The sequence below is a fragment of the Melanotaenia boesemani genome, chromosome 9 (genome assembly GCF_017639745.1).
Source record: "Melanotaenia boesemani isolate fMelBoe1 chromosome 9, fMelBoe1.pri, whole genome shotgun sequence".
Lineage (NCBI taxonomy): Eukaryota > Metazoa > Chordata > Actinopteri > Atheriniformes > Melanotaeniidae > Melanotaenia > Melanotaenia boesemani.
Genome location: NC_055690.1, coordinates 10,039,021 through 10,099,968, shown reverse-complemented (window position 1 = coordinate 10,099,968; position 60,948 = coordinate 10,039,021). Strand labels below are relative to the sequence as shown.

General features: G+C 38.8%; 2 protein-coding genes, 2 non-coding genes and 1 pseudogene across 5 annotated transcripts; 2 read left to right on the top strand and 3 right to left on the bottom strand.

Moving 5' to 3' along the window:
- Positions 1–1,601: 1,601 nt before the first annotated feature.
- On the bottom strand, positions 1,602–13,737 carry rsf1a (remodeling and spacing factor 1a). The gene is made up of 18 exons (XM_041994788.1): positions 13,492–13,737; positions 11,366–11,457; positions 11,060–11,152; positions 10,746–10,951; positions 10,472–10,599; positions 10,164–10,271; positions 7,893–9,300; positions 7,569–7,761; positions 7,264–7,470; positions 4,923–5,027; positions 4,565–4,644; positions 4,432–4,480; positions 4,037–4,143; positions 3,741–3,805; positions 3,361–3,535; positions 3,054–3,274; positions 2,584–2,781; positions 1,602–2,463 (listed from the first exon to the last, which is right to left on the bottom strand). Exons 1-18 carry the CDS (start codon positions 13,643–13,645, stop codon positions 1,688–1,690), a joined length of 4,365 nt encoding a protein of 1,454 aa, XP_041850722.1. The 5' UTR covers positions 13,646–13,737; the 3' UTR covers positions 1,602–1,687.
- Positions 13,738–22,105: 8,368 nt separating this feature from the next.
- Positions 22,106–35,542, top strand: LOC121645969 (pannexin-1-like). 2 transcript variants are annotated; one of them, XM_041994790.1, is made up of 9 exons: positions 22,106–22,319; positions 23,413–23,543; positions 23,820–24,019; positions 24,108–24,223; positions 27,178–27,365; positions 29,199–29,477; positions 29,655–29,877; positions 32,729–32,981; positions 33,656–35,542. In XM_041994790.1, the coding sequence occupies exons 3-9, from the start codon at positions 23,839–23,841 to the stop codon at positions 33,739–33,741; spliced, it is 1,326 nt and encodes a 441-aa protein (XP_041850724.1). In that variant the 5' UTR covers positions 22,106–22,319; positions 23,413–23,543; positions 23,820–23,838; the 3' UTR covers positions 33,742–35,542. The 2 variants fall into 2 exon arrangements, with proteins under 2 accessions (XP_041850724.1, XP_041850723.1); XM_041994789.1 differs by lacking the exon at positions 23,413–23,543 and having other exon boundaries at positions 22,107–22,319.
- A 2,100-nt stretch (positions 35,543–37,642) lies between these two features.
- On the top strand, positions 37,643–37,770 carry LOC121646797 (annotated as a pseudogene).
- A 14,336-nt stretch (positions 37,771–52,106) lies between these two features.
- LOC121646791 lies at positions 52,107–52,270 on the bottom strand. The gene has a single exon (XR_006011721.1). It is a non-coding gene; the product is annotated as a U1 spliceosomal RNA (small nuclear RNA).
- A 1,076-nt stretch (positions 52,271–53,346) lies between these two features.
- On the bottom strand, positions 53,347–53,537 carry LOC121646772. Its single transcript, XR_006011711.1, has one exon. It is a non-coding gene; the product is annotated as a U2 spliceosomal RNA (small nuclear RNA).
- Between the last annotated feature and the right edge of the window lie 7,411 nt (positions 53,538–60,948).

The window sequence follows — 60,948 nt, the reverse complement described above, 5'->3', positions numbered from 1 at the left end:
CTTAGTTTGAACTGAAACAACTCAAAGTTCGATTCTGCTTCATACTTTTGATGAACCAGAGCTGCAGCAGTTTATGTTCATTGTTACTTCAGACAGTAACGTGTTGCAGAAACTCAACAAGTCTTAAATGTGATCATGTATGTGGACGTAAGCTGTACAATTTTTTGCTCTTATTCCGAACTCCTTTATTCAGCACTGAACTTTTTTATTCTATTATTTTGGTAATATTTAGTTTTGATACACATGGGGTCAAAGTTTAATCCAGAAAACAAAACTCTGCAAGTCTGAAACAATTTGAAACAAGTTAAAAACAATAAGCAGAGCCTTTTAAGGACCAAAAGCAGGACTAAACCTTTTAAAAACCTAGACAGTGATTTGACTGGATGGAGTAAATGTCTTTTTTTTTGACAAATCCTGACAGTGAGTTATCCAGATGCTAAGAAAACAAACTAAACAGTTGTCTTATTGGTGATCAGTGTTCATTTTCCTACCCTGAGCCTCAGTCAAAAAAATAAAGCTTTGTTCTTTCCCTCATGATACCAAAGTTTAAAAACCTTTAAAGACATAGGGCTGAGCGTGAGCAACAACTCTGACTGGTAAACAAGATCCAAACTCATCTTATTCCACAGCAGAGTCTCAAAGAAACCAAGCAAACCACTGATGGACTCAATCTTCACATCACCTGCAGCAGCATCTCTCCTCCTCATCTTCATATAGAAAATATAACACTATATTTTACAAGAGAACTAAGAGAACAGAACATCTATTATCTTACAAGAAACAGCGTACAGGCAAAGTATGTACAGCAAACATGAAGCCTTCAGCTGAAGGTTTTGTGAACAGAATTAGTGATCAGTTTGAAAGCGAACACTTTGGATCAGTACTATTATCTTCTGCCGCTCTGTAGCCAAAGTGAAAGACAAAATATTTTGTAAAGGTCTTGAGGATTTTGTTAACTTGTTGCGTCATTTAAAGTTTACTTAAAGAACTATTTACTGTTAGATTTTGCAGGACCAAATTTTCTTCAGCATATTGACTTTATCTTCATATGTTCATTACACTGTATTGGAATTATTGTCATTACCAATCCATCAGCTGTTTTTTTACCTGTTTAGCCACTAAAAATACCTGATATTTTTGAAATAACTATTCTAATTATTCATTTATGAAATTATATTAGAAAATCTGTCATTTTGTGACTAATTTCAGATGCAAAGTGCTCGATTTGACACTGACACCCTCCTTGGTGGCGGGCCTTTAAGTGCTAAGAGAATGATGAAGTGCTTTAGGATAAGATACACTACAAACTACCTCCTGCCCACATGATCAAGCTTAACTGGGATGAATCTACTGGTATCTCGTCGCATGGAGCCATCAGGATGAGTCTAACTCTGTGAATCTGTCCACTGAAACATGACGTGCTGCCAGTCCTGCATGCAGGAGGCTTTTGGTCCAGCTGGCTGGCTGTTGTGCTCTTCCCAATGAGTAACCGCTGGTTTCTGTTGGGAAGAACAGTGTGTAATGGGTGATAACACTCTACTACAATACGACAGCGAGGAAGAAGAGCAAGACGGGGGGGGGGGGGGGGGGGGGGGGGGGGGGGGGGAGAGGAATATCCAGTTTAAAAGGTGGTCTGTGGGTAAAAGAAAAACAAAAAAAAAGCAAGTGTTATTGACACAAACAGCCATCATGACTGCGGACTGTTCTGGACAGAGTATACTGAGTCCGACTGGTCCTCCCTCTCATCTTCCCCTTTGCCTAGACACAAGGGGGGATTGTTCCTGCTCTGCCTGCCAGGGGAAGCACTGTCCAGGGGCACTGTGGGGCTCTCAGGCCCAGGCTTTGTTGAGCCTCTGGAGGTCCAATGTCCGTTTGACGGAGACATGCTACAGCTCCTCCCCTTGTCCTGAGCATCGCTGTCATTTCTGTTGTCAGCCTTCGTCTCCGCCACTGAGGATTTTTTGGTTGTCATCTTCTGTCTTCCATCCTCTTCCTCCTCGTCATCTTCCTCTTCATCATCAGAGTCAATGCGATTGAGTCTTTTACGGATGGGACGATCCTCCTCTGATGATGATTCTGAGTCTTCAGATTCTTCCTCATCCTCCTCGTCTGTGGAAGGTCGCCGTTTCTTCAACATCTGAGCAAGACGTTTGCGTCGCTGCTGCGACAGGATCTCTCTCCTCCTCCCCCGACCCATCTTCTCCAGATTCTCCTCATCCCTGTCCATCCTCATTAATCTCCTCCTCTTGTCTTTATTATCCGCCTTTTCCATTTGCGTCTTTTTCCGCCGCCTCCCTCGTTCCCCTTCATCCTCCTCATCTTCGTATCTACTCCGCTTTTCTCTTATTCTGCTTCTCCGGAGGTATTCCTCTGCTATTCTCCTCCTGTTCACTCTCCTTCTCTGGTCATCTTCCTCCTCATCTTCATAATCATCCTCCTCTGAGTCTCTGGAGGAAGGCGACACTAAAAAGAGAGAAGAGAGAAAACAAGTTAATCCTTTGATTTGATAAAACTCAAATTACAGCTGCTTGTTCTCACTATAGTGAATGTATTGACCTGGGAGATAAAGGAGCCGACACTAACCGTCACTGTAGTCGCTGGAGAGATGCTCCTTGCGTGGTCTGCCGCGGGGTTTCACCTTGTCTTTGCTGGCAGAGACCGTGGAGTTGTCGGATGACTCTGATGTCTCACGGTAGTTGACCTGCTGGTGCTGACCCCGCCTCAGACCACGCCTTTTTTTGTCAGCATCACTGTCGGTCATGTTGCTGAACTGATCTGAGTCTGTGGTGAATACAGAGGCAACTGCGATGTTATTGTTAACTCAATTTATAAGGGATCTGGGTAACATGTTGGAGACATGTTATACATTATATATATATATATATATATATATATATATATATATAAATGTATGTTGTGAGATTAATGTCAGAATTCTGACTTTTTCCTCATAATTCTATTTTTTTTTCTACAGTGACCCTAATCCTCTTCCATATCAATCAATTCTGAAAATGCAGTTTAAAAAAAAAGGTGTTCCCTCTCTGTCCACTCACCCATCTCTTCCTCACTGTCCTCCTCCTCTTCCTCGGTGGAGCATCTCCGCCTCCGTTTCCTGCCCCTGCGTTGGGTTCTCTTCCGTTTGTATTTGGGCACTTCTCTCAATGTCTGTCTTGGGCGGGTCCCTCTGTCCCAGCTGCCCCCATTGCTGGCCACATCTTCATCTTCCTCTTCGTCATCATCTCCCCCTGATGCTCCAAAATCCTCATCCTCTGAGCTGTAAGAAGGAGACATAGAGAAATATATAAACAGAGAGCAGAGAGAAGAAAGGGTGGAGAACTCTGAGGGAAAACCGAGTGTGACCTGTTGCTGAGCATGAACTCGTCTTCGCTTTCAGCTGCCGTGCTGTCGCTCTCCAGGTCGTTCAGTCTCCGCTTCTTCCTGTTTCTGGCAGCTCGAGACTGGTTTCTGATTGGCCGCTGGCTCTCCTTTCCTCTCTCTGATAAGACTGAACTGATGTCTTTACCCTTCCCACTCTCTGTATCACAACCCAAGTGAGAGCAGTCAAAGTTAACACTTGAATGATTATTCTTATTAAACTGCATAATCAGGTCTGAAAGAAATTTTTTTTTTTTCAAATATCTAAAACACATTTTAAATTTTTTTGTTCCAAATTATTAAGTTCCTCTTATCATTACAGTAAAATCTGCTTCTTTTCTTTAAACCCTAAATTACCCACTCACCATCACAGATGTCCCTGAAGTCCTCCTCGATAGCCTCATCAATGGCATCGTCAAAGTCATCAAACCTGCAACCGATCAGGTGTTTCATTTTGGTTTTACTGTGTCTTAACCATCTCTTAACATTTTAAATGATAGATGTCTGTAAGACAGACAGGTAATGGTAGGACTGAAATGTGAAAAATCCTGGTCTGTGAAAATCTTTTATGTGAACAGAAACTCATTCAACACTTTTACTTTTATTATTCCTTAAGAGTCCACACTAGAAAGCCTCTTTATCCACCACCAGACTCACTCACCTGTAGCTTATGTGCTTCCTGGTCCTGGTTGATCTCCTCCCAAGATTTTTACACTTTTTAGGATCTTTCTTCTTTGCAGACTTCTCCTCTTCCTCTTCGTCTCCCTCCTGAGAAAGCCAAAACAATTATTTACAACTAACAGCACTTGGTTTTCATTAATTCCAGACTGGGTAAACTGGGATTTCCACCCTCTGGAAAATTTGCTTTTATCAACTGATGGCTGTAAACCTCACAGTTCATTATCGTAATGACTCATTGTGACTGTTTTGGTGAATGTGCTAAAGTGAATAAAACCAAATTATTTCACACTTCTAAATGTAAAAACAACATGACTGCTATGCAGACACATATCATTATAAACCAACAATCATTTGGTAAGCGGAAGTTTTACTTACAGGAATGATGTTCTCCACACTGATCCCGACATATACCAACCGTTCCCTCCTGCAAAGACCAGAAACAGAACAGTTTTAGATTTATAATATGTTTTGTTTTTAACAAAAGCTGATCGTATTGTTTCCCTGTTACCTTCTCTCTGCTCTCTCTTTCTTCTTCAGAGCACTGTCCAGATTCTGGAGCTGCTCTTCCAATTTCTCACACAACAGTTTCTGAAAGCAGAAAACCAAACATCCATCCCAATCAGATGTATCATTTAAAAACTAATAAAGGCTAATGGCTTACTTTTTAATCTGATTTGTTTATTCTTTGTGTATAGATTTTGGATTGAAACAGGTAGGAAATTTCAAACTGTGCTGAATCTTGTACAAATATGGTGTTAAAAGAGAAAAAGAAAACATCCCTGAGTTGATGAAAAAAAAAAGAAAAGTCACAATCTTTATACATCAGGGATAAATCTTTTCTATCTGCCCACAAACATCCAGCTTACATGTTGGCAGGGCGGACAGAACCACTCTCCGTCTGGGATCAGCATGAGCGGCGGTCGCAGACAGGCAGTGTGGTAACCACTATCACAAGAGTCACAAAGCAGGATCTGAAGATAAACACACACAAACACACTATATTATATTATATTATATTATATTATATTATATTATATTATATTATATTATATGCAAGAAAAAATGTAAATGAACAATGAAAGACACTCGAGGACTTAACAGTTTTAACATTTTGAATTTGGTGACATCATCAAGTAAAACACTTGAACAAAAATCTTTATTTTCTAATAACATGAAGTACTGTCACTAATTTTGACATCTAGTAATATAAACACTGAAATGACATAATCAGGAGCTGTAGAATATTGTCAGTCAAATAAAAAAATTCTTATATTTCAAAAAGGGATCTTATAAAGTCTGTGAAGCCAAATGTTTTTCTTAATTAGTCCAACAGGCTCACGTCCTGCAGATATCACCAAACCCCCAATCATTTACCCGCTGCTTTAAAGATCCAATTTCCATTAATGAGAGAAATCTATTGACAAAATACAGCAATATGACATCTATAACATGTTTTAATTAGTGTAGAATCATATAAAATGTAGAATCATTGTGATTTCCTTAACTCAGAACAAGCTACGCTATATTGCCAAAAGTATCGGCTAACCTGCTTTGACTCTCATATTAACTTAATAGACATCCCATTCTTAATCAAATGGAGTTAAATATGACGTTGGCCCACCCTTTGCAGCTATAACAGCTTCAGCTTTTCTGGAAAGGCTTTCCACAAGGTTTAGAAGTGTTTATAGGAATTTTTTACCATTTCTCCAGAAGCGCTTTTGAGAGGTCAGACACTGATGCTGGACGAAAAGGCCTGGCTCTCAGCCTCCGCTCTAATTCATCCCAAAGGTTGATGTAAGGACTCAAGTTCATCCACACTAAACTTGCTCATCCATGTCGCTATGGACCTTGCTTTGTGCACGGCTGCACAGCCATGTTGGAACAGGAAAGGGTCATTCCCAAACTGTTCCCACAAAGTTGGAAGCATGGAATTGTCCAAAATCTTTTGGTATACTGAAGCACTCAAGAGTTCCTTTCATTGGAACTAAGGGTCCAAGCCCAGCTCATGAAAAACAACCCCAAACCATAATCCCCCGTCCACCAAACTTTACACTTCTTACAATGCAGTCAGACTAGTACTGTTGTCCTGGCAACCGCCATATCCAGACTCTTCCATTAGAAGATTCATCACTCCAGAGAACACATCTCCGCTGATCCAGAGTCCAGTGGCGGCGTTCTCTACACCACTGCATCCGATGCTTAGCATTGCTTTTTGTGATGTATGACTTGAATGCAGCTGCTCGGTCATGGAAACCCAATCCATGAAGCTCTATTCGCTCAGTTCTTGAGCTGATCTGAAGGTGACATGGAGTATGGAGGTCTGTAGCAATCGACTGCAGAAAGTTGCCGACCTTCATGCACTTTGTGCCTCAGCATCCTCCAACCCCACTCAGTCATTTCATGAAGCTACCACTTCGTGGCTGAGTTGCTTTCGTTCCCAATCACTTCCACTTTGTTATGATACCACTGACAGTTGACTGTGGAATATTGAGGAGTGAGGAAATTTCACGGCTTGATTTGTTGCACAGGTGACATCCTATCACAGCACCATGCCTGAGAGTGACGCATTCCTTCACAAATGTTTGTAGAAACAGGCTGCATGCCTCAGTGCTTGATCTATATACACCTGTGGCCAAGGAAGTGATTGGAACACCCGATTTTAATTATCTGGATGGGTGAGTGAATACTTCTGGCAATACAGTGTCTTTAAATAACACAGCACGGTCCCCTCCTTGTTGCTCCACCATGTTGCTAAAGCAGCCCACAAAGTACAAACTCCAATAAGTTTAAAAAAGTTAAATTTTTCTTATCTTTCCACCAAAAGCTGAGCTATTAAAGCAGCACTATTTACCCACAACTCAGTTACACAACTTCAAAGTGAAAGAAATGAAACAACACAGAAATACAAGCACATCAGTGTCAAATGGAGCATCTTTGTGCACAGAAGCACCATCATGGTGAAACAGGATGAAGTCTCAAACTTAAGACCTCCACATACTCAGAAGGCAGTGATTTCCAGTTAAAAGGTCAGTGGTTCAATTCCCCACTCCTTTACATTTTCCTTGATGTTTACCAAACTGCCTCAAAATTGGAGATGTATCGTTGCCAAAATATCAATAAGTGTTCTAACATCTTTTATCGAGCCACAACAAAAGCACCCCAATACATTTATATCTGTGGTTTTATTACACAGACATGACCACTCACCAGTTCGGGGTGGTTGGGCAGGCCGCAGTGACTGCAGGCGTCCTCGCTGGGAATCTCCTCTGATTTACAAGATTCTTCCTCCGAGTCGCTCCCTCCATCACCTTCTTCCTCACCTCGTTTCCTATCCTCCACCTCCTCTCCCTCGTTCAGTTTGCGTCGCTTTGTGCGAATGTTGGACCATCGGGGACATCCGTGCCTCCGTTTACCCTGCAAGAGAAAAAATGAAAAACAAAAAGAGAAATTACATGAAAAATAAAAACAAAATGTGTTTACTGTCGATGAGTACACGTTTAGAAACTCCTTACCCTTCTTTTCCTCATTTTTCCAGTAGATTCAGCTTTTCTGTCTTTCTTTGCAGTCGAGCTTTGCTCCTCTTCTTCCTCCTCTTTCTCCTCCTCTTCCTTCGTTCTGGAAGGTAGCACCTGTTTTCTTTGTGTTTTCTTTTTCTGGCTTTCAGCTGCCTTCGAGCTTGGCCTGCAGGTTGGCAAAGCAGATGATCTTCAAGAAAAAAAAAAAGGTGTAGATGGAATAAATTCATGGTCAGAATCAAAGCAGATGTAGCAGAAAATGAAAAACAAAGTTTATTTAATTGTTCTTCTCCTATTTTTGGCATTTTATTCCAGACATACCTGCATATTCTTGCAGACCTCCTCAGAGTCCTCTCTTCCTCTTGCACCTCCTGCTCTCTGTCCTTCTCCTCCACCTTTCCTCCTTTTCCCTTCAGCTTGTTTCGACGGTGGGGAGGAATCTTGATCTTCAACCTGATTCCTTCTTTCTGGAGCTCAGAGGAAGCTTCCTCTAAAGGGCCCTGCTTCTCCTTAGATCCAAATCCAGCACCCTTCACCCTAACCTGGCCTGCCATCCCACCATTGATCCCTTCTCCCCGATGGTCCTTTTTATTCCGCTTATTTACTTTAAGGAGTGAAACACTATCGTTTGATTCTTCATCCATTTTTCCTAAAGTGCTTTGACTCTTTTCTGGATCATTTTTATTTGACCCACCTGCACCCTGGTCTAAATCCTTTCTCATCTCTTTCAGATTATCGTCCGTCTGCTGATGACTGCAATACTTGGTATTCTTGTCAAACTCCTCTTCTGTTGTCTTTTTATCCTGATCATCTACAAACTGTCTGTTGGGCTCCTTTGTGGACCGAGACAGTGAGGACAAGCCGACAGAATCGACTTTTCTTTCTGTAACTTCGGAAAGTTCATCAGGTTTTAATGTCAGTGTTGAATTTCTCATTCTCAGTGTCAGAGTTTCAGTCATTAAATGAGGAGTGGGAGCGGTGACTGCTGGTGCATTCTCCCCTTCAGTAACTCCCTTCCTCACCAGTACAGACTGCCGGCTCACCTCCTTGTCTTCCCCCACAGCCCCACTGGTTTCTGAACTCGGCCCATTTTGGTCTTGCTGCTCAGTACCAGGGGTTCTGAGACGCTCAGATGGGCTGCGAATAACCCCAACATGACCCACAACCCCAGCTTGACCAATAACCCCTATGACGCCATTTTGACTGTCTTTGTGGGTCAGAAGGAGAGATGATCTCCCGTTGGTCGGTTCTTGGCTTGACGCCGTGACCACCAGCTGCTGCTGCTGCTGCTGCGAAACAGCTGGACTACCTGTAGATGTTAACGAGTTGAGTAACTTCCCATTTCTTCCTTGGCCATCTTTACTCTGGATCACTGAAGGGTTACAAACAATGATACTGCTGCTGTTACTGTTGCTCAGGTGGTTGCTGTGAAAACTATCTGCAAGCTTAAGATCCCTCTTCTTCAGGGGGATCTTGGCCTGCTGGTTGCTCCTGACAACTGCCCGCTCCGCTTCCTCTTCCTTGTTAATGTTTGTCAAAGTCACATGTGGTGCCATGACGACAGACACAGCGTTTTGGGGTGCACCGGTATCCCTCGGTTCTGATTTAATTGTGGTGATCGTGCTCACGCGGTTATCGAAGGCAGACAACATGTGGTCTGTTTTTTCTTCTTTCACCTCAGATTCATTATTTTCCTGTTGAAAGGGCCGCGTCTGCTCCTGCTTCACCGCTGCAAAACAAACAGGACCAAACAATCAGACCTCTAGAAAACAAGAAAGGGATATGAGCAGATAAAAATGGTTTAACCTCAAGGGTTATTTTTTCTGTCTCCTGTCCAGAATGACATACATAAAATAAAATAAGTGTATTTCCATAACAACGGTGGCTGTATGTATGATGGAAGTGTCAGAAACAAGATATGTGTTATTGTGCAGAGTAAATTCACCTGGAACACAGTACAAAATGTACATGATCATCTCCTCCTAAAAGAAAACCACATCACAGCCCAAGAAAGCAGCCCAGTTCATCTAGGATTTAGTAAAGTAATGTCTGATGAGGATATGTGCAAACGTAAAACTTAAAAAAGTGAACCTAGGCAGTTTTACAGATGTTTTAATCGAAGTGTTAGCAGGTAAATATCTAAGGAAATTTAGAAGCCCTGGAGTGGACAGTGCTGTTCTCATGTCTTTGTTACATTCCCATATAATTGCTTAGGGTTTGAATTGTGTTTAATTTGGATGCCAATGTTTGGTGGAATCTTTTTGCTGAGTTTCTCACAGTGATTTTGGTATGCTACATAACAGAATTGCATGTATCTCACGCTGCCCCCTGGAAAGGGAGCTCTCTTCAAATAGAGGTTGAAAGAGAAATTTGGAAATTTTGCCTTCTCAGAAGGTTAAAGACTAAAAAGGTGTGTGTTTTGAGGGTTTCAGGCATCAACCATTAAGTACAAAGTCTGTAATTTCAGTATGGATGAGGATCCCACTTTTCCTCTCCTCTGATTTCCTGTCAGACCTTCACTGTTGACTGATGATCAGATTCTATCATCTGCCAGGTTTTTGTTTTTCTTTAAACGTAAGAAAACGTGAATACCTTGTTTTATGGGCTTCTCTTCCTTAACAGCGTCAGCATTTTTACTGTCAGCTTCATCCTCTGTAGTTTTATAAAGTTTGGTGCTGCTGACTCCAGTGACCTCCTCCCCTGTAAATTATAACCAAAACACCAACATTTTAATTCAGTCCTTTTCAAACAAACAACCTTGGATTTTAAATTGCCTTTTTACTAAAATGTAGCTCATCTTGTGTCTTCTTTACTAGAAGTTTGTAGTTTGGTGGGATTTAAGTTTTCTTATTGGAAAAGTTTCAGAACCAGAGAAGCATCTGTTCATCTGTCCAACATACCTATCTCTTTTCCTGCAGGGCTTGCACTTCTGGGTCCAGCCTGGTTCTGGTCCTGGTCCTGGTCCTTTTGCTTTGGTTCAACCTGAGCCTTCAGTAGTTCCAGAGCTTCAGCTAGGTCATTACGAGTCCTGAAAAGAAAGAGTTTGATGAGACAATGAGCAGACAAAGAATTTAAATTTGTGATTTAGAGCAATAGCTACCAGAAGTTTGCTGTTAAACATCTTTTGCAGGAGCAGTTGAGACCTGCACCTGCCCAGAGTATGACAAGACCTACCTGACGATGCACTTCCAGGTGGATCCATCCAGATCATCCTGCTCCTCGGTGTACAGCCGGATGTTCTGCTCCTGGTCCAACTGAAGCCAATATATCAGTCCCTGCCGGTCCCGACCAATAGGCTGCAGACGCATCTTCTCTGGATCCTCATCATTTACCACCATTTTGAACTTGAGGTTGTCATCAAACTGACACTCACAGAGATACTGAAGAGGTGACAACAGAAATGTGTAGGAAGAGAAGAAGAGTAAATGTAAATTGCTGCACTGACTGGAGATTATTTACAGTTCAGAGTTAAAAATGGCATGTCATACTTTCAGGATGCTTGACTTGCACTCCATAGACATCTCCTGATAACCTTTCTGTTCAAGCTCCCATGCCCATGTACTGTTCAGCTCCTGGCAAACCTACAGAACAAAAACAGGATAAAGTAAAAAGGTTGAAGCTTCCTGTAATGAATCCCTTAACAACTAAATAACACCTCATTTTTCCTGAACAGGTAAATAATACAACTGTGTGACAACATAACAGATATAGCACTTGAGCACTAAACTGCTGTCTCATAACAAGCAAGTTAGACTTTACTCACATCATATGGAGGAACAAACAAAACTCCTCACCTTAGCCAGGTATTTTTCCCAGCGGTCAGTAGTCACGGACCTCCCAAGTTTTCTCAGCAGCTTCACATGGAGCTCCACAAGAGGTTTAGGGACTAGAAAACACACACAGTGCTAAGAAATGTTAACTTTCAGATGTCACAGTCACCCCATTGAAGAGCGTTTGAACTAAGCGAACTAATGAAGCGTCAAAGCTCTTTGCATTGATGTTTTTCTTACAGCTGGGCCTGTCTTTACCTCCTCATTTTAGCAGACTGAAGAGGTTATTTCTGTCCGAGTTGAATGTAGCAAAGCAGATGGATAAAATTTGCATTTTTGTAAGGCACATAGTTTATCTCTTCAATAAATTTGTCTCATTGTACCATTAGTTTGATAGCATGAATACTCAAAAGGTCATGATTACAGATTTGCTCAGAAATGTTACCACAGCTTAGAATATCTAGATTTATTAAGTAATTTAAGACTAAATGAGATGTTAAACTGCCTGTGAGAATTAATGTGCTGGATTATTCAAAAAGAAAAAAAGTTATGACATCTTGTTTACAAGAAAAAAGATCTCTGCAGTTATTAGTGGTGACATGTAACTAAGTAAATTTACCCAAGTGCTTTATTTTTCAAAAATTTTCTTCTCCTCCACTACACCTCAGAGAGAAACGACAAGTTTAAATTAATTTATCTGACAACAGTAGTTATGAGCTACGTTTTAATGGGACAATTTTGTAAAAAGAAAAAAAAAACTAAACATGAAACTATAAAATCTGATATTTTATGCTCAGTTACACAATGACAAACGTAGACACAGTAGTGCAACTGCTTAAAAAACATTCTTGAAAAGAAACTGTTTATAAAGAGCTCTATGGGTGGTCTAACGTGAGGCCATTGGGGAACCTTTGAATCTGCAGGAAATTCCAGTTTCTCTATTGGTGCTGAACTAAAACATGCCTTCTCACATTATCAACAAAGCTTACGAACCGAAAACTACGTCAATTACGCCCGACAAAATGTCTGGAAATCCCTATAATCAGTAAACAGTAAACACATTAGTTATTATGTTTAACCTTATACTGGGAGCTTATTATGAACAATCGATGCCAAATTATAAATAAATTAGCTCGCTAAGTGGAAAGACATGTTGAATCAGTTTGCTAGAAGCAGGTAAAACTCTAAAATGTCAATTTGCAAATAAAAAAATATTATGTGGTGAACCAGTTTTAAGTCTATGAGACGTAATTTGACAAAAAAAAAAAACTTGACGGAATCTTTAAAGCTAGTGGGTTAGCCAGCAGCTAATCGAATCATACTGCGCATGCGTAACTTTGACTGCCACTCTACCTCTGCCAATAAACATCCAGTGTTTTCAGCGAACATCTCTTGCACAGTTTTGACAGCTGTGCGAAATACCGACCGAAAAACTATTTAATGCTCGTCACCACTTGTCTAAAAAGCGTAACACCAAGAACATTGGTGTCATTCCCACGGCTGCCTGTGAGGCAAGGCCAGTGAAAAATTACACCTGACAACACTCCGGAGCTAACCGGTTGGCTGTGTGTGTGTGGTCACTCAGCAGAGCTGCATCATGGCTCCCACATTAAGTTTAAAAGATCAATAGCAGCCCTAGTAACATTATCGATTATTTGTCATTTAATACAAAGTATTAAGCGGGAAATTGCATCAAATCTTATACTCCCGTCTCTATCCGTTTACAGAAACTTTAACACAACAGAGCCTCAAGTGTGTGAAATGTAGAGGAGGGCTAGCTTCATGTTAGCAAGCCTATGTCTTCCCATCACCCAAATGCTTCCTCTGGAACTTGGACGAAAACTGGCAGCCCGTTTAGGAAAACAGGCTTTGAATCAGGCCAAAAAAAAAGGAAAAAAAAAAAAAAAAAAAAAAAAAAAAAAAAACACACCATCGGTTAAATAACGTTTCAGTTAACTGCCTAGACGCCGAGTGTGATGCTGGCCTGTTGGATCACACAACACACAATATTTTTCATAATACATCATCACGGTTCTGGTGTTGGTAGTATTGCCCCCTTCCATCGGTTTTGAAGTGTCGCAGCTTTCAATGCCACTTCTTCGATCCACCACTACCAATTTACACGACCACCGTCACCACCAATTTCTCACCTGTCGTTGTATCCCGTAGATACCTTTCCATCTGCGGGAAAGTCATCTCAGGAAGATCCAGCGCAGGTCCGTATCGCTCCAAAAACGAACAGACCTCCGCGAAGCTCGGACACAGCGGCGGGCCGGAGATTCTCAACACCGCCGGAGCAGCCATCTTTCCAGGCGGAGAGAAATAGGAGGGGAGGGCTCGCTGCTCGGATGCGACTATGCGCGAATGAAATGAATGGAGGCAGTGAAAGAGCTACCGGTGTCAAGTTCACAAGGGGACAACAACGGTTTTCCGGTAAGGATTTTCAAAATAAAAATCCCTCCTTAGCTAATGGGTATGAAAAAAGTTAAAATGACACCCAGTTAAAAGATGGTATATTTGGAAATAGTCACTTAAGTGGACATTATATATATATATATATATATATATATATATATATATATATATATATATATATATATAGAGAGAGAGAGAGAGAGAGAGAGAGAGGGAGAGAGAGAGAGACCATGCAGGACTGTTTTAATTTTTTTGTTTGTATTTTTTTTCTTGTTGTTTTTTTATTGATTATTATTATTTCTTCCCCTTTAGTAAAACAAAGTGTTGCATTCAACAATATCAACCAAACATAAATTTAGTTATTTTTTTGTGCTATGCTCAAACTTTTATTCACTTTGCAGTTTGTGACATTGAACATGAACCCTACCAGTTTTATTTCTGTTAATTTTTTTTTCTTTTTTTTTTTTAGGAGTTATAAGATTTTATTTGTTAACATGATATTTCCGGCACAGTTATATAGATGTATTTTAACTTGATGCAGCTGCGAGAAGTTTGGGAGGACCACAAAGGGCAGAGCAAGAATGCCCAGAATTCATCGCGACAAACCAACATCCACAACAATTCAATTTGGTTTTGGTTTTTATTCCGCAGATGTTTTCTCTGCAGACTAAGTGCTGTCAAATTCTCACACTTCGTAGGTCTGACACAAGATGTAAAATAAAATCCTTTATACACGTATATAGTGTGTACAAGCTGACACATTTTTCTTCACTATAGTTGTGTTTTAAGATGAGTTTGGTAAACACACGTACTGTACGGCTGCCGCACACTGCTTAGAAGAATGATGTCTTCACGGACTGTTGGAAAGTACAGATGCGAGTACCAGTAACGTTCATGGAGTGGTAGGGAGAGTATAAAAAATATAAAAATCTATAAATTTGGCAATGCAGTTTTTCTTATCTGTGCATAGTGATTTGTTCACATTTTTATATTAATTATTGTAGCACAATTTTTAGAATGCCACATTTAGACTGTTTCAATGTCACAATCAAGTTTAGTTGGTTATCAGACAAGCTTTGGCCACCAACTAGTTGATTAATTGAATAAAAGGAACAATTAAAAATCGAAATGAATGAACAAATAACTAAAACAATTAAATAAAATATTCCTTCTACAAAAAGCAAACAAACATTTGGGTGGAGTTTAAATGTTACATGCTGATATCTGTGTATGTGCGTGTGTGTATCTATCTATCTATCTATCTATCTATCTATCTATCTATCTATCTATCTATCTATCTATCTATCTATCTATCTATCTATCTATCTATCTATCTATCTATCTTACCATTCCCAATAAACACGAGAAACTAGAGAAATACCAAGGATTTAAGGAAGAGCTGTAGAAAGCCCGGAAGCACTGGGGACCGTGTCCCCCACACTGGAGAAGTGGCTCCAATAGAAACCTGAGAAACATAAGATATCTCCACCCAGAAGAGAAGACTCTGGTAGAGGACACGATGTGTGTGTGTGTGTGTGTGTGTGTGTGTGTGTGTGTGTGTGTGTGTATTGAGCTAATTTAATTAAATTATTTTTTAATATTTCCGTTTATTTTGTATTTAACATCAATGGATTGTTTTTACTGCAACCATTTAGTTTCCATTGGTGAATAATCATGTTAGGGTTCCTGTCTGTCTCCCCTGTGTGTGTGTTTCCCTGGATTACCCTCTGGCTCCCTCTGTCTGTCTTGTGTGTCATGTCTGTTCCTGACCAGGGGAGCGACCAAGGCAGCAATCACCTCACCTGGGCTGATCTCCACACCAGGACCTCATCCACCAATCAAACCACCACAGTACTTAAACACCGGACCTTTCTACATTCCTCGCCGGATCGTCCAGTTACTCATCTGGTATATCGTAGCCGCGCTAGTTCTCAGCTTGATTCAGTTCATGTTTGATAACTTCTGTCTTGTGTCTAGACTCGTGCCTTGGATCCTGTCAGTCCTGTCTGCCTTGCCAAACTCCTGGATTGTTTTCCCCTGCTCCGATCCACTCCCTCGTCTCCCGGCTCCTACTAACTTCATGACCCGCTCTGCCTGCCCGTCCTCCCGTTCAGTCAGCAGCCAACCACCGTGGTCAACGGATCTTGAACGTGGACTGAACTGTTCAGCTCAAGTCCTTATTAAATCTCTTTATTTGACCACCCTCTGTCTTTTGGTTGCTCTGTGTCTGCACCGTGGGGTTCAGAAACCATTGCCTGTCTGACCCGTCGTCATTGAAGGATAAAAATAGATCACAAAAAGATGACAAATGTTTTACATACGTTTTAATAAAATATGGACTATGTATACGAAGCAGGAGAAATTTGAACCTGGTAAAGTAGGATTTCTGACTCTGGATGTGTAAAAATGCGCTAAACTCATGTCTAACTTGTATTTAAAAAAGACAAAAATTAACGAAAAATATGTTTGTTTTGAATTTCGTTCTCATTATGTGCTGCATTAGGAGGTTATTCGCATCTTAGAAAGTCTGAGTCACTGTTTCTCTGTTACCTTGTATGATGCGTCTCTGGCTGTTTTAAATGCTTTTTCCACTGAAGATCAAATGTAAAATATCTTTAAACTATTCACTGCTTGGGCTTACTTAAAAAAATAGTTTTCCTATATGAACACTAAAAATTTATAAAATGGGTTTTTAGTTTGGCCATTTTTAAAAACATTTTAGAAAATGTTTTTAGATATAAATGTGAATGTGCATTTGTCATTTGGTGCAATTTGGCCAGCAGTTATGGAATGGAAATAATTTTTTAAGGTTTAGTTTATATTTAGATAAAAGAAATTAATTTTAGCTCTAAATGTTAGACAGTAAACACAAGAGGCTTTTAGATCAGTGTGTTTCATAGACAGTGGCAATTTTATATTGTTTAGAGACTTTGTCTTATTGCTACTTAGAAGGAGAAGAGAAGCCTGTATTTTCATTATTTCTAACAAAACCTTCGGGTTACTTGACTATATTCACAGCAAACCATCATTGTATTGGAGTAATGATGACATGGATAAATAAATACTTTTATAAGATTATGAATTCTGTGTTTCATTCTTATTTTTGACTTTTGCTTAGCAGCACAAATGAGGACAGAGAGGAAGAAAAGCGGAAAACTGAGAGAAATACGAGAGGTAATCAAAAGCATACAGTTAAAAACAGAAATATTCACCACTTTGCTTTCTGTTCTCAGAATTAAACTGTTTGGTGGAAAATCTTTAGCAGTTTTGCAGATCAGTGTGACCCAGAAAGCTGCTGGGCTTGTAGCAGCCGTTTTCACCAGCTTGTAATTGTTTCTGACTGTAAACTCGCTCACTGTTGGAACTTGGTACATGACTATTGTCCTGTTATGAGACCAGGGTCCTCACGGTGAGGGAAATATGTGGTTAGAAGTAGAGCTTGGCTTTAATTATGATTGTTGTTTAAAAACACTTCTATATACACTGCTTTATACACGATCAAATGATTAGTTTAGTAGCTCCTTAGTGCATATTTGTAGGAAGGTGTTAGTGTTTACTGGTTTTAGTAGTTAATACAGACCCCACCCCTTGACACACACAAGGGGTGGGGTCTGTTTGTTTGTTTTCTTGTTTTGCTCTCTCTCAAAACTCTGCTCTCATACTCAAAAAGTCTTTTTTTGCTCTCAAATATATCGTTCTTCCTTTCAAAACTCTGCTCCTCTTCTCAAGTTTTGTGTTGCAGGTTTAAATCTCTTTTCCTCACACTCAGACACGTTCTCTGCTCTCTCAAAACTTCTGCTCTTGGATGTTTTTCCCTCTCTCTTGGGTTGCTAAATGAGCTGTTTGTCAAATATCCCCCAGCCAATAGAATACGAGATAAAGTTCCCACCTTCTTCAGGGTGCACTAGTATGAAACTGTTCCTTAACCAGCTGTTGATCACTTATTATAACAAGATTTGCATTTTATATTCCAATGTGGATTTTTAGTTATTAAATTCAGCTTCTCTCAGGTGTCATAACTTACATTAATGTCTGACTAATGTGAAAAAAAGCATAACTTTCAGATCTCCAAATAAGATATCCATATCAATAGCTGTAGACCACTTATATTCATGGCGACAGATACAGGTAATTAGGACTGGTCCTCAGTAATGGCATCACCATAAGATGTCACAACACACAAAACAGCCACAAAATCCATCTATACAACAGAACTTGGAGCAAAGTTTTTGTCTTTTTTTAATCACACAACGATGCAGTACAACAGCATGTATCAAACATAATACTCATGGTGTTAAAGGGTTAACACACTTGAATGCTCCAGTCATCACACTGCCAAAATATCAGCCTTTATGAAGGTGCTCACGCCTGTTGATGATCAGTCAACAAAGTGCATTTTATTAGTAGCACATGACTCTCCTTCTGAATTTGTGTGGAAAAAGTCTGGATTTAATTTCTCACAAACTTCTTGTTAAATAAGAAATGGCACAGTGTATATTTTTTTATATTAATTTGAAGATGGGTGCACTCATCAGGTCCTGAACGTGTGTTTAAAGATTAAATACTTATTTGCTATTGAGTCTTATGATGGAAATGAAAAGGTTCAGAAAGGAAAATTAACAGTCAGTCAAAGTAACAGTAAAGTGATTAAGATGTGAAAATAACATCTATCCCCTTTTCATTTTCCCTTTCGTCTATGTCTTCTTAGTTTAATCGATGAAGGCTCAACAAGTCAAGATGCAACAGAAGGAGAAACGACTGGCTGCATGAAGATTGTCCAAGCATGGATTCTGATCATGTCATCAGGTTTACTTTTTTCTGGTGTAATCTGCATTCTCTCTGTTTGTTACCTGCTGTGATGGAAAACAAAAGCCTCAAAACAGAATTTCATCAAATCACAGAGGAAATGTTGTCTATAAGGAACAACAATCGACAGCTGAGGCAGCTTTTAAACTCTAGCTATAAAAACTTTACCATAACCCTAAATGAGAACTACCAGCTGAGCTTGCTCTTAAATGCCACACTCGACAACGTCACCCTGTTGTCAAATGAAAATGTCCTGCTGAGTGAGCGCTTCAACAGCACGCCGCAAGAAAAAAACACAGTTGCAAGTAGAGAACATGCTCCTAAATTCAACAGTGGACAGCTACAAGCTTGTATAAGAGAAGAAGCAGCAACTGATCGTGCTTTTGAAAACATCCCTGCATCACTTCACAGTTGCTTCTGCAGAAAAGGAAGGATTGCACCTACTGTTAAACAATGAAAGGCAAACCTATGCCTCGTAGGTAGAAAAAAACCAACAACAGCATTCAGTCTTGTTCTCCAACCAGCTGTTTCTTATCTGGAGTCTCTGCAACAAGGACACACTGCAGTGCTCGCGCTGTCTGCCGGGCTGGGTCGAGCACGCTTCACGCTGCTTCCTCCTGCAACAAAAAGCAAAAAAATGGGAAAATGCTCACAGGGACTGTCACAGCATGCAGGCTGACTTGGCTGTTGTACTGAATGCAGAAGACCAAGCTTTTTTTCACAACAATGACTTTTCAGTTTTTCAAGAAATATCCTCAAGAAAAATCTCCAATCAGCATGGATTCAGGATACGGTTAAAGAGACTGTATGGAACAATGAAAGCAGAGTCAAACCCGATGTCACCTACTTGAGGAAAATGAGCAAAACAATGCGATTGCTTCCTGGGACATTGACAAAGCAGGACAGGATTGTGTTGCAATTGTGCCACCACAAAGTTTAGAAAATAGAGATTGGTTGAGAACATGGGATGACCTACATTGTCATGAGGAACGTCATCTGACTTTACCTTAACTGGTAGACTGTAATGGTTGCTCACACCCAGGATCATCTCAACCTGCCCATCACTGGTTTACAAATAAAGTCACCAGCAACCTGATCTGGTACAAAGCCAACAGTTCAGCTCCACAGCCAACTTTGTGACACTGAAGCAAATTCCTGGGTGTGTGTTTTGAAATGTCTGTAGTTTCTGCCATCAAGTGCTGCACGCTCAAATATTAAGTTATATCACCACATGATGCAGTCCAGCATTTTTAATTATAAAGGAAAAGTATTTTTGATTAAAATAAAGCAGTTTTCCTTTTGTTTTGTACAAGAAAAACTGAAAGTACCAACAAACTGTTAATGAAGTCAAGACTTATGAAACTTAAAGATGAGTTACAAACATTATTAGATATGCATAAGACAAGAAGCAAAGTATTACCGGAAAGTTTGCAGAAGTTGTTTGTTTTTATTTCAGAAGACCAGGAGAATGGAAGAAAATTTCATTTTAAACACCATTTTGCAAGGACTACTTTAAAACAGATGTGTATTTCAATATATGGTGTCAAATTGTGGAATTCGTTACACATTAAATTAAAGATGTGTGTAAATATCTTTCAGTTTAAAACTATGTATAAAAATAATAAAATAAAATAAAAAGTTTGTATGAACTTGAATGATGGAAATTGTGTAGATTGTAATGTGTATGTTAAGAATTTTTCAGTATTGATTTGTTGATTGTCATCTATATAGCTGACAGAACATTTATATGTGAGTTTTTGTTTAAGATAGGGGCGGGTATTATAAGTTTAACTTCTTCCTGCTCCTTTTCTGTCATGGTGGTGCAACATGAAGTGTTTTGTTGTTGTTGTTCTGTTATAATTTGATGTTGTGCATAGCCATGTGTGAAATAAATAAATAAATTGAAATTAAATGAAAACAAAAATAAATAAATGTTGAACCTTTCTTTTTTTCTTTTACAACTTTCATATTGTTTTTATGTGTTACGTAGCTGTAAGAAAATCTCTGACCACAATATAGTAGTAATTTGTTTAAAATTTTTAAAGGTGTTAAAATACTTAAAACTAAACACTGCAGGTTTGTGAGGATTGGTTTGTAGCTTTATATATATATATATATGTCTGTGTGTGTGTGTGCAGCAATAACATATTTGTTGCAATAAGAAAACAGGTGCTAAACAAAAGCCTGTGTGTGTGTGTGTGTGCGTGCGTGCGTGTGTGTGTGTGTGTGTGTGTGTATACTTAGTGAAGCTAAGGCAGCAAACAAACACTGTGTGAACAGAGACAGGCTATCTTTAGTGTGACTCATATCTTCAGACAAGTTCAGCAAACCAGTCAAGAGGCATAAAACTTTAGAAAGTTCCTTCCAAACAAACCGTGAAAGATGAGTAATGCTTTTGAATGTAGATACTGTTTAGCTAAAACAGAGACATTCTATATTGTATATTATATATTATATTACCTATGAGGACTTTAAAGGGTGACGGATAGATGTCGGTTTAGTTAGCTAAGCTAGCTAGTTAAGGTAGAGGTGGTAGTATCTACTCCCTGACATTAACTTTAATAACTTTTAGGATAAATTGTACTCTTGAGAGTTGTTTTGTTGCAAAATAATCTTTACTTTTACTCGAGTAATATTCTAAAGTAACAACAGGCTGCTCTTACTCAAGTAACGTTAGGCTACTGTTTTGGCTACTCTAAGATTACTCACTTCCAGGTAGAAAATAAGAATATAAATGTATTTGTGTTCCTTTTTCTGGTATATTTACAAAGACTAAATGTATTTAGTGGTAGTTAAAGTTTAAAGTACATGAATTTGCTGATTACTGATTATTATTTTAAAAGAATGATTACATTAGTGTTATTTGATGAATAAATCAGACGTTAGGCTACACAATACTTCAGTTTTTTCACTAAATTTACTACATTTTCACTACATTTTTACTCTTACTTAAGTAATTAATTGAATGAGTACTCTTTACTTCTATGCAAATAACATTGCTCTAAAGAAACAATACCCTTACTTGAATTTTTGGCTAATCTACCACTTAGGAATAAACCCACTCCTCAATCGACACAGAACTTGTGCTCACTGTTGTTTTGCACATATTTTTAAATAATAAATAAATAATTGTTATTCATTTATTTGCAGACAGTGTTGTTTGTGGTATGTGGTTCTTTAGCTGCTAAGGATAGATGCAATTGAATGTGAGAGTATGATAAATCACAGACCTCTAAGCAATTTGTCCCCCTCACTTCTAAAATGATGGCTACGCCCGAGTGTAAGTGCAATAGCCCTTTGACGTGTTCACAGATTCAAATACAATTACGTCTCTGCTTATATTTTCTCCTCAACTTGTATTTTATTTGTATTGTATTTATTTATACCTTCGTATTGATACTTCAAGAGCTGCACCTAATACTTTCGTCTTACGACACTGCACTGCTACAATGACAATAAAGGGTAACTAACTCTCGAGCTGTACTTGAAGGCAGCATTTTGTGTTCAACTGAAGCTGTCGGGAAGTCCGTGAACGCATCTGCGCGTTAAGAAGGGCGGAAGGAGTTTTGTGTCTTACAGGAAGAAGATTGTTTCCGAAAGTAGTTTTTGTTCCATCTATTCAACATCTTCACTGCTAAACCGTTGAGCTGCAGTCCTGGAAATCATCTAAATGATTAGATTAATGCAGTCAACGGTTTTAAATCACAACTATGACAGGTTAATAGTTAAATTATACTTCGCGGGAGCGGGTTTGTAGGTGAGTTTTACTCTATTTTTTCCTCTACAGTAAACGTGTGTGACATAACATTGCTATAAATGAACGAGCGCTGGTTTTCTCCGAATCTTCAGGCTGTTTAATGTGAAGGTTTAATGTGAAGTCAGCCTCGAATAAAATCTACACTATCGTTCAAAAGTTTGGGGTCACTTTGCCATGGGATTCAATAGGGAAGTGACCCCAAACTTTTGAACAATAGTGTAATCTATTCAATACTTCTTCACACCTCACAACTGGGTTAAATTACACGTGGAGTTAATCATTCATATATCCCAATTTACGTTTTTATTAAAAAAAAAATGTGTGAAATATTTACAGTTTTAAAAAATCCTGTTTAAATAACTAATTGGAAGATAAATTAATTTAAACAAAGAGCCTGTTGATGTTGCAGATGTTGGGGTCACGAGTTGTTTTCAGTCTCGCTCAGCTAGAGGAATATTGAGGATAAAATGTCGGGTTACTGATGATTCACGAGGTCAGGTTTCCCCCTGAAGCCCTCCCTCCTCTCTGTTATACTAAATAAAGCTCAAGTCTACAAGTTACAGCTCTTGACTTTGACTAAACTGAACTCTTAATAATTGCACCTCCAGACAGCGATGACAGGAAGGATTTCAGAGGAGTTATTTGCTCTGCAGCAGCCTCAATTCTCGGTGAAGTTTTATCAACTAAACATGGATTTTTTTTTTAAATTTTCTTTCACTTCAAAGTGTGAAGGCCTCTGAGCTCACAGCCAAGTTCATGAGACCAATTTTATCTTGAATTATCAGAAGAGTATCAGAAATATCCACCAGAAGATGGTGAAATCAGGCCTGTTACAGTTCTTAGAACTTCACTTTATTCACTGTCACATAAACATCTGGAATAAAGTAAAAGAAGTGTCACGTTTTCATAATTTTATTCCATAATTTTCCACAACGTACATGATAAGTACATTATAAATTTAGTTGCTGTGGACATAATTTTGTTAAAACCAGAGAAATTAAATACCCAAATAACAGCTCAGTGTCTCATCATAATAATTTTGAGTATTTGTATAACATTAATTTTCGACTAAAATTTCACAATCTATCTGAAGTCGTAAAGAGATGCACGTGGATTGGAAGGTGTTCATCACACCAGCAGCAGCTTGAGCTGATGATGCTCCATTGATTTATGTGGTGGATGCTGATCCGGAGGCTCGTCAGAGGTGGAGATTCATCAGACCAGGTTATTTTCTATTTATGTGTTTAGTGACCATGAGGCCACTGCAGCCTTGGATTTTTTTTCCTTTGCTGGAACTTTTAGTGGCCCACTGTTGCAGCCCATCTGTAGCACAGGTGCTTCTCTGCTCAGCACAGTTGTAAAGAGAGTTTTTCTGAGTCATTGCAGTCTTACCATCAGTTCCTCCTCAACTGTGTTTCTGTCATTTAAGCTGCAGCTTCTGGATTCTGGCTCACGCAAACATCTGGAACCTGAAAACAATTGTTTCACGTTTATGTGTAGGTAAGAGCAGAGCAAAGAGATGGCCATCGCCCATGTGGCTACAGAGTACGTGTTCAGCGACTTTTTGCTGAAGGAGCCAAACCCGGCTCGAATCCGCAGCGTTCGAACGGAGCTGGCTCTGGACAAGATGGTGACCTGTGTGGCAGTGGGGCTGCCTCTCCTCCTCATCTCACTGGCCTTTGCTCAAGAAGTCTCAGTTGGTGAGTTAAGTAGACATGAAGAAGCTCATGTCATGTCATTAAATGAAGGGCTAATTCTGGTTACTCTTTGTGTCTGTGTTTCTTTCAGGTACTCAGATCAGCTGTTTTTCTCCCACTAACTTCTCCTGGAGACAAGCTGTTTATGTGGATTCATACTGCTGGGCAGCTGTTCACACACACTCTCTATCTCTGTGGCTGCATAAGGTACACACACACAAACACACACACACACACATAAAGAGGGTGATGAAACCCCTCAAATGTGTAACTAAACATTAGTTTGATGGTTAAAAGTTGTCCACACATGCACTGTGTGGAAAACATCTTTAACTTTTTTCTGTGAACAATAAACCATATTCAGACTGTTATGTCAAACACTGGTGAGAAATTGGTAGAAATATAGATGAGATTTTTGAGAGTGATAAATTAATGAATCTCAGAGCTTATTGTTTATGTTTGAAAGAGCGACAAGTTACATAATTGTTGTGTTAGATAATAAAAATTTGAAATGTTTCTTGGTTATTGTACATCTCCTTGCTAGCTGTATTTAGTCTTAATGACGGTGTCAGCTATGCTTTAGCAGCTTTAATTATATGATTTTAGGGTGTGACAGAAAATCTATTTAGTAACTTTGGGTGTGTCTCTTTACATTCCAAAAATCCAGTTTTTTAAAAGTTATGACATTTTAAAATGGAAATAAAACTTGAATGCAAATCTCAAACCCATAGAAACTTATATTTTATTGAAAATATTACAGACAAAATGAGACTCAACTTTTTAAATTGGATTTAAAAAAGAAACAATTTTACGTGCAGGTTCTCTCCCAAGAAAAATAAAAAAATGAAACAACGTATGACTCTATAAATAAAATTGAATGCAGCTCAGAACGGAGGAAAGTAAATCCAGGAAACAAGTTTCCTCTAGTTTACTGGATTTCAGACTCTGGGATGACGGATTACAAACAGGCCTGTTTAGTTTCTGGATTATTTTTACTGCAGTCATATTATTTTAAAAATGTGGTTCCTTCCCTGAAGGCAAAAACAAAGTTGTCTAGATGGAAGCAAAATACTGTTCCAACACATGTAAACATCATTGAGTATAATGGCGCCTTCTTCGTATACACTACTCAGAAAAAGTTTGGGATATTCTGCTTTTTATGTGATGTCACAATGAACCTAAAATCCTTTAATACCTGTACAGGTGAACTTAATCTAAACTTTTGAATGGACATGTACAGCTGATTAATGTTTAAGTACTCACTGCATAAAATGCTGTTTTCTAATAAGACTATAAGCCACCAAAAGAAAGAAAGAAGTGTGACTCATGAATCTACCACTAAATGTTCACATGTTGACATCATCAGACCAAGACGACGCATAACACATGACAAGTTATTGTCGCTTTGTATTGTGGTAAACCCACCAATGTTGTTTGCTTTTGTTTCTATAAATAGTTCAAGATGAAGGAATCATCATTACATGATTCTACTTAAATGTCCTACATTCATGATATACCAAATTTTATTATATATTTTTCTAACTAAAAATTAAAAACAAAGAAAATATTTTTTTTTACAAAAAAAAGCTTTCAAACTTAAAAGAGGATTTTGGAAGAAGTTGAGCACTTATCTAATCCAAAACCCTTTTGCCAATAACAACTTAAATACTGACACGTTCACAGCATGTCAGAATAATATTACACGTTATGTCATGTTACAATATCACACACACAACACACACAATAAATCATAATATACATAGCTTTCAACAGATATCATCTTTAGCTTCATATCCTTCAGTTATCTCATCTTTTCTTTAAATTTTCCTATTGATTGAGATGCTTTTATATCCTCACTACAGGAGTTGATTATCTCTAACTTTTCATAAGTAGTACATTTTTATACTTTAATCCTTTTTTTCTTTTCCATAGAGTTTTTAGTTTTTATTCATGGATGTAGCGTAGAGTAGCTTCCAGAATTATTTTTGAGATCATGCAGTAATTTTTGCTGGAATACTGTGCCGCTTGACGTATTCAGTATGGGTTTTCATACTTGTCCCTAGCATACAGAGACTTCTCTTTATTTCTCCCTTTTTGATATTACGTGCCATTGAAGTCCTCCAGTTCTTCTTTTCTTTTGCTTCTTCTTTTTAATCTTTTTTCTTTCTTCCTGTTCTCCTTATTTTTCCCTTCTTTTTTCTTTTTCTTCTCATTGTTGCTGTTGTTTATGTTTTTCTTCTTTTTAAATCATCTTGTTTACTTTTTAAATTTCCCCATTTTTCTTTTTCTTCTTCTCTTTGTTGTTCTTCCTCTTCCTCCTCGTTGATCAGTGATGTGGTTATTCTTGTTGATCTATTTGTACATACTGTCTTTCGGCCTCTTTGTTTTTACTTCTTAGCCTCTCATTGTTGCTGTTTTTGCACTCTCGTCATGTTCCTGATCCGTTCGATGTTGAACATAAATCTTTTAGTCTGTGTGCCAGAAATGTTCCTTAAAATTGGTAAATTTTTCAGTTTCAGCATTTAATATGCTTATTTTTTTATATATATATATTATTAAATATGAGAAAAAATAATTTGTGAATGAATACATTTAGTTTTTAAATACATTTACACCTATTTTGGAAACAGAAATCTACTTTATTTAAACAGGTTATGGTGTTTTACTTTTAGATTTTAAAACTTGTTTTACATCTAAATTGAAGTCCCTCACCTATATTTTAAAAAAGCCTTGATGTGGTGTTTTAGTGTAAGTCTGGTCTTCACTATTTTAACATTTTATGCATTATTTATGCTCTTATTTTTTTTTTTCTGTGTCAGTAACGTGTGGACAGGTTACAGAGCTGATCTTTGTGCCACTTATCCTCCTTTGCAGAAACAGCCATGCAAATCATTTTATCTGACAACTAATTAAATTAATCTTTTCACCTTTATGAAAAAGAAATGCTGTTTTGACTTTATGTGTCAGGTCTGCGTCAGTTTTTGCTCATTGGTAGATAAAAAAAATCAACAGTTAAACTTACTTCAATAACAAAATCAGTGCAGTCTTTTATCTAATAAGCAGCAACTTCTGTGCTTTGATGGAAAGTGTTTAACGTTTAATCTACAGCTGTATTAAAGTAGAGATGTTGCTGCTAATAACTTGTTAATCCATTCTCTCAGTTCTTTCCCTACATCCTGCTGTTGGTGGCGGTGCTGATGTACACCCCGGCGTTATTCTGGAGGTTTTCTGCTGCTCCTCTCCTTCAGTCGGATCTTGGCTTTATCTTGGAAGAGTTGGACCGGTGTTATAACCGTGCTGTCACTTTGGCCAAACGCATGGCCACCTCAGGACTGCTTACCTCAGACAGGTATGTTCAGTTGCTGTGCGCTCTGCAGCTTAACACTGCTGTTTTATTACCTTAAAGATGTAAAAACATTGTCCGGAGGTGAAGAGAAAACAGAATTAGACTTTAAATATCAAATATCAAATAGTCTATTATCCGTGTGTGGTTGTATCTGGTAAATGTCATTCTAATAAATTTCACAGTGTAGAGACGTAGAAAATAATGACCTCTGTCATCCCCATGAACTGTTTATATAAACATAAATTCTGAAATTTGCACGTCATGCATTAGATTTTGCTGATGAGTGAAGATATCTCAGTCATTCTACTTCCTGCTTTTTAATCTGTTCCATCCAGCTTTATTTGTGCAGTGCTAATTCACAACAAAGTCATCTCTAGACACTTTTTGAGACACAGTCCAAACCAATCCAAGCCATTGTAGTCCAGTTATAATTCAATATATGATCCACATTAGTCCCATTTCTAAAAAGTGAGTTCATATAAACCAGTTCATGGAATCATTTTCTAGCTGAGGAAACAACTTATTGCATTGAATTTTCTTTTCCATTCAGTATCCCATTCTGAGTATGCATGGGGCAGTGAGTGACAGTAGAAAGAAAAAAAACAACTCCCTTTTAATATGAAGGAAAATCCTCCAGCAGAACCAGGCTCAGGAAGGATGACCGTCTGCCTTGATGAGTTAGGGGTGGAGAGGACAGGACAGAGGGGTCAACAGCACCATAAGTCTGAGCCAGGAATACCTGCTGAGAACGAAAAGAGAAATTGATGACAGTAATAACATAAAAAAAAACGAAATGGAGGGAAGAGCACAATGCATCATGGGATGTGTCCCACTAACCTGCACCCTAGAGCTGGGGGTGGCTGCCTTTTAGCTTTAAGGATATCTGCCACCTGAACACAAGCTGAGAGCTAGACCTGTTACCCGGAGGATCTGCCTCATGTTCTAGTTTTAGAAACTCTAGGAACCACAAGTAAAACCTGCAGTCTGAGAGTGCAGGTTTACCTTTATCACTTTATATCAGCATATAATGTCAGCATCTGCTTCCTCCACCTGCACATGGAGAACAGTTTTAATGATGTTCAGAAAATTTTGTGTCATTTAAAACTTGTTCTGAATGCACACAGATCAAAATACATCAGACCCAAAACTGTTATCACTGGTTCTGACATTGAGCAATAACATGGATACCTAGAGGTCCACGTGGATGATTTTTTCCTGTGCAGCTCAGATTCAGCTATTTTAAATAAAAAAATAAACTTTTCTCACCTTTATGGCCAAAAACAGACTTGTCACCAAAAAGTTATGGTGATGTTATTTAGACGTTTATTAGTGCATGCATGCTTTGGATATAGTTTACCATGAAACACTGAGATTCATCTCAAAGCTTAAACCACTTACACACTTCTGCATATTGTGGTTTGTTGGTCTGTATTAACATACTTTAATTTATAAAGCTCTGGTTCTGATCACAACCTATTTACTCACCTGAATCCTTCAAAAAGTACAGGAAGTATTGTCTTCATTTCCACGAGTTATTCATTTTGTCTGTCCCCATTGTCCATACTGAGTTGGAGGTAAAGGCATTAAAATCTGCTGCTCCCTCTGAGAATTAAGAAGCCAATTTTACAGTATTTAAAAATTCAAGCTAAATTTGAACACACTGGAGGCTCATCTGTCTGATTTTAAATGTTATGATTGATCATCCTCTCTCTATGTGGCCCGCGTTGACTGTGGTAATCAATCTCCTCAGATTTTTAGTGCCAAAAGCCTTTGATGTTAAAGTTATATTTTATAGTAAAAATAAAATTAATCATTTTTTTCTCTCTCTGTGGCCAGCGACCCCACCGAGGGCTGTTTTAATTACCCGCTGGTAGAGAAGTTTCTGATGACCAAGCGCTGCTCGAGGGTGCTGCTGTTTTACTACCTGCTGTGTCGCAGCCTGACTCTGGTCACCCTGCTGTGTGCCTGCATCTACCTGGGTTGCTACCTCCGCCTGGCATCCGTCACGGATGAGTTTGACTGCCCGCTGCGAGTTGACCTGATCACCTCCAACTCCAGCATCCCAGCAAAGGTGCCGTGCAAGCTCATCGCTGTGGGAGTCTTCTCGCTGCTGAGGTAACCTTACAAAACAGACTGGGAGACGGTTCAGTATATCAGATATGATAAAAACCTTATATGTAGAGTAATATTTAAAGGACATCAGAATAGATTCATAAAGATTTATAACAATAAGATAATATAACAGTCATTAAAGAATCAAGTTTGAGGTTATGCCTGCTTTACTCTTCCCAGCTTCGTCAACTTGGTATTGTTCGTTGGACTGATTCCAGTAGTAATCTATGCCAGCCTCCGCCCCTTCCTCTGCTATGGATACGCCCGCTTCCTGGAAACTTACCAATCACTGCCCACTGTAAGCGTCCTACCCACTCCCAGCGGCCAATGGGATGACCTCGCCCTGTACCTGCTTTTTCTGGAGGAGAACGTCAGCGAGTTGAAGTCATACAAATACATCAAGGTATGTTTAGTCTTTTGTGTTTACATGAATCTGAAATAAGATATTAACTACAGTGTGCATGAAATATGTTTGCTCATTTATTTGAATGAGAAATTTGCAGCATAAAACTCATTGTGGTGACTTGCATTGTGCTGTGTGCCATGATTACTTATGAGAGTCTTTTGCATCTATAAAAACTGATTTCATCCTCCGATCATAACCTGGATCTTTCTAAAATGTAGACTGTGTTATTAACAATGTTTACTAACTCCCAAATAGCAGTAGAGCATTGATTGTTGATCAATGTGACAAACCAAACAGTGTAGCCCACCTATATTATTTCCCAGTTTTGACATCCTCACATTTCAGTCCCACAAAAAGATACAAGACGACAAGTGGATGAGACGGATGTTTAACACACTGAAACTGGCTTCAGCATCATTTTAAACCAATGTAACTTAAATATTATGTGCATCACAACTGTATCATCTTAACCATTGTTTTGTTGCAGCCAGCTATGATTTTATTATTTCTAAGAGATGGTTGAAGATGTCTGGTAAAATGCATTTATTTAATTGTAGTTCATTCCAGTAAGCCTCGTCTATCCATTTAACTATTAAAACTGCAAGATCGCAGGCACCCTGAACACTATCACTATTGTCAACAGTTTGGTGGTGTGCAACTCTGTGGGGTAAATTGTGATTAATGACTTACCCTTTAGGTGGTATACGGACGTTTTCCAGGCATCTATATTGCATCCAGAAGGTTCACAAACCAGCTGCAAAATGTAGTGTTTGTTCAGAGACTCCCTATAGTAAATCCACAATGAGTGATTCATGATAACACCATTATTTATCACATTTTCATAATTAAAAAAAATGTACTGTCACTACTATGTTGCTAAGAGACCTCTATTTTGACCTGGAAATGATCATGAAAGCACTTCCTGTCAAACTTACCACCAATCAGCTTAAACTGAAGCTACTTTTCAATGAGGAGCAGCCAAAGATCAACAAGTGAGCAGAAAGTTCTATGTGTGTCTGAAAAGAACAAAAATAATGGTCCTCTATGGCTGGGAAAAGAAACACGAAGAGCTGGTTTGGAGTTGGTTTTGTGAGGATAGTAAGTAAAAAAACTGAACAGAGAAAAACAGCTGCAGGAAAAAATGTAAATGTGGAAAAAGTTTCTGTTGTGCGTTTGTTTCAAAGCCAAGATTTTTTTTCTCCTGAAAGCCAAGACTTGAGAGAATGATATGCAGATAAGAAAAGGCTTGGTCACTGTTGATTTGTGTTATTTCTACAAAGTTCTGTTTGTAATTAATTCAGTTTTGTTTCTTTGGTTGGCCTTTATGCTGCTATGTCTATTGATACATTCATTTTACATCATTTTAGCCTCATATTCTGACAGCTGAGGCTGAAAAATGTCTGTATGTTGACAGAGATTAAAAGGGTTCAGCTTGTACATTCACTTTTACATAATGAACAGAACAAAACAAAACAAAAAGAAACAGGCAGACTAAAGATAGTAAAAAAAATTCTTGGATTATTAAGGGTTAAAACTCTGCTATGGCACCCCTTAATGACGGCTAATTAATCATTGTTGGCTCTTGTTTTATCTCGCTCTGCCACATTCTCTCTCCTTTCTATTCTATTCTATTCTACAGTCATTTAGCAGACGCTTTTATCCAAAGCGACTTACATTTGAGAGTAAGAACAACACAAGCATGAATTCAAACAAGATGGGACGTCATAATTAAGTGATAGTCAGACTGCTTTGAGTCCAGTTGGACCCAGGTGCTGTCATGTAGTGCTAGCAGCAGTGCATATAATTTATTTATTTTTTTTTGTAATTTTTGTAAGTCATTTTGTTTAAATACAAACATCACGATTTCATCAAACAATATCATCTTGGGCATAAGTGCACACAGCTTCTTCAGTACTTGGTTGAGCCAAAGAGCTGGACAAATCTTTCTAACTCATTCTGTTGAGTAGAAGAATTAAGCTAAGTGCAGAAATGCTCCTTAAACAACTGAGGTTTTAGGTTGCTCTTAAAAGTGGATAAGGACTCTGCAGATCGGACGGAGTTTGGTAGATCGTTCCACCTCCGGGGGACAACAGAGGAGAAGAGTCTGGCTACTGATTTTGCACCACGTTGTGGTGGGAGCACTAGGCGTTTTTCGCTGGTAGAGCGTAACTGTCGAGAGGGAGTGTAGCTCTGGATTAAGGAGTGAAGGTAGACCAGAGCTGTTTGGGTTATTGTTTTGTAAGCCAGAAGCAGAGCTTTGAATTTCATGTGCGCTGCAACTGGAAGCCAGTAAAGAGCAATTAGCAGCGGAGTGACATGAGCTCTTTTGGGCTGGTTGAAGACCAGACGTGCTGCTGCGTTCTGAATCATCTGAAGAGGTTTAACTGAGCATGCAGGCAGGCCAGCCAGTAAGGAGTTGCAGTAGTCAATGCGTGAAGTGACCAGAGCCTGGACCAGAAGCTGTGCCATGTGTTCAGTCAGGTAGGGTCTGATCCTCTTGATGTTGTAGAGAGCAAATCGGCAAGAACGGGCAACCGAGGCAACGTGGTCCTCAAAGGTCAGCTGGTTGTCTACCATGACACCAAGATTCCTGGTAGAAGATGTAGGCACAAGTGTGATAGAGTCAAGCTGCACGCTTATCTGTGGCGGTAAGGAAGGATTGGCTGGAAAGATAATGATAATGTTCTACTGTGTTTCTTTAATAGATCAATATTTATATTCTTTTTTCAAAAGCAGGTGAAGCTAGCATCGAAGCATATAGTGGAGGAATTGTAACTTTAGTTACTACTTTTAACTTCTGCTTTCTATCTTCTTCGTGTAACTAAACCTGCCTGTTTTCTGGCTACAGGTGTTAGAGATGTTGAAGAGACGAGGTGAATGCTCTGAAGAAAACTTCGACGCCATGGGTCTGCTGCAGACTCTCTGCCTGGTAAAGATGGACAGCGTGGATGGGCGCAAAGCCACGGCTGCTGAAGAAAAGCCGGATCAAGTAACAATCAATGCATCTGATGCAGCAGCCAATGAGGGAGCAGATAAGAATGGAGTCGATTGGCCAAACTCTGCCACTGGAAATGAAACCAAGATGGAAATGGAGTTGAAAGGTGAGTAATAGATTTAAAGCACATTAATCATTTTTGTTGTATTATGATGTTCTGTAGATATTGATGACAATGTATTGGAGGGGTGCCTAGGTCCAGTCCTAGAGGTCTACTGAATCAAACAAGTGTCTTATTACCAGGCCTCTGCAAAGCTGAATGCAGATAAGGGAATTTAGCCATTTGATTCAGATGTATTGGAGAAGGGATGCATCCAAAAGTTGTAGGATAGTAGATCTCAAGGACCGGACTTGAGCATCTCTGGAGTATTGTAACTGTGTGCACTTTAATGTCAACGAAAGTTGTTTCTGGCATTGATTTATTTTACAATAATTAAATTTCCTATGGTCAGTTCATTACCAACCAAGGTTGTTTGAAGTCATGAAATCTGAATGATTTTTAGATAAACAGTACATGAATTTGTGGTCACAGTACACAAGTAAATTAAAAGATCAATGTTTTGCACATTGTTATTTAAAATGTAACTTATTAAATATGTATTTCGATAGAAAGCAGCAGATTTGACCACACTGGAGAGAACCATGGTGAATCAACACCTGCTAAGCTAAACCATGTGAATGTTACCTCTCCCAGCTTTAAATCCATATTGCCTAAACCAGATAAGCTTGTATGCTAATTTTTCTAAATAATAACAGGTAATATAACACATTTATTTTCAGAGCTCAGTCCGCTGCTGCCAGGAAACAGTGACGCAAAAGGCAGCAGAGCCTCGGAGGGTGGAGCTCTTCGGCAGCGAGCGATGTGATTGGCTGCACTTGAGTCAAACTTCATCACCTCCATGACCAGATGGAGGGGTTAAAGATTGAATGTCTAAGCTTTGTCTCGTCATCAACGTCAGACCTAAGTGTTTTTTGTGAGTTGGTGAGGAAGTGAGCATTTGGGTGATGGAAAGGCTGAAGCATAAACTGTTTTTGTGAATGTTAAACTACTAAAAAAACAAAAATGTGACTGCTCAGCCATTTGAATCATAGACAATAAAATAAGGTACCTACAGCAGAACTGACGAAGATTATTCTTGAAAACAAATCATCAGTGTTCAGATGTGAAACGTGTTTACACAGCTGTCAGGGGTCTGTGTTTTTTCTTTTCTCTTCAGTGATTAGACCAGGCCCCATGCAGGGTGGGGAATAGTTTGACTGTGTTCCTTCCTGCTGACTTCTGATCCATGAGAACAGCTGATGTTCAGGTCTGGTCCAGCTGTAATGTAAATAAAATGGAGAACTCTGATAGTCTAGACACTGCCTGTGAGGACGACTTTTTTACGGACGTTGTTCAGACTTCAGTGACATTGGTGTTTAAATCAGTGCTGCAGTAGTTCTGTCCGTCTGTCCAGCTGTAATCCAGTTATCTCATGTCTGCTGTCTGTCTCGGCTCCTGTGAGGGAGAAACTGCTGCATTTAAACTTGACATCTAAGGATACGCACATATATGCTACATAACAGTTAAAACTCTTCTTATTGAGTTGCAAAAGACCACAAAAAGACTCTAATTCTTCTTTTCATGGCCCCTGTAATTAAAGGTATGTTTATTACATGCCAGATTACACTCTGGGATATATTTGTGAGATGGCTTGCTTGTTGCCTAAACCAGTGAGATATTTGATGTGGAGGGATTTTAGCATGAGCACGGTGTCACGATAGACAAAAATCATAACTGAAACAAAACAAAAAAAAGTGACAATGAAATCTGCTTATTACAACGTTTAATTCAGTTTGTGGTGTAAAATTGTGACAAAAAAAAATGCAGTCTTGTATTTTTATTTGCACTTTCTTTGTGGGAGATTGTATTATTTTACGAGATTGTCGGTCACATTTCAGCACGACACCACCCATGATGTGATTTGGGAGTAAAGAACGACCAGATAAAACATCCTGCGGTCAAAAATGTCCCTATGTGTCCGGTACATGATCTTCTCAATTTTTTAATCATTATTTTCAGAAACTAAATGGAAACCTGATTTTCCTGCTGTTTTGTTCAAATGTGGATGTTTGTTTACAATTAGTGATGGATAAAGATAGTTTTTTCTTTTCTTAGTGTAACATTTCTCTTTTTTTTTTAATAGAAATATTCATGGTGTTCATTGCTTAATGTTTTACAAGTGTATGTATTCTCAAACAAGACAAAAGTTTATCAGAACATGAAAATCACCAAAGATCATATCCAGCCGGTGCCTTTAGCTTTAAGGAATGTTTTTGGGATGTTTGCATTTCTCAGAAGTTTATTGTTGATGATTCTCAGGGAAACATCTGGAGACATTGCAGATGATTCTCAGTTATTTACTTCAAACTGTGTAAGTTTAGTCGTTTCCTCTTCAGCGTAATCTGAGATGTCAGTGGTACAGTCTTCTCTTTATGCTACTTTAGTGTCTTTTATTTCTTTGTTTTTCATACAGTGACATGCAAATTGTTATTGGGTCTCCTTTTTTTTGTAAAATTTGTAAAGAGAAGCTGTAAACTTTTGTAGTGTTGTTCAGTTTGCTGTTTGGTGGCTGCTTGTTTTTGTAGAACAAAATTAGTAAAAAAATAAAGATGGTGGATATACATGAATTACATTTGATTTGTGGGTGTTAGTGGAGATGAACGGGAGGTTAAAAGTTTGTAGTTTCACTATCATGTTTGTGCAGAAATGACAAGCAAATGTAATGTTTTGTTTTTGTCGTTTTACATATAGTCAGAATGAATTGCTGCAGACATGAATACTGTTTCAAGACATTGCAGGTATTCCTGCAGCTCTGAATCTATTTTGGCCTTTTTGTATCAGTTATACCCCCTAATTAACATTTGGCTCTCTTTGCAGTAAGTTTCTGGGCAAAAACATTGATCATCAGTGATGCTCCACCTGCAACAGAGATACCGAGTCCAGCTTTAACTGCTTCTGAGCTCCCTGTGCACCATGTGTTTCAATCCTGGGAATCTAAAATATTACTAAGATTTGTTTCAAAAGCAACATGTTATAATCTTCTTTCTTTGCCATTGAAACATTCAACTCACCTCTAGACCAGTTATCAATAAGCTAAATAACCACTTTATTATGAACCATTAAATGAATGGGTAATGATTTACAAAGCTGAACAAAAACATCTGTTTTGATAGCACTGACCTATTTGAGATTATTAGATTTTATTGCAGAATAATAAAGAACTTTGGGCTTGCACTCAAGTTTTATGCATCAGCATGCATTGATTTTATTTAATAAAATTGCATTGTTTTCTCCTTAATTAGTCTTAAAATTAATTAAATTAAAAGATACAGCATCTAATCTTGTAGCTTTAGTCATAAAAATGTGGAAAAAAAAAATTAACATGTAAAGTAAGGGAAGTATTTCAGTCAAAGTATGCTGAGATGCTTTATTACATTTTGTGGACAAATATATTTTGTTTTACTCATCTAATTTTAAAAAATAATTGCTTTTTATATAAATATCGATAAAACTAGAAATAAATCAATATAGAATTTAATTTTTCATATTAAACCAGTGTTTCTTAGTCCTGGTCCCCAGGCCCCACGGCTCTGCACATTTTAGATTTATTACTCCAGCACACCTGACTGATTAAGTCTTGCGCTATCAAACGTGGCCTTTGTGGATATCGGTTCTGTTTGTCTATTTATCTGGTTGTTGCAGTTACAGTGTGTGCAGAATTATTAGGCAAATGAGTATTTTGATCACATCATCCTCTTTATGCATGTTGTTCTACTCCAACCGGTACAGGCTTGAAAGCCTACTACCAATTAAGCATATCAGGTAATGTGCATCTCTGTAATGAGAAGGGGTGTGGTCTAATGACATCAACACCCTATATCAGGTGTGCATAATTATTAGGCAACAGCAGCGTGATGGAGCAGGACAATGCTCCATCACATGCATCCAAGTACTCCACTGCGTGGCTGGCCAGAAAAGGTCTAAAAGAAGAAAAAATAATGACATGGCCTCCTTGTTCACCTGATCTTAACCCCATAGAGAACCTGTGGTCCCTCATCAAATGTGAGATCTACAGAGAGGGAAAACAGTACACCTCTCTGAACAGAGTCTGGGAGTCTGTGGTTGCTGCTGCACGCAATGTTGATCGTGAACAGATCAAGACACTGACAGAATCTATGGATGGCAGGCTTTTGAGTGTCCTCGCAAAGAAAGGTGGTTATATTGGTCACTGATTTGTTTTTGTTTTGTTTTTGAATGCCAGAAATGTATATTTGTAAATTTTGAGTTGTTATATTGGTTTCCCTGGTGAAAATAAATAAGTGAAATGGGTATATATTTGGTTTTTGTTAAGTTGCCTAATAATTATGCACAGTAATAGTCACCTGCACACACAGAAATATCCTCCTAAGATACTAAAACTAAAACAGCCCCATTCCAACTTCCAAAAATGTTTAGCTTTGATATTTATGAGTCTTTTGTGTTCATTGCGAACATAGTTGGTGTTCTATAATAAAATTAATCCTCAAAAATACAACTTGTCTAATAATTCTGCACACACTGTATACTTGGAAGTAACTGGCTATTCTGTTGAAGCAGAACAACATCATGGTTTAAGATCCAGGTTGTCCAACGGTATTGTCGTTATTCTGAGCGTTCTTGAGGTGTTGTATTTTTTTCTTTATAACCTGTTGCGGAGAATGACTTCGTTGCTTCTGCCCTGAATGGGTATCACTTCTCGACCTGTTGGCTAAGATCAAGTGTAGTATCTGTTCTTGTCAGTCTTTGATGGCAGCAAGGGTGAGCCACTGTTGTGCATAGTCCTCTTTGTTCAAATTTCCTTGGTGGCCCACCCCGTAAAGCACCAGCTGTGCTGAAAGGACCTCCCTTGCCGGTAAGTTCGGGAATTGTAGGGAGCCGGCTGTTGCCCACAGGTCTACGGCAGCAGTGCACTCCCAGAGTAGATGTCTCACTGAATCTGGCGTGCCACAATCAGGTCGGGGACAAGTTGAGATTGGCGACATGCCCTGGGAGTGCATGACGGCCCTGACCGGGAGGATCCCATGAGCCACCATCCAAGACAGGTCCCGGAGTCTGTTTGGAAGGGCGGAGTGGCCCACATTACACCAAACAGCAGCAGGCTCACCAAGGGTGAGGCCACGCACTGGACACACCGATTCCGGCACCTGCACACAAGAGACCAGAGTGCGGTGATTAGTAAAAACATGCAGGTCCTCTCCTTCAAGTCTAAAATCCTTTAAAAAATTTTGTATAAAAGCATACATCGGTGGTAATTTAAAAGACATGGGCACTTTGAGATCTACTGGTATAACTTTGAGTCTTCTCAGGTAGGATCCCATCCAGAACCTTGCCATCGCTGCCGACTTGGGGTTTCTGGAGGGATCCGTGGCCTGACTAAAATGGAGAGCAACGTATCTACACCCAAGAAACAGGTCTGGGACTCCTTTACCTCCCTTTTCTTTTGGCTTTTTCATTACCTCTCTCTTTAATTTCTCACACTTTGAACCCCATAGGAAGTAAAAGATGGCTCAATCCAGTTCTAAAAGCACTCTCCTAGGTGAAACAAAAACAGCACTGATCGATAAAAGCAAAGGTTTAATCACTGCTTTTATGATTAAAACCTTTTCTTCCATCGTCAGTCCTCTAAGTCCCCAGTAGCCCAGTCTTTTCCTAACTTTCCCTGTTACTTCCATCCAGTTTGTCCTCCCCCCCTTTGTCAAACTTAATACCAAGTATTTTCTGGTCATTCTGAGTCACTGTCAGTTGGAGTACCAGGGTTTCTGTCGGTTTCCATGGTCCATAAAATTGCGCTCGAGTTTTCGCCCTATTTAGCTTTGAACCTGAGGCTCGCCCAAACCAGTCTGTTAAGCCTAGAGTCCTGTTTATTGATAAAATATCAGTGTATAAGATATTTACGTCATCCATGTATAAAATTACTTTATTAGTCAGTCCCCCACTCCCAGGACTCCCAAACCCTGAATTCTTTGATCCCTTCTCAAGCCTTCCGCCAGGGGTTCTATACAGGTAGCATACAGGAGGGCAGATAACGGACATCCCTGACGGACACCACAGTTTACATCGACTGCTTTTGTCAGGAACCCGTTAACCACGAATTTACTGCTAATGTCCAGATAGAGCAGTCCCACCCAAGCTATAAATCTGGCTGGAAACCCCATTTTTTGCAGCACCTGAAACCGGTACAGGTGCGAGACCTGATGGAAAGCCTTCTCAAAGTCTAAATTTAGGACTACTAGCCGGATGTTTCTGTCTCTCGCATAACAGATGGTATCTCGGATCAGTATGAGGCTGTCAGTGATCTTCCTCACGGGAACGGCACAGGCTTGATCCGGGTGAATCACGTCCAATAAAACCGTGGTCATTCGTGCTGCTAAAAGCTTACTAAACAGTTTACAGTCTACGTTTAAGAGCGTGATAGGTCTCCAGTTTTTCAGGTCAATTCTGTCTTTGTATTTGTGGAGGACGGTTACTACCCCTGTTCTAAAACTGTCAGGAATTCGGTTAAAAGTTTCAAGTTCTCTGAAAACAGTGAGCAAGTCTGGTGCTAAAATGTCCCATAAGGTCAAATAAAATGTTTGTCACTGTTCTTTAAATATATTTCAGTACCTCATTTATTGTTTCCATGTTGAACACATTTTTCTGTATACAGGTTTTGGTAATATCTTTTTTCAGTTTCCAGCAGTTCCTTTGTATTTTTTGTACTTCCTCCATCTTCTTTTTTCAATTCTAAGAGACCCCCACCCTTATTTATAATCCTTTTAAAGAAGCATCTTGTGCATTTCTGTGCAAAGACAGGAGGCCCGAGAGACCCACTGTTCGGAGGGGTGGACAAGACAAGACAAGACCCCGTTTGGAAAACAGAGGTCCCCCCTGCTCCTGCATTCAAGAAAGCTGGAGAGTTTGGCTTTTAAAAACTGCATCCTCTTTTCCTTTTGAAGCCATGTTTTAATGAAATAATCTAAATTTGCACTTTTTTTTTTCAGTTTTAACGTAAATGGGACCTTCTACTGAACCTAAGCAGACATGAGCCATGTGATGGTAGTCTGGGGATATTTTCTGTTCTTGAGCCGCCCCCTAACAAGAAAACTTTACCAAACGTGGCCAAAGTTGGATGTGAACTAAATTGTTTCAACCATTTTCGCCTCGTCTGCAGTTCGAATGTTGTGTTTGGACATTTTCTGGACAGAAGCGGGAGCTGCCGACCATTTTGTCCTTGCAGGTAACTATTACGTTGTTACGCTTTTCTTCAAGCGTCTAACACAATTCCAGCCCTTCACCTACTTCTATTTAAAGGTTTTATTTCAGAGCATCGGCCCATCTCGTTATAACCCCACAAAAAGTAACCTTTGATATTGTTTTATGTTAATCACGTCTGAAATTCCGATACAGATTTAATCACTAAATGACGGTATCTCAGACTGGCTTTTTTACAGCACGTCTGCAGCGGTAAAGCTTATCAGCTTATTGCCCCTTTTGTAGTTGGTTTTAATGTTGTTTTTGTGTGGGGATATGATGTGAACATTGACCAAAAAACACACCTCCCGCCCATATGTAAGCTACTCAGGTGCAGGCAGGTGTCTCATTTGGCACACATGTGCGCCAATTATATGACAGTGATGTAAGTAACTTGCATATTATCTAACTTTTTATTTTTTCTGTAGACACCGTTTATCCAGTGCTGCAGTTACTTTACAGTAATGTATAACGCTAACTTGATAGTTTGACAGCTGGTGTGTCTAATGGCCTTAATTACTGTAAGTAAATTGACACATACACATTAAAGTTGTACTTCATGCTTTTTACATAATGGGAAAGGAGACAATATTTGAAGAATAGTTGTGTGTTATTGATATTATATTTTCAGATATTATTAATTTTTTCATAGTTATTGTATTTTTTATCATGGTAACAAAGACATGTTTGAATTCAAGTTTGCCTTACACGTCATGTATGTTATCAGTTATATGCCTGATATAGTGGAAGATATGGTAGAAAAGTGGTCATATTTAAGTAAATATGATTCCCTACATACTTTTTCATGTTGTCTCTGGTCTTGGCTTGTTGATGTATTCAGCTCCTGCCTCTAGGGATTCCTTATGTGTGTTTATATATGGATGTTTTATACCATAATGGCTGTTACAATTAGATTTTAGCCAAGTAGGGCTGTTGGCGATATTGATAAAGTGCTTATCATGATCTATATATCTTTTTCATATCAGGAGATTTCAATCCCAATAATAAGTATAACCTAATAGTCTAATATGTAATACTTCAAAGTCTCTGTAAACTTTTAGGTTTTCTTACAAGTACATTCAGAATATATTACAATGTTTTATTAATATTGCAACAATATAGTAGCGATGACAGTTGGTACTTTCACAAACTATAGACATAATGAGACTTTAAAATCAGTAATCATCAGTAAAATGGATATAAGATAATTGGGTAAAGGAAAATAATAGAACAGCAAGGACAGTCTGGTAAGTTAGGAAAATTACATTAGCCATTTAATATATCCTCTTCTCCCTGCATGACAGATTCACCCTGGATATTGCCTATTCAGTCTTGGAACATCACAAATTGGGTAAATAGGACTGTATTATTATATTAACAAATTACAGGGACTGTTGCAAAAGTACTTTTAGCTAAACTGATTGTGTCCTATGTGTCTCTTGTGTTTCAGGGATGGATTTCATGCTGTGCAGATTTTGCAAATTTACAAGCTCCAGTCAAGAGACTCTTCTGAAATATTTTTGCCTTCATCACAGACAAGGTGCACATTTGCCTCACGTTCAAACAGACCGTATATATGTATTTAAAATCTGACTGGTCACTGATTTCAGTCCAACACTGGAACGTGATAATACTCATTTGCATATTGATACTGGTTTTTGTGGAGGGTATTTCCATTCCTGTGCAAAAGACGTATTCACAAGAGCTTTTTGAAGAAGGTTTTGCTGTTGATAACATGGTCAGGCATTAAACATGGTGCACACTGCACAAGACAGCTACCCAGAAATTTTCTGTGCTGAATAAATGGCAATATTTAGTTGATTGTCTTGTTTAGATATCTGAAGAATTTCATTGGATCACAAGCAAAGACCTCCTGGGGACTTTCAATGCATTCCTTGACAAATTTGTGCCTGGCCTGCTGAAAATGTGCTGGTCTAAGAAGGGAGCTCTTGCTGAGAAGATGGAGGACCTCTTGGATAAAGTTGATGAACAAGTGAGTGAAGTGCTCCTTTGCCTGACAATTTTAGAAGAGTATGAATATATTTTCTTATAAGAGAAACAGAAAAAGATGTTGACTTTAGCAAAAACACATTACTGGACATAGTAAAAATGAATGTCAGCTGTCATTGCTTTATGTTCTTATTTGGCAGTATTTAACAGAATTTTAATTTTCTAAAAGGAAAATAAAATTGTTAACATGGTTGCAATGTTTTTTTTTAAGTTTTACATGTTGCTAGGTCTGACCTGTGCATTATCATCATTACTATAAAAGAGTTCTGATTTTTCATTGTGTATAAGTACGGTACATGCCTACACTTATTGAAATTATTGTTTTCCACTGAATACTCTTTAGACATCCGACATTGTGTGCCACCGAAAGACAGCAGCACTGAGAGGCCTGCCCATTTTCTTCTGACCAGATGCAAATAAGGTTTTCCTGAAGTGCTTGGTAAGTACAAAAAAAGTAATGCAAGTAAAACTAATTTGTAATTCCACTGAGATGTTTTAAAGGATGAATTAATCCAAAATAGAAATATATACATCCTCAGTGCAGTCCAGATAGTTTTATGGTGAGGATTGCAGTTGTCTATAACTCTCGTCCCCATTTTATGCTGAGAAGCAGCTGGGCGTTGTTGGTTGGTGTTCCATAGCAGAAAATACTTCTGTACAAAACTCCTCACAAGGTTGGTGGGTGAAAGCTACTGTGTCATTAATTAAAGAAAAAGATGTTTTTTCTTTTCAAAACCTCCATGAGTCAAATGGCCAGCATGGTGCAGAAGTTTAAGTTCAAATCAGAGGAAATGTATTTTGTCTTTAGCTTTTCTTCGCTCGCTCTGCTTCTGTGGTTTTTATTCAGGACACTGACACCTTGGAACCAGTGCTGAACGGTGTCTCTGTTGCCATCCTCACCATCCTACCAGATGACAATGCTGGTACGTCTGTGCGAGACCAGGCAGTTGTGTTGGAAGAGGACATCGTGCTACATAACATTCCAGACCTCTCTTCTGCCTTGGCATACCTCTTTGGCCTTCTGTATGCCCTCAATATTGACTATCCAAAGCAGATGAGGTACACCTTTGAAACAATTCAGGCCATCTTTTTTGAGCCCGGTGGCTCTCAATGCTCACAGCACATAAGGTGTCTGAAAACAAAGCTTTTGCTGTGACTGTTAATGGGGACGCCAGACATGATTTTAACTTGTGTTCTGTTACTGTTAAACTGTTAAAATACATTATTGTTCAAGTAAAACTAATGTATGTTTGCAAAAACGATAGAAAAAAAAATCACCTCTGTTTCAAGTGGCATAAGGATAGGTGATGGAAAATTTTATTTTTAGATGAACTGTTCCCTAACCCTCCTGTTGTCCTTTGGTCAAGGAATGAAAAAGTACAGGGATGAAGACGGGAAGAGGAAAGGAGGGGAGGAAAGAAGGAAGGAGAGTGAGATAAAAAAAGGAAGGAGGGGGAGAAGGGAAGTGGGAGAAATGAAGGAAAGAAGGAGGAAAGAAAGATGTACTTGAGGCACTGTTAAACAAAATAAGATTTCAGATAAAATTCAGTTCTTCTTTGTTTTATTCTATATCTATTTATTGAGCATTTTGCAAATATAATTACAACATACATTTTCTTTTATTTATATAGGTGAATTTTGAACTCACTGGATTAAGAATTGTATGATTATTCAACAAGAATATCTGTGTTTGATAAAGGCAGAAATACGTGGCATTGAAACCAGAATTTCTTTGTTAGCCTTCCAGGATTATACTAATTAGGTGAACAAGAAGATCTTAAGTTGGCAGAACTCTTATCAGAACTTGTAAGTCTTAGTTAAGTCAACAACAGTAGGCAAAAGTTGAGAAAACTCAAAAATCTCTTGCATCATGTTGCCTTGATATTTTACGTTTTCTCAACTTTTTTTTTTTTTACAGTGGAGAGGGAATGCAGAGAAAAAAAACATGAAAAGAAAACAAAGTCAAATCACACGGTTTCAGTGTGTCAGCGAGCGTGTTGCTACTGGGTCTGTTTCCACTGTCGATTCGGGGGACACTGCAGTTACACACTTACGGGCGGGGAGGTGAGCCTGACGCTGTCGTCCAACCTGGGCCATGCTTCAGAAAGCGGGTTTAGTGAAAACTCAGAGTTGGTCAACCCAGAGTTGCGCTTTAAACTCAGTTTGTTTAAACCGCTTTCTGAAACGGGACCCCGGTGAGTGGAATTCGTGTGTTAAACAGCAGGTGATATTAAATTATATAAAACCAGCTAACTAAAGTGGTGGTTTCATACTGATGTTCTCTCTCTCTCTCTGTGTGTGTGTGTGTGTGTGTGTGTGCGTGCTCGTAGAAGAGACTTTGACCTGGCCGGTCTTGTGGAGTGACAGTCAGGTAGGGGGCAGGCATCTTTGGTTATAGTGGAGAAACAAAGTTAGGTAAATGTTGGACATTTAAAGCTGGTAGAAACTATTTAAATGTACAAAGTTAACGCTATATTAGCATGTTATTAATGTTAAATAAAAATGAAGACAATTCATAATCATCTTAAATTTTTATTACAAAAATAATAAAAGTAATAAACATCTGGCTTGATGCCTCTGTGAGGAAACAATATCTTGGGGATCCGATCACACCAAGAGCCAGCCCACCCATTTCCACAGAGACCGCCACAGCAACCACCCAGATCAGGGCAGACCAGAGTCCACATCACAGCTGTAGGACTGCAGCGCAGAACCCCCAGCCACTGGGACAAGGGCGATCACCATGGCAACAATTCCCAGTCCAAGCAGGCAAAGCTCCTGGGGCAAAGGATCCCCATGAGGAAAGGAATGGCTGTTATACATCTTGTGTTGTTTACATTTAGATAACATAACCAGTCTTTCATGATCTCAGTTATGTGTGGATGCAAACTTCAGTAATTACTGTGGTGCTCATTAGCAAAGTATACATTTATGAGCAGTTGCTGCTTTTGGGAAGGGTGCTGGGGGACAGATGTTACACCAGCACATGATGTATGAGGGTGGGGGGTGGTTGGGGGGGGTTAGAGTATACCCACTAGAATGAACTAGACTACACCACTGTGTTAAAGTAATGAATTATCAGTTAAAAACTAAACTTTTTTTAAAGATATGATAAAGAAATATGATTTTCACTTCATTCCCTTGTGTTAATTTGGATGATACAGAATTTTTGTTGGAATTTGACATCTTCCAACTTATAGTGAAATACATCAAATCAGAAAGTGTTGCTTTGCTGGAAAACAATGTATAAACATAGTTTCAGACCATCCTAATGTGCCTCTGTGTAACAACGGTTATCTCAAACAGCAAATTATTAATACCTGGAAGAAAAAAATATCTGCTTAGTTGTGCATCTGATGAATTACAAAAGTGACATGCTTAATCTGGAGAAATTCACTAAGAAATTGAATGAATAGACAAATACTTTATTAATCCCAGATGGAAATTACAAACCAAACCCAGTGGGAACATGGGTACAAATATAATGATAAGAAATAAAAATAAATGACAACACTCATACAATGCATCTTAAAAAGATTTAATAGTCATTGTGTGCTAGCTTTCATAGTATGGTGTTTCAAAATGACAAAGGGTTTCTAAACAATATGCTGGAGGCTGTACTGCACTGTATACACTTGTCCCCCCCAAAAAATAAAACAAAATAAAACATGTAGAATACATACTTAAACCACAACTGAGATTACATATTACAATAAGAAATAACTAAAAGCCACAACAGAACAATCAGAAAAAAACATTAACAGCAGGTCTCTCTCATAAATAAAACTGCATGCATCAATGGGACTACCTCTGTTCATTTTATTTTTAAAAAGGGACATTGCACATAACATAAAATGTTATTATAGCAAAGCTAATTCCCATCTTTAGTCCTTTGGCAGGACAACACAATAGAAGAGCTTGAGCTATTTGTTGGTTTACTTATTTAGCCACTTGGAGGAGCATAGAGTTGAGAGAGTACTGAGCTAAGTGTTTGGTGTATCTACAGGTGATCTTAATTAGTATATGGCTGTTGGGAAAGGCAGCTCCAACGTAGGTGAAACCTTACAAACCCCCCAGCATTTCTGTATAGTAAATCCTCCTTTTACTTCACTTGCCCTTTATTTTAACCAGGAGAACCCAGCTTTTCTGAGTTTTGAAATTTCTAATAAACAGAAATATCAAGTGAAAAAGGCCTAAAGTTTGGACAATGGAATATTTTGCTACGCTTTAAGAACACTTACTATCCCCACAAAGACCAAGAGAGCAGCCTCTACAATAAGAATTAAATAAGAATTATGATAGCCAAATATTATATAACCCATATAAATAAAGGTTCAGTAAATAGGCTATAAATAGAACAACAACAGGGTGATTCAAAGTGCTTTACACAATACAAGAAGCATAATTTATTATTAAAAACAAAAGAACAAGGAAAATAATTGGATAAAAACAATATTAAAACATGATCAATTCAAGCTTAAATGAACTGGACTGATGTGGTCCACTTTCTTGGTCTTAGTGAGGACTCGAGCAGCTGAATTCTAAATAAGCTGCAGGTGTCTTAATTAATTTTTTAGGTAGAACCTGTAAAAACACTGTAACAATAATCAAGCCAACTAAGGACGAAAGCATGGACTAGTTTCTCCAGGTCCTGCTGAGACATCAGATCTTTTACCCTTGATATATACTTAAGGTGATAGTAGGCTGACTTTGTGATTCCTTTAATGTGTTTTCAAAGTTTAGGCCTGAGTCCATCAATACACCAAGATTTCTGGCCTGGTTGGTGGTTTTTAGGTGTAGAGACTGAAGCTCTGTGGTGACCTTTAATTGTTTCTCTTTGGCTCCAAAGACAATCACCTCAGTTTTGTTTTTATTTGACTGAAGAAAGTTCAGACACATCCAATCATTAATCTCAGTGCATTTACTAAGAGCCTGTACAGGGCCTCGGTCTCCTGGTGACATTGTAATATATATCTGTGTGTCATCTGCGTAGCTATGTTAACTAATTTTGTTTTTCTTTATGACCTGTGCCAGTGGGAACATGTAGATGTTAAACAGAAGAGGGCCCAGGATGGAACCTTGGGGAACTCCACATGTAATTCTTGTCTACTTAAATCTAAAGTTTCTATTAAAAATGCATTAGTCTCAGTGATTTATAGGTATTCAAAAGCTACTGTGGGTAAGTTTGTAAGTAAAAAAGAGAAAAAATCAACAGAAAAATCAACAAAAATCAAAGCTAAGAGCAAGAGCACCAGCAAGCAAGTGTATAAGGAAGCAGGAAGCAGCAAATAAAGACCAGTAAGACCATTTAAATTAAGCATGCAAAGGCATAATATCATTTCTGTATCTGTTTGTTTTAACAGGAGGATGTCTGCAGTCCAAACCCTCTTATTGACTTTCAGCAGCTGGAAATCTGCTCTCACCTAATAAACATCAGCCTTATAGAGAACAAGCTATCCTTAACTGCAGAGCAGAGGAACAGTCTCCTAAACGCCTGGAACACAGTAGAGGAGCATGACAAGCAGCCTCAGCAGTTCAGCAAGCTGTACAGGCAACACGTTGTACTGTCGGACTAAAAGGGACGACCTGGTTGAAGAGGCAGTGATACTGAATGTAAAGATGGCCCAGCGCTACGCCCAGCACAACAAGAGATCAGCGTTCATAACAACAGACTCATGTACACGCTTGTCAAACTGTTGCGGCTACAAAGACCTCAAGAGTCAAAAACCAGCCCGGAGGAGATCCTGAAAATGTTGCAATGTGCAAAATAAATGTTCTTATTGAGAAATTTGATGCTGGTTAAAAATTGTTTCATAGAAAGGGAGAATTATTAGTGTTTTTAGAATGGTTTTATTATTGAGGAATGACAGGTGTTTCAACCATTGGCCTATGATGGGAAAATGGCACCACGTCATGATGAATAGCAAAATTGACTAATTTGACTTTTTTTCATATAAAACCATGACATTAGAGAATGCATGGTTATATTGTGTTATGGTTGAGATATTTAAAAATGTGGTATTAATGGGAGTCATTGGGACATTGTTGTCCGATTAGATCAGGTGTGCCCAGCTCCGGTCCTCAAGGGCCACAATCCTGCAGGTTTTTGATGTGTCCCTGCTCCAAAACCACCTGACTTAAATTGCTGAGTCATTGTGCAAAACGTAATAGGCTGTTGGATATATTTCATTTGAATTAGGTGTGTTGAAGCAGGAAACATTGGAAAATCTGCAGGACAGCAGCCCTCGAGGACCGACTTTGGGCACCCCTGGATTAGATAGTAAATCAATCTGATTGCCAAAAAACTAAAAATGCAGCAAAATCCATTTTGTTATCCATTTTTAGTATGTCTAAGACTGATCTTTACATTAAGTCCTCAACCACACAAAATCTATTATATCGAAAAAAAAAAAAAAAAAAAAACTCAATTGTTCTGTTTTTAGTTTAATGAAAAACATTCCTGTTTGTACAGTCTGCGGCCAACTGACACAGGGACATAAAAATTTAAAAAGAAGACATTCTGCCCAGTTCAGATGATGTCCCCTTCTAAAGGTCTGGACAACACTTTACCCATGTTGTCAACAAGCTGGAGGACTGAGGATGTTTTAGAGATCTGTAAATTAGAGTTTCAAAAAATAAAAATAAATTTTAAAAAATTGAAAAGATTTAAAAATACTAAAACTTAGTATCTAGCTGGATATTAATTAGCATGAGTATCCATACTTTTCCCTTTTTCCTTCTGTAGTATCAAAAATAGTATTGAACACTATCCTTAGTATCATAACGAGTTTGAAATGGTAGTATACTGACAAAAAAGCTGTTCTGTGATCTAAAAACACTTTTTGTAATTAATTATCCTTCAACTTGATTCTAAATAGTTTATATTTATATGTAATAATTAATAATTAATATTCAGAACTGTTTTTTATGCCTGTGGTCTGAAGAGTTTTTACTTATTTACACTGAGTTGATTTTAAATACACTTAAATATTTCATAAACATAATTTTGTCATTAAAGGTCCCGTATTATGCAAAATTCACTTTCTAAAGGTTTTCTATGTGTCTTTATAGCCTGTGTGCCTGCCCTCTAAAAGCACCAAGCGGGCACCAGCAAAAGCCGGATCCTCTCCCAGAGAGGGGCGTGTACAGGCACCACTCATGAACATTTAAAGGTTCGGACACTGAAACAGCCCGTTCTCATTAGAGCTCACTACAGCCACATTTGGAATGGATGCAATTAAGGACCAAGGCTGAATTTGGGGTAATACACTTTATAAACAATGTAGTTGGACCTCTGACACCCTTATGAAATTGTTTGAAAAAACGTATAATATGGGACCTTTAAAACTACACCGCTGTGAAGTCAGTACTTTGAGGGGATCGGGAGGAGGCAATCCCAATATAAACTAGTTATTTCCATTTAGTGTATCAGAAATACTTTATCACGGTCAATTTCATTGTCAGATTCAATTATACTTTGTGTAGAACTGGAGTGCTGTTCTGTTAAAGTTACCAGTTCAATGCACTTAATTCAGTATTCCAGGACTCAGCAGAGTAAGTCCTGGAATATTTTGTTATAGTTGTTGAAGAATTAAAAAGGACAAACCGTCTTGTTACTTGCAAATAAGCAAAATCATAGCAGATCGTTTTATCCAGTTTGGTGGCCTCAGTATTGGGTCATCCACAAAGACAGGAACTAGATGAGGGGGATCGGGCATCTGGTCAGGGGGCCTCCTGGACGCCTTCCTGGTGAGGTGTTCCAGGCACATCCCTTTGGGAGGAGCCCCCGTGGGTAGACCCAGGACGTGCTGGAGGGATTGCATCTTTTTGCTGGCCTGGGAACGCACCAGGATCCCCCTGGATGAGCTGGAAAATGTGGGCAGGTAGAGGGAAGTCTGGGCTTCTCTGCTTGGACATCTACCCCCTCGACCTGACCCTGGATAAGCAGTAAGAAAATGGATGGATGGATAAAACTAGCAAGTGAATAAATTGTATTGTATTTGTTTATATGATTGCAATAATAATGTCATCATAAAGTGTTTAGATTAAGACTCACCAGCCACTTGTCCAGCAGGTTTTTGATGTTTCCCTGCTCCAACACACCTGATCAAATTAAATGGTCCTCCCAAACAGATTTTTAAGTTCTGAAGAAACCTGTTAATGACCCATTAATCTGAGTCAGGTGTGTCGCAGCAGGGAAATTCACTCAACATCTGCACGCAAGTCTGAGGAATCCATTTACTTGTAAGAAAAAAACTGGTTAAAATGAACAAAAACATCAGTAATCAGTCATTTCCACTGTTTGGCTGAGGTTAGGGTTTCCCACACATAGACCGATGTGTGGCACAGAGCCACAGAATGAACTCCAAGCTCCACAGATTCCACCCCACCGCTCCTTGATGCTGCCTCATGCATTTAATCGGAATGTTTTAAGAAAAGTCTTTATTAGCTTTATTGGTGACTCGCAACCGCTCAGTGTGGATCAACTGACACATGCACACGTACTGACAGCTGATACACCCGCTCCTCCTCTCCATGCACAATACACGAGGCCTATCAAAAGAAAACCAAAGCAGCAGGATATTTAGCGCAGAGAAGACGGATGACCACGCCTGAAGTTGACCAAAGGTTAGTATGATAAACTGTGCTCAAACACACCTGCCCAAAAATTATTGTAACTCCGAAAAGGAAAAGGTAATGTTAGCCTAAAAACTAAACGTCATTAATACTGAACATCTTGCAGCCTAAGTCAGCATGTAACGTTGGTAACACAGCAAATAATAAGATTAAGATGAATAATAGTTGAGATAGGCTACAGTAGGCTATAGGCCCATACAGAGGCGGCGCCCCCGTGGGGGATGTGGGTGTTTTGACACCCACATTTTTCACGGTGAGAAGGTTTAACACCCACACGTTTTCCGCTGCGTTTTTGTTGCTTTTATTTACTTTGCGCAGCTTTGCTGAAACGTTGCTGCTTTAGTCGCTCTCTGCTTCTGCGCTGCACGTCTGCCTCCTCTCCTCCCTCCCTCTCTTGTTGCTCCTTGAATCACGACGTGACTGTCGGTGATCAGCTGATCGGTATCGTCTCTCTTGCTTGTTTATCATTCAGCTCGTGTTGAGGAGGAGGAAACTAGCAGGATACTGATGCGAAACGGTAGCCTGTTTTAATTGGATAGCCCATAGTTTGGATTTTTTTGATATTATTTTAATTATTAGCTGAAGTCTGCAGGAGCCACAGCTGTGAAGTCTGCTGGTTATAATACAGTCAGAAGGATCAGATTCAGATATCAACAGCAAGATCAAGCAAGAGGATGTCTTCTCTAAACCAGTAGTTTACTTTTAGGAGCCATGAATGTGGTGAAGGGAAATCATGAACAGGTGCTGAAATACAAATCAGAGCAGGATCCTTCTCTCACCAGGTGGTTGAAAGGTGATACAAAGGATCTAGGGGTGGGTCTAGAAAAGCTTTGATGAGGGAGCCACGCTGGAGCGCTAACCAGGAAAAGGGTGGCATAAACTTTTTTTTTTTTTTTTTTTTTTTTTTTTAAGTAATACATTTTAGAAAATAATTAGCTGATTATTACATTTGTAAAAACAAACAGCCAATGATATTTTTCTGTGTTGATGTAGAGCAACATAATGAAGTGCATTACATGCTGCATTTAGTGACACTTGGGACATGTGAAGTTCACCTAAGTGAAGGTTAATTTACACTTAACTAACAATTCATTACCCCTACCATGCCTTTCCATGCAGATTAACAGCCCTCTGATAGTAAAATGACATTTTATTTTGACATGTTTTAGTCAAGTATGATGAAATGTAACAATATTCTCAGCTGTACATTTAAATCACTACTTTCCACTCATTTTACAAAAGCAGCTCTACAAAGTTTCCATTTAACAGCGCAATCAGGGGAGAGCGCGAACGCAGTCCCCCACTACCAGAAATTATGCAGTCGAGATTCCCACATTTGGGGAATTCGCAAAGGTCAGCATAGCCAGAGTGCAATGGCCAAGCCTCGCCCTGGGTGAACCACCTTCTTGATCATGGTGTCTCCCCTGCCAGGTAAGTATGAGTTGTATACCTCACAGCCAGGGGGCTCATTCATACACATACTAAGTTAAGTCATGGTATTACCCGTCTATAAACTAAATAAACCAGAGGATACAGGGGATGTTATTACACACAATTTATGTATAGGTGTAGGTTTATGTCAACACTGAAAGATTGTTGTTTATTTTTTATAAAAAAAAAAAAAAACACTGATGTTTCCCATAATGCAATGCTGTGCAGGAAACTCAAAATGCTAACTGAAACATCACCCAATTTTATAGATTTGCTGCCCTCAACTGACTAACAGCCTAAAAGATGGTTCAACTGGATCAGTGGTAAATCAAACTTCAACCACAAACTGTTCACTATGTTCACTATATGACATCCAAAGAAAAGAATACAAACGCAAACATATAAGTCACATGTTCTGTTCTGCTAACAGGGCTACCACTTCCTGTTTCTTTGTTAGCTAGCACTGGGAAACTGACAATCATGCTGCTGCTGCCTCCTGCTGTTCTGGAGTTTAAACAATGTCAGTTTATGATGGGATTTTAACACAACATACATAGATATCACAACCAGCTGTTTTTATTCTCACATATGTCATCTAATTACTTTATATATATATATATATATATATATATCAACCATCAAGAAAAGAGTCATTTAAATGTTCATCAGGCTGTAAAACTACAACAATGAATACACTCTGCTTCCATCTAGTGGTGAACAGGCGTAACTGCAGATTTTAACCATGCAGTGAATCTAAGCCCAACTTCTGTACACACCATAGTACCATGTCTTCTACGCTACTAGTAACATTTGGAGCAATCAACTCGCTGTTTATTGGGTGTATCTGAGAAAGGGCGTTTCACTGACTGCATCAGTATATTATAAAATATAATATACAGGCAGGACTCGCAGATTTAAAGATCTAATGAGAGCAACGAAACCTTGCAGCATGTTCAGCTATTCCGTACTTTTTAAATACGGGAAGACAAAACTAAACGACACCAATCCTGACTAATGAATAGACAACGGTCAACGCAGATAAAATAGAAAAAACTTAAACCTTTATTTTATTCACATAAAGAGGTGGGAGTGCACCGTTCCTGGAAGTACTGCAATACCAGGTCGATGCGTGGAGTGGACGGAGCAAGCCCCTATTCCATCTCCCTATTCCAAAAATCAATTTAATATATGGTCCCCGGGTAGGGGACGTATCAGATATTAAACTGATAAGAACAGATACTACACTTGATCTTAGCCAAAAGGCCGAGAAGCGATACCCATTAACTCTCAGGGGCAGCATAGTCATTCTCCGTCACACCATTTTAACTCACGGTTGGGAAAAATAAAAAAGTCACACACAGCCCAAACAAGCTCAGAAAAAATTACTAATGACCAACAATATAAACCGTAAAAACTGATGTTGTTATGCATTGGTAAGTTAAATGAACTGATATCCACAAAGGCGGCTTCGTTTTACTTCCTGGACACGTGATACAATTTAGTCCAATAGCAAGCAAAGCAATATAAAACAACCAAAAACACTTTTTATTCTTCAAATATGTTTACACGTATGCTTCACGTTGGTATGGACGTATAAGCGGTTTTAATGTTGAACTCTGTTCAGTTAATTGAGGTTTTGTGGTAGCACTAAAAATGTTTTACGATACACGTTCATAACAACAAAGGCAGCTGCAGCGGTCTCTAATGGCGAACAGCGCTAACCACACGCTTCATGTTTTCCCAACACACAGACAAGCAGACTGTCAAAACTCAACTGACAATTACGTCACTAAATGAACTAAAAATACAGTGACAGGCTTTGATATATAAAAATATAGTTTGTTGTTTTAAGAGAAACAGACATAACTTAATTCTAACGAGTCTCCCAACTACTCAACAAGCAACGTCCCTGGGATTAACCGGACCCTGATCCTCCACACCTCCACCTCCATTGCCATTTAGCCGCACCGAACAATTTTACGCCGCCGAAATGGTATTTGCGAACCATGCAACTTTTCTTTACTTTCCTGCAAGATTTTTAGTAGTGGACACAATTCGGTTTACTTTAACGACTTTGAACATGTCACCATGAAGTGCGCGGAGTTAGCTAGTTAGTTAGCTAGCTTAATTATCTGCCCACAGAAATATTGTTTCATCAGCACAAGTTGCGCAAATTTAAATTCAAAGTAGCTTTTAAACGTTACAACGACAGTCTGGCTTTAAATAAGAGTTAAATATTTCATTAAATAAAAATATATTTACTAAACATTAACTCACTGTGTCTCCGTCTTCATTTTCGCGAGTCCGCCATTCGGTCCTCCCTTAACAAACTGGTATTACGCCGAGAACAGCACGTCTGCCGCGACTTGCACGCCCTTCACGTGACCGCGCACAACTAAGCAAGCGAAATCTACTCGTGTGAGTCATTGTAAAAATCTCTAAGACATTTCACATCTAGAATCGATGTAGCTTTTATTGTTGGTGTTTTTTTAAGGCAATAAATAAATTGAGAGTTGTACTTTAGTAATATTTAGAGCTACCCAACTGAGTGAAACATTCTTTATTAGCTTCTCTAGTCCATTTAAGAAGTGTAACTTTTTTCTGTCCACTTTTTTACGTAAAATTAGCCCGGTTAAAAAACGCCACAAAATCTACCACTCAAATGATGCAGATTTTTTTTTTTTTTTTTTTTTTTCATTATTATACATTTTGGTTGGTCAAATATAAGACGGGAAAACAATAAAAGTAGAAGTGGTTATAAGTTTTATATGGTTTAAATGGCTTCCCATGTTTAATGCCTAGTATTTCAATCAATCAGTCTAATTCTATTTATATAACTCTGGTTGATCAAAGTGCTGGACAGAGATAAAAACAATAATAAAAACATAGTACACGTATGAAGTATAAATATGAAGTTTCTCAAGTGACAACGCTATCGTGTGTCAAAGGCTGATCTGAAGAAATTTGGTTTTCAGTCTTTCTTAAACACAGGTTACATGTAAGTTACATGTAAGGAACCCACACTGATGAGTCAACATAGACTAGTTATAATGGTGGAAATACCATTTGTACCCCACCACTTTGTATTTAAGTTCCAGGAGGGGGATTCGTAATGTGGCAAAGCAGATGTAAGGCTTGCAGAGATTTGCATCCCCTGATATAGCATGCTAATATGTAAGTTACATGTAAAGAACTCACCCTGATGATTCCAAACACACCTAATATGATGTGGGAAACAGAGTTTTATCCAAACATGTTCAGCACAAGGACGTGGATGCATTATTACCATATAAGTAGATATAATTACCTGCACAGTGTGTCATGATTCACAGTTTATGTTCCTTACTTTACTTGCGTTGTTTCATGCTCTGGGTTTTTGTCATGTTTTTGGTATTTAGGGTTAGGTAAGTTTAGTTTTTGTTATTAAAACCTTTAACTTTACTCGTCTCCCTCCTGCCTCTTCTGCCTGCACTTGGGTCCTCACATTCATGGTTCCTTGACACGTTGGTGTGGTGGTTAGCACAGCGGCCTCACTGCAAGAAAGGCACTGGTACGAGCCTCGACTGTGGGGAGGTTCCAACATTGGCCTTTCTGTGTGGAGGGTGCATGTTCTCCCCATGTATGCGTGGGTTCTCTCCGGGTACTCTAGCTTACTCCCACCGTCCAAAGACATGCATGTTAGGTTCATTGGTCACTCTAAATTCTCCCTAGGTGTGAGTGTGAATGGTTGTTTGTCTCTCCGTGTTGGCCCTGCGATGGACTGGAATCAGAAATGAGGAGGATGACGTCGAGGATCAAGTTAACAATTTATTAACAGATCAAAAGCAATTCAATTACAGAGTCTCTGGGTTCAGAGTACATGACAAAACAGAACGTGGGTCAGCTCAAGAAGTCTGAATCCCCATCCATGTATTTTCTAAGGTGTTTATAGAATGTAGGTTGATCTTTGGAGAGGTCCTCCTTCTTATTTTATTGTTATGCACTTTGTGATTTTTATCTTGAAAGGTGCTATATAAATAAACATTTACTTACTATTTACTTACTTATCACTCACACATACACACGGCTGTGACCAACTGTGAGTCAGTTGAGACATTTTCTGTTTTGGAGGCCCAGTACATCTGTGAGTGCAGATACAGCGTACAGAAGGAAGTAGAGCAGGAAATACAACACAATGGACACAAACTGCCAGACAAACTCATACTTATCTATAACCCATACATGTTTATTAGCAACGCTAAGCAATCCTTGCCATGCATGTAACATCCTGCGTTCTTCCCCACTTGTACTGCGAGTCTGCTGTCATGTTCATGTTAACAATGAGCATATTTTACCATAAAGATATATTATAAAGGATGATAAACACAGGAAAACTAAAGTTGAAACAAATTCAAATCTATTTGCTCTAGGGCTGTCAAAAATAACACATTAATGGCTGTAACAAATTTATGTAATTAAAGGCGTTAATATTTTTAAAGCAATTAACGCATGCACAATATGAGAAGCCCCATACATCCACCATTTCTCCATTATGATGGCGAGATGTGGAGAGATGAGCTAGAAAAGATGAGCCGGCTGGCTCTATGGATGGATTTGAGAATAAATTCAACATTAATGGAGCATCCTTATCCTGGTTTTTTACCAACATATCTGCTTTAGTGGCTCTCTGATCATCTCTGTTTATGAAGCAACTGCTTCCTTTCTCTCCTCTCAGGTTGTTTCATGAATCATGACGGCAGTCTGTGATCAGCTGATCGGCTTTTCTTTCTTGTTGAGAAAGAGGAAACTAACGACTCATGGTTCACACCATCACATATTTACCCAAAAGCATTGTTTTTGGCAGGATCTTCGCTAACACAGTAGCTGGCTGGTGGTAGACAAGGTTTATACTTCAGCTATGCAGGGGCGGGTCTAGAAAAGTTCTGATGGGGGGCCAGGCAGGAGCACTGACCAGGAAAAAGGGGGCACAAATGCGACTTTTTTTTTAGGTCTAGATTTTATTAAATATTGAACTGATTATTACAACTGAAGTGATCATCTAATGTAAAAAAAGTGAAGAAAAACATGTGAAACAAGCAGTCAATAATCTATTTTATCAACAGTTGTTTACTTTGGGTGATGCTGCTGTAGGACATTTATCACTGCTGCACAAGCACTCACACTTCAATGATAAAAGGAAAAACGTGTTTTTAGTCAGATCAGTTTTTATCAGAGTTTCTTCATCAATGTTGGCTGTTTAACTTCAGTCATTACATCTGCTGGTTTTATGTCAGAAATTATCACCATGGAGACAGTTGGTGAGATGATATATGAATTCTTCATTATGATCTAGAACATGGTAGAGATAATTTAGAATAACATATAGAAGTACATTACATGGTGCATTTACTGACCATTGTACATCTAATGTTTACCCAGGGAAAGGTCAGTTAACACTAAATATTTGTAGCACTGGCTCGTTCTGTTGATACAATACAGTAAAAACAGGCATATAAAAACTTGCGAATGGTGATTAATCTTGATTAATTTGAAAGTTGTTTATAATCTGATTAAAAACTTTAATGATTTAACAGCTCTAATTTGCACACATCCATTCTTTAAGACAATATGAAAGTTTGCAATATCCAGAATATATATCAGATACATTAGATTGGTAGGTGCAGGGGCCCCCTAAATGGCTAGGTTCGCCACTGTACTATCCAACAACCCATCTGTCATTCCACCAAATGTTCCTGGACTAGATGGTTTTCCTGCAAGGTCAGGTCCAGTCTTTACAAAAAAACATTTTAAATCTATTGACAACATCTTCCATATTATAATTTTCACTGACCCTATCAATAAAGAGCTTAGGATAACTTTTTGGACTACAGACATTTCTTATAATCCTATTAACTATATTCCATATAGCTTTAGTATTGGTTTTATTAGCTTATAATATTTTCTGATAATCTTTCTTGCATGTTCTTATATCAGTTAACTTGTTTTTTTTACTTTTTATATTTATGTTTTGCCTCATCAGTACTTTGTCTTATGAAGTCTCTATAAAGTTTTTCTTGTCTCATGCATTCTGTAATTCTAGTTTAATCCATGGACTAGTAATATGTTTAAATTTTTACTATATTCCTTCATTAGACAGTTTTTATCATATAAGAATTTCAATATTTTTTCATAAATGTCTCATATGCATTGTCAATATCACTTTCTTGATATATTAAATCCCAACTCTGTGCCATCAAGTACTTTTAAACTAATTAATGGATTCCTCTGATCTCAAAGCACTTTGAATTTTCTTGTACATGAAATGTGCCATACAAATAAATTTGCCTTGCCTTGTCACAGTTCATTTCAATCCTATTGGACTGAAGAAATGCTGCTACCTGTTGCTCTGTGGCTCACGTGTCTTCTCACAGGTACGCAGCCATGTCTTTGTGTGGTGCCCTGTGGGAGTCTGGATGTGCTCCCTAAAGTGTCCACGTGAATGTGTTGGGAGAGGACAGGATGGTTCCTGTACAATTCTGGCTTCCATCAGCGGGTAAAACACACTTCACCTGTATTTAAGTGTTAAAATATGATGCCCTAATACTTTTTACACTGTACTGAAAAAGTATGTTTCATTGATGTGCTCTCCAGGCGTGTCACATTTGTGACATGTCCAACTGGTACACGATACTGACTGAGGTCCTGGGCTGTGGGAGATGCACAAAGCAGTCAGGAGCAGAGAAGGTGTCATGGCGGGTTGGTGGCTTGCATGGGATGCAGCTACTCTGGCACAACTTAGCGAGGCTCACCAAGCGATGTTCCCTGCCATCCTTACCAGCAAGTGAGTGTACTCAGCATCACATGTGCTTGTGTAAACCTTCAAACATGTCACTTCACTCAACCTAAACAGATCAATTTTGACTCTACTAACAGACGAGGCATGGACAAGAATGCTGTGCATCTTTTGAGGGACCGGACTGAAGGGAACACTATGGTCAAAATGTGGCTGCAGATACAGGAGAACCACATGGAGGAGTACCTCCATCTCAAGGACCTGTACACCACACTCCATGACTGTAGTGAAACCCGGAGGGATCGTTACCGCATTAAGGCACATATTCCAGTCTCCACCCCCACCACGAAAACTCCCTTCTGCACGTCTGCTGCGCCACGCCTTCCTGCTGGCAGAGGCCAACAATGTGCAGGATGATAGAAGCCAGATCCTCTCCACTTTTGGCACCATTTTAAATTAAAATACGGGAAAAGTGCAGGACAACGCAATAGAAGTGCTTGAGCTATTTGTTGGTTTACTTATTTAGCCACTTGGAGGAGCATAGAGTTGAGAGAGTACTGAGCTAAGTGTTTGACATAGGTTTTGGTGTATCTACAGGTGATCTTAATTAGTATATGAATGGTGGGAAAGGCAGCTCTTACCGTAGGTGAAACCTCACAAACCCCCCAGCATTTCTGTATACTGTTTACTTACTGTATAAATAGTAAGTAAATGTTTATTTATATAGCACCTTTCAAGATAAAAATCACAAAGTGCATAACAATAAAATAAGAAGGAGGACCTCTCCAAAGATCAACCTACATTCTATAAACACCTTAGAAAATACATGGATGGGGATTCAGACTTCTTGAGCTGACCCACGTTCTGTTTTGTCATGTACTCTGAACCCAGAGACTCTGTAATTGAATTGCTTTTGATCTGTTAATAAATTGTTAACTTGATCCTCGACGTCATCCTCCTCATTTCTGATTCCAGTCCATCGCAGGGCCAACACGGAGAGACAAACAACCATTCACACTCACACCTAGGGAGAATTTAGAGTGACCAATGAACCTAACATGCATGTCTTTGGACGGTGGGAGTAAGCTAGAGTACCCGGAGAGAACCCACGCATACATGGGGAGAACATGCACCCTCCACACAGAAAGGCCAATGTTGGAACCTCCCCACAGTCGAGGCTCGTACCAGTGCCTTTCTTGCAGTGAGGCCGCTGTGCTAACCACCACACCAACGTGTCAAGGAACCATGAATGTGAGGACCCAAGTGCAGGCAGAAGAGGCAGGAGGGAGACGAGTAAAGTTAAAGGTTTTAATAACAAAAACTAAACTTACCTAACCCTAAATACCAAAAACATGACAAAAACCCAGAGCATGAAACAACGCAAGTAAAGTAAGGAACATAAACTGTGAATCATGACACACTGTGCAGGTAATTATATCTACTTATATGGTAATAATGCATCCACGTCCTTGTGCTGAACATGTTTGGATAAAACTCTGTTTCCCACATCATATTAGGTGTGTTTGGAATCATCAGGGTGAGTTCTTTACATGTAACTTACATATTAGCATGCTATATCAGGGGATGCAAATCTCTGCAAGCCTTACATCTGCTTTGCCACATTACGAATCCCCCTCCTGGAACTTAAATACAAAGTGGTGGGGTACAAATGGTATTTCCACCATTATAACTAGTCTATGTTGACTCATCAGTGTGGGTTCCTTACATGTAACTTACATGTAACCTGTGTTTAAGAAAGACTGAAAACCAAATTTCTTCAGATCAGCCTTTGACACACGATAGCGTTGTCACTTGAGAAACTTCATATTTATACTTCATACGTGTACTATGTTTTTATTATTGTTTTTATCTCTGTCCAGCACTTTGATCAACCAGAGTTATATAAATAGAATT

Bases quoted from the DNA above. Each gene is read 5' to 3' on its own strand.
- rsf1a (XM_041994788.1), bottom strand. From the start codon at position 13,645: ATGGCTGCTCCGGCGGTGTTGAGAATCTCCGGCCCGCCGCTGTGTCCG. The intron at 4,481-4,564 runs GTAACAGGGAAA...TGGTCTTTGCAG, and splicing joins AAAGAGAGAGCAGAGAGAAG to GAGGGAACGGTTGGTATATG. The intron at 2,464-2,583 runs GTTAGTGTCGGC...CTCTCTTTTTAG, and splicing joins CTCCAGCGACTACAGTGACG to TGTCGCCTTCCTCCAGAGAC.
- LOC121645969 (XM_041994790.1), top strand. From the start codon at position 23,839: ATGGCCATCGCCCATGTGGCTACAGAGTACGTGTTCAGCGACTTTTTG. The intron at 24,020-24,107 runs GTGAGTTAAGTA...TGTTTCTTTCAG, and splicing joins TGCTCAAGAAGTCTCAGTTG to GTACTCAGATCAGCTGTTTT. The intron at 27,366-29,198 runs GTATGTTCAGTT...CTCTGTGGCCAG, and splicing joins GGACTGCTTACCTCAGACAG to CGACCCCACCGAGGGCTGTT.